This window comes from Salmo salar, chromosome ssa14, assembly GCF_905237065.1.
Source record: "Salmo salar chromosome ssa14, Ssal_v3.1, whole genome shotgun sequence".
In the NCBI taxonomy this organism is placed as follows: domain Eukaryota; kingdom Metazoa; phylum Chordata; class Actinopteri; order Salmoniformes; family Salmonidae; genus Salmo; species Salmo salar.
Window position 1 is genome coordinate 48,266,756 of NC_059455.1, and position 72,089 is coordinate 48,338,844.

A 72,089-nucleotide genomic window follows, 5' to 3' on the forward strand; every position below is an offset into this window, starting at 1 on the left:
ATGAGGTCGGGAGGTTGGCCACCTAACTGGACTAGCTAAAGCCAACTTCATAAAATTGCTAGGTGGCTAGTAGTATTACAGATAACCAATAACAACATCAACATTCAAACGTATACAGTACCAGTAAAAAAAGTTTGGACACAACTACTCATTCAAAGCTTTATTTTCTACTATTTTCTACATTGACCAAGGAGAGTGATGGAGTGCTGTATCAGATGACCTGGCCTCCACAATCAATCGACCTTAACCCAATTGAGATGGTTTGGGATGAGTTGGACAGCAGAGTGAAGGAAAAGCAGCCAACAAGTGCTCAGCATATGTGGGAACTCCTTCAAGACTGTTGGAAAAGCATTCCTCGTGAAGCTGGTTGAGAGAATGCTAAGCGTGTGCAAAGCTGTCATCAAGGCAAAGGGTGGCTACTTTGAAGAATGTCAAATATAAAATATATTTTGATTTGTTCAACACTTTTTTGGTTACTACATGAGTCCATATGTGTTATTTCATAGTTTTCATGTCTTCACTATTATTCTACAATGTAGAAAATAGTACAAATAAAGAAAAAGCCCCTGTGCCCCATATCGGCATGACTACTATGTCACATGCCTGATCAGGGTAAATTTTAAAAATTGACTTATGTTGATAACTTTTTGCAAATTCAATCAGTTTTCTACGCTGATACAATGTCATCACATTGATTTTTTGGGGGTTGAAATGACATGGAAACAACGTTTTCTTCAACCAGTTTTTGCCCAGTGGGCTGAAATCCAGACATGTTTTGTGCTATGACTCCACTCGTTGTTCTCTGTGCCACTGCCAAACAATACCATGACAAGGACTGGCCAGGGGTGGAATGTTAGCACAAACAGACTGGTACCCAGGCTAGACCTACAGATATGGGGGAGACATAAATATGTACTGTAGATGCAATCCTATGGGATTTAACCCATATGAATGTTAAGGTGTTGGGAAAAGAATTTCTATCCTTTGGACATTGTGTCTCCATTGGTAGATTGGGTGGGAGGAAAGAGAGCATACATTGGTAGATTGGGTGGGTGGAGAGAGAGCATACATTGGTAGATTGGGTGGGTGGAGAGAGTGCATACGTTGGTAGACTGGGTGGGTGGAGCAATAGCACACCCGATTATACAGCCTTTACACGAAGATCAGTGCAAATGCAAAGTTTGGTAACAATGACAGTTTGCATCTGCAGTGTTCTTCAGAGTAAATGTGATTTTGTAAAATCAAATCCTAGGGGAGTTGGCATGAACTGAGAGCATACATGTACCTGATTCTACAGAGTAAAACATACCCCTCTAGTCATAGGGTTGCATTCCAAATGGCAGGGCCTGGTTAAAAAGTAGTGCACTATTCTTGGGGAGATAGGGTGTCATTGGGGACATGGCTATGGAGTGGGTTGGTGAACTGATAGTGTGATTATACAGCGGTTACTCCAGTACACTGCTGTGTCCGTAGGGGAGTTGACAGGACTGTGTAAAGAGACCAAAGGGTGGACTATTAGAGGAGGACGTTGATGTTTACGGCTAATCTATCAGCACAGCGTTGAGTGAGGTAAGTTATACCTGAATCTACATTTACCTGTATGGAGCGGTAACACATTCGGACGTAAACCATTGCTGCATGTGCCGCATTAGATATTTGGTTATTTCAAAAAAAATTGTTAGGATTCTATGGCTCCTTATCTCAAAGCTTGTTTAAAAAAAAAATGGGATATATGTTTTTTAATCAGCCGTTGCGTTGGTGCAGTTAATTCATCTCTGTTTTGAGTTTCATTTTACTGCTCTCTCTCATCAGTGGAGAATTAGTCAGTTCTCTCATCAGTGGAGAATTAGTCATTTCTACATCAGTGGAAAATTTGTCAGTTCTCTCATCAGTGGAGAATTAGTCAGTTCTCTCATCAGTGGAGAATTAGTCAGTTCTCTCATCAGTGGAGAATTAGTCAGTTCTACATCAGTGGAGAATTAGTCAGTTCTACATCAGTGCAGAATTAGTCAGTTCTCTCATCAGTGGAGAATCAGTCTGTTCTCTCATCAGTGGATAATTAGTCAGTTCTACATCAGTGGAGAATTAGTCAGTTCTTTCATCAGTGGAGAATTAATCAGTTCTCTCAGCAGTGGAGAATTAGTCAGTTCTACATCAGTGGAGAATTAGTCAGTTCTCTCATCAGTGGAGAATTAGTCTGTTCTCTCATCAGTGGAGAATTAGTCAGTTCTACATCAGTGGAGAATTAATCAGTTCTCTCATCAGTGGAGAATTAGTCAGTTCTACATCAGTGGAGAATTAGTCAGTTCTCTCATCAGTGGAGAATTAGTCAGTTTTACATCAGTGGAGAATTAGTCAGTTCTCTCATTAGTGGAAAATTAGTCAGTTCTCTCATCAGTGGATAATTAGTCAGTTCTACATCAGTGGAGAATTAGTCAGTTCATGCTTCTCTGATTGATATTCTTCAGTTTTCATGTTGTTTTACAATGTTTCCTCAACGGCTGGATGCTTAGTCTTTTACCATACTCTATTTCTTGGGTTTGGTTCTCAATATGAGCCATGAAAGCTATTTTGTTCAAGATCAAAGTGTATGGAAACGTGATAGAAATTATTTTCATTAGTCAATAAAATGTGCCTGAGTCTGGTTAGCCATTCAGATCCAATATACCCCTGGGGATGTGGGTTCGAAACCCATCTCAGCCATTCCTCTCTGTCTCCTTCTGTATATGCCTCTCCTCTACATTCTGACTATCACTGTTCATCAAACGATGAAATACAAAAAGAATATACAGTATGTTAATTCAAACAAAATGCAGTGAGCTGTATGTATGTCTCGCTGCACAGGATAATCCACAAAAAGGGTTCACACAACAATGGGTTTATCAAAGTATATTAGAGAATATTTTTTTTCTCTCGCAATGTTTACAAATCACTACCTGTTCCCTCTTCTCAGGTTCACACATACAAACCAGCAAGATGAAGATGGTGATGTTGGCAGTGGCTCTGGCCCTGCTGTTGGCTAGTGGTGGGTCTGTCACTAATTAACTACTGTGAAAACACTGTCTTCTAACCCCTTCTGTACTGTGGTGCTGGGTAAGGCTCTGGAACGGTCTCATATGTAGCATTCGTGACATGTCAGAACTAGAGAACTCCGATTTTTCCAACTTGGAAACTCAATGTAGAAAGATGATACCCCAGTTTCCCAGTTTGGAAAAGTATCAGAATCAACCAATAGGAAGCTCTACGCAATAACTTATGTTTAATTTTTAACTCAGAGGATCAGAGTTTTCCGACTTGTCCATGAATGCAGCATTATAGTGTTGCAAAATTCTGGAAACTTTTCAAAACTCTCAGTGCGACTTCCCTCCCTGCTTTTTACCTACCGAATACTTCAACTGGGATTTCTGAAAAACCTGGGATCTTTGCCAAAGCCGCGGGTAGTAGGGGTGCTGAGGGCACTGCAGTATATAAATATATATATTTTCTCGCAAAAGTAGTGCACTGGGCATTTATTAGTATTAACGGACCGATATAGACGTCTGTAGCACGGGCAAAACATTGTTTTTCAGCATCTCAGAACAGTATCTTGCAGGATTCAATGTAAGAGTTGTTCTCCTCTCACTTTCTCTGTGATTGGCCGTCATTGTAAATAAGAATTTGTTCTTAACCGACTTGCTTAGTTAAATAAAGGTTAAATAAAATGAAACTCCAGAGAGACAAAACCCTGTCCTCAAACACTAATATAAAAAGGTGCCAATTTATGGGTAAAGACACAAAACATCCATATAAAATTCAATATTTTTATTGATCAAATAACATGGAAAATGTACCATCCTTACAAACCCCTTAATGTGCATCACTGTATTGTACATAGGCTGGTCATCTAGGTTTATACCTGTAGACTTTCTATCACCATGAAGAAAAACAATCCACAATACAGTCATTAAGTACATTGAGGCATCATGTGATGTGGTGATGTGATGTGGTGATGTGATGATGTGATGATGTGATGATGTGTTGATGTGATGACGTGGTGATGTGATGTGGTGATGTGTTGTGTTGATGTGGTGATGTGTTGATGTGATGATGTGATGTGGTGATGTGATGATGTGGTGATGACGGGGATATGATGTGTTGATGTGATGATGCGATTTGGTGATGTGGTGACGTGATGATGTGATGATGTGGTGGTGATGATGTGTTGATGTGTTGATGTGATGATGTGATATGGTGATGTGATGTGATGATGTGGTGATGTGATGATGTGGTGATGATGTGATGTGGTGATGTGGTGATGTGATGATGTGATGTGATGATGTGGTGATGATGTGGTGATGTGATGATGTGATGTGTTGATGTGATGATGTGGTGTGTTGATGTGATGATATGGTGATGTGATGTGGTGATGTGTTGATGTGGTGATGATGTGGTGATGTGGTGTGATGATGTGGTGATGTGGTGGTGATGTGTTGATGTGGTGATGTGATGTGATGATGTGATATGGTGATGTGGTGTGGTGATGTGATGATGTGGTAATGTGATGTGGTGATGATGTGGTGATGTGATGTGGTGATGTGTTGATGTGGTGATGATGATGTGGTGATGATGTGATGTGGTGATGATGTGATGTGGTGATGATGTGATGTGGTGATGATGTGATGTGGTGATGTGATGTGGTGATGTGGTGATGTGATGTGGTGATGTGATAATGTGATGATGTGGTGATGTGATGATGTGGTGATGATGTGGTGAAATGATGTGGTGATGTGATGATGTGATGTGGTGATGTGTTGATGTGATGTGGTGATGATGTGATGTGGTGATGTGATGTGGTTATGTGTTGATGTGATGATGTGGTGATGTGTTGATGTGATGTGGTGATGTGATGTGTTGATGTGTTGATGTGATGATGTGATGTGGTGATGTGATGATGTGATTTGATGATGTGATGTGGTGATGTGATGTGTTGACGTGGTGATGTGATGAGATGATGTGATGTGTTGATGTGATGTGGTGATGTGTTAATGTGATGTGGTGATGTGATGATGTGATGTGGTCATGTGATGATGTGGTGATGATGTGATGTGGTGATGATGTGATGTGGTGATGTGGTGTGGTGATGTGATGATGTGGTGTGGTGATGTGATGATGTGGTAATGAGATGTGGTGATGATTTGGTGATGTGATGATGATGTGATGTGGTGATGATGTGATGTGGTGATGTGATGTGGTGATGTGATGATGATGTGATGTGGTGATGATGTGATGTGGTGATGTGGCGATGTGGTGATGTGATGTGGTGATGTGGTGATGTGATGATGATGTGATGTGGTGATGATGTGATGTGGTGATGATGTGGTAATGTGATGTGGTGATGATGTGGTGATGTGATGTGTTGATGTGGTGATGTGGTGATGTGATGATGATGTGGTGATGATGTGATGTGGTGATGATGTGATGTGGTGATGATGTGATGTGGTGATGATGTGATGTGGTGATGATGTGATGTGATGTGGTGATGTGATGTGGTGATGTGATAATGTGATGATGTGGTGATGTGATGATGTGGTGATGATGTGGTGATATGATGTGGTGATGTGATGATGTGATGTGGTGATGTGTTGATGTGATGTGGTGATGATGTGATGTGGTGATGATGTGAGGATGTGATGTGATGTGGTTATGTGTTGATGTGATGATGTGGTGATGTGTTGATGTGATGTGGTGATGTGATGTGTTGATGTGATGTGGTGATGTGTTGATGTGATGATGTGATTTGATGATGTGATGTGGTGATGTGATGTGTTGACGTGGTGATGTGATGAGATGATGTGATGTGTTGATGTGATGTGGTGATGTGTTAATGTGATGTGTTGATATGGTGATGTGATGATGTGATGTGGTCATGTGATGATGTGGTGATGATGTGATGTGGTGATGATGTGATGTGGTGTGGTGATGTGATGATGTGATGTGGTGATGTGATGATGTGGTAATGAGATGTGGTGATGATGTGGTGATGTGATGATGATGTGATGTGGTGATGATGTGATGTGGTGATGTGATGTGGCGATGTGATGATGTGATGTGGTGATGTGATAATGTGATGATGTGGTGATGTGATGTGGTGATGTGGTGATGTGTTGATGTGGTGATGTGATGATGATGTGAGGATGTGATGTGGTGATGTGATGTGGTGATGTGATGTGGTGATGTGATGATGTGGTGATGTGATAATGTGGTGATGATGTGGTGATATGATGTGGTGATGTGATGATGTGATGTGGTGATGTGTTGATGTGATGTGGTGATGATGTGATGTGGTGATGAAGTGAGGATGTGATGTGGTGATGTGATGTGGTGATGTGTTGATGTGATGATGTGGTGATGTGTTGATGTGATGTGGTGATGTGTTGATGTGATGATGTGATGTGGTGATGATGTGATGATGTGATTTGATGATGTGATGTGGTAATGTGATGATGAGATGATGTGATGTGTTGATGTGGTGATGTGTTAATGTGATGTGTTGACGTGGTGATGTGATGATGTGATGTGGTCATGTGATGATGTGATGTGGTGATGATGTGATGTGGTGTGGTGATGTGGTGTGGTGATGATGTGGTAATGTGATGTGGTGATGATGTGGTGATGTGATGATGTGATGATGATGTCATGTGGTGATGATGTGATGTGATGATGTGATGTGGTGATGATGTGATGTGGTGATGTGATGTGGTGATGTGATGATGTGGTGATGTGATAATGTGATGATTTGGTGACGTGATGATGTGGTGATGTGATGTGGTGATGTGGTGATGTGTTGATGTGATGTGGTGATGATGTGATGATGATGTGAGGATGTGATGTGGTGATGTGGTGATGATGTGGTGATGATGTGGTGATGTGTTGATGTGATGATGTGGTGATGTGGTGTGTTGATGAGATGATGTGATTTGATGATGTGGTGATGTGTTGATGTGATGATGTGATTTGATGATGTGATGTGGTGATGTGTTGACGATGTGATGATGTGTTGATGTGATGTGGTGATGTGGTGATGTGATGATGTGGTGATGTGATGATGTGGTGATGATGTGGTGATATGATGTGGTGATGTGATGATGTGATGTGGTGATGTGTTGATGATGTGATGTGGTGATGATGTGAGGATGTGATGTGGTGATGTGTTGATGTGGTGATGTGTTGATGTGGTGATGTGTTGATGTGTTGATGATGTGATGTGTTGATGTGGTGATGTGATGATGTGATTTGATGATGTGGTGTGGTGATGTGATGACGTGGTGATGTGATGATGTGGTGATGTGATAATGTGATGATGTGGTGATGTGATGATGTGGTGATGTGATGTGGTGATGTGTTGATGTGGTGATGTGTTGATGTGATGTGGTGATGTGGTGATGTGATGATGATGTGAGGATGTGATGTGATGTGGTGATGTGGTGATGTGTTGATTTGATGATGTGGTGATGTGTTTATGTGGTGTGTTGATGTGATGATGTGATGTGGTGATGTGATGATGTGATTTGGTGATGTGATGAGATGATGTGGTGATGTGTTGATGTGATGTGGCGATGTGATGTGGTGATGTGTTGATGTGATGTGTTGATGTGATGATGTGATGTGTTGATGTGATGATGTGGTGATGTGATGTGGTGATGATGTGATGTGGTGATGTGATGATATGGTGATGTGGTGTGGTGATGTGATGATGTGGGGATGTGGTGTGTTGATGTGGTGATGTGATGATGTGGTGTGTTGATGTGATGATGTGGTGATGTGATGTGGTGATGTGATGATGTGGTGTGATGATGTGTTGATGTGATGATGTGGTGGTGATGTGATGATGTGTTGATGTGATGATGTGATATGGTGATGTGATGATGTGGTGTGGTGATGTGGTGATGTGTTGATGTGATGAGGTGATGTGATGATGTGATGTGGTGATGTGATGATGTGATGTGTTGATGTGGTGATGTGATGATGTGGTGATGTGATGATGTGGTGTGTTGATGTGATGATGTGGTGATGTGATGTGTTGATGTGATGATGTGTTGATGTGATGATGTGTTGATGTGATGATGTGATGTGTTGATGTGGTGATGTGATGATGTGGTGATGATGTGATGTGGTGATGTGATGTGGTGGTGATGATGTGATGTGGTGATGATGTGATGTGGTGATGTGATGATGTGGTGATGGGATGTGTTGATGTGATGATGTGTGGTGGTGATGATGTGGTGATGTGATGTGGTGATGTGTTGATGTGGAGATGTGATGATGTGGTGTGTTGATGTGATGATGTGGTGATATGATGTGATGATGTGATGATGTGATGTGGTGATGTGTTGATGTGATGTGGTGATGTGTTGATGTGATGTGGTGATGTGATGTGGTGATGTGTTCACATGGTGATGTGGTGATGTGTTGACGTGGTGATGTGATGTGGTGATGTGGTGATGTGATGTCATGTGGTGATGTGATGTGTTGACGTGGTGATGTGATGTGTTGATGTGATGATGTGATGTGTAGATGTGGTGATGTGTTGATGTGATGTGGTGATGTGATGATGTGCCGTAGCTCAGTTGGTAGACCATGGTGCTTGCAATGCCAGAAAAGTGGGTTGGAATCCCGGGACCAAACCATATTTAAAAACTGTCTGCTAAAATGATATATATATGACGAGGCTCAGTGGGTAGAACATGGCTCTTGCCATGTTACATGCTGACCAGACCGGACACGTCGCGTGTGTGAGCGTTGCAAAATAAATGTAGAAATCCATGTTATTCAATTATTGCACCCACACTGCTTGCGCGCGCCAAAGAGCGTCTGCGTTGCCAAGGGCTAAAATAGAAGTCCTTTCTATTTGTGACGCTGTTCGCGGTGCAAGTCCTGCCTCTCCCACCTCCTCATTGGTTTATAGAAGCAGGTAGCCACGTGCCATCTCCTCATTGGTTATACCCACATGGGTAATTGAAAGACAAACTGTTTTGCCGATCGTCGTGGTAATACTATGAAAGTTTAGATACCAATCACCATATAAGTTAAATGATGAAAAAGCCTGGAAGGAGGAGAGATGACTAGAAACGATTCGATTGACCGTTTTATGTGTGGATTAATTGTTGGAGTAGAAGACCTTGTGCATTTCAGGTAAAATAACAACTCAATGTTTATATCCCAGGACAAATAAGCTAGCAACAGCAAGCTAGCTAAATAGGACAAATTAGCTAGCATGTGCAAGCTAGCTAGCTAAATTGCCATACATGTTTAATGCTTTTCGACCTGTCCCGAAATGAATGTAATTGGTTCAGAGTTTGTTTTGATATTTTAACCTGTGTGTCGTGATCGCGTTTGGTGTGGGGGGACAAAATACAATTATGCACGATCGCGCACGCGCGCAGCCAGTTTGGGTTCCGTGTTAGGTTTGTGAGTTTGCTTCCCCACAGGGGACCAATGTGAAAACGTATACACTCACAACTCGAAATTGCTCTGAATAAGAGCGTCTGCTAAAATGGAAAAGGAATGAATACACCAACTCAGTTTTTCCACATAGAAATAAGTTGAATTTGCTAAGTATTTCAAGAAACTGGAAAGCACATCAAGCAAGTATTTTTATATTCCACAAGTATTATCAGATGAACTGTTTTGTACAGATAATTATCAGACTCCAGTTACAGATGCTGATAAAACCTTCAAATACATTTAGATTACATTTTGTCACAAAAGTAGTGAACTAGGACTTGACTAGTCCTGGGCCTTGACTAGTCCTGGGCCTTGACTAGTCCTGGGGCTTAACTAGTCCTGCATTAGCTGACCAATATATAGATGTCTTCAGCGCTGGAATTTTTTTTTATTTCCTGCATAGTCAAAAAAAATCAGACCCCCAAACTACTTCCGGCGGCTATGAACTTTGCAACCCTAGTATTTTACCAATGAGTCCCTGAACGATACGGCTACCATCTGGCCAATACACTGTAGTGTTGCTATTGCATGATTCTAATTCTGTGGTCCTAACACAATGCTGTGGTGTAGGTGTGTTGTAGTGTTCCTATGACATTGCTATAATTCTGACGTCCTAACACAGCGCTGCTTTGTCTCCTAGGTGAAGCCCTGGACTGTCTACGCTGTGTGCCAACTAAGGCAGGAAGAGACTGTGAGGTGACAGTAGAAACCTGCCCCCCAGAGAAGGATGGCTGTGCAGCCGCCAGGTTCCTCAGATCACCATGTAAGTAATGTTACTGACCAGGTTCAAGACCTGGGTCTTCAGACTATGTTAGCCCACTGAGCTAAACACAAATTATTAAAAATAGACTTGAAAAAGAGTAATGTTGTGCTGATGCTAGATTACTTGAAAAACAGCATTGGATGTCACGTCACACAAAGTTCTGTGCCAGTATTCACAAATTCTCAGTGGTGCAGTTTTATATCATAACGAATAAGACTATATGGACTCATAATCAGCACTCCTGCTCTAAGACGCTTTGTGGAACCTGCAACAAAAAAAAAGAGAAAAAAAAGCATAGACCAGCATAAACACAATGCTGCTCTGTGCTGTTTTATTCTCAGAGGAGATACAGGCCCTGGTTTGAATTATCAAGAATAAAAGGTTTTTAATACAGATTATAGTCAACCGTTAACACCTATCACATAGTAACTTAACATTGTTCTATATCACATCGTAACTTAACATTGTTCTATATTTTCTCTCTCAGTTGGCCATTTCCAGAGATGCATGGACATGTCGGGCTGTAAGCTGTTCCAAACCAATGCTTACATCAACATGAAGTGCTGTGGCACTGACAAGTGCAACACATTCTAGAATCTATATACTGGTTAACGTTCTAGAATCTATTTACTGGTTCACATTCTAGAATCTATATACTGGTTAACGTTCTAGAATCTATATACTGGTTAACGTTCTAGAATCTATATACTGGTTCACATTCTAGACCAGGGGTATTCAAATGATTCCCTGGAGGTCTGGAGTACTGCTGGTTTCCTATTCTACCTGATAATTCATTGTTCCCACCTGGTGTCTAAATCAGTGCCTGATTAGAAATGAAATAAAATAATAAACAGTGGAACTGGCTTTGAGGTCGAGATTTGATTTGAGGGTTCTATCTAGACCAATATTGCTCTACTTTATAACATCCTGATTCAGTTCATTGAAGAGAGGAGGTAGAGCATCCACCAGGCAAACTATCACATCAACCATCACAACATAAACCATCACATCAATCATCACAACATAAAACATCACATCAACCATCACAACATAAAACATCACATCAACCATCACAACATAAAACATCACGTCAACCATCGCAACATCAACCATCACAACATCAACCATCACAACATCAACCATCACAACATCAACCGTCACATCAACCATCACAACATCAACCGTCACATCAACCATCGCAACATCAACCATCACAACATCAAACATCAACCATCACAACATCAACCACCACATCAACCACTCAAATATGCTTGATATTTATCAACAAATATGAATAATTATTCGACTTGAAATAAACCAAAACCTTGAAACCCTTTGTAGTTAAAATCTTTTTCAAAATGATTGAATCTGAGCAAAGTGTATCAATCATCACTGCAGGAATTATACAACAAACACTTCTGAAATAAAGAATCACTTTTTGCTTTAATGATTACAATCAAAAAACACTTTTGTACAACATTAGAAAATACGATGCAGATATTTTGTCTTGACGACAAAAACAGCTATGGGGGGGAACATCTGACTGACAACATTATGGGGGAAAATGAAGTAGATAAAGAAAGAGCTGTGTATTAGAGGGACAAGAGGAACAGCTACTAACGCATCAGAAATGACTAAAGAACAAATCTTAACTTCCACATTAACTGAATGTTCACGAGACTAGGTGAAAATTTTACTTAAGGAAGTTAGGATTCTCCCTGAAGTTTATTGGAAGATTTACTATAAGTTTTAGTGATGTACGGATTGACAATGACAACAATGACAGAGCCCAGCTACCCCCACAACGTTCTGAGAACGTTTCTTAGTGCTTGGTGAGAGTGTGGTTGTCCTATGGTTATTTTGTATACAACCTTCCCACAACGTTCTGGGAATTGTGCAGGGTAGTTGATTGGCTTTGGAACATTCTCACCACAATTATGGAACTTCAAAAATTGTATTTTCTTGGTATTTCATTACTTTAACAGAACTCTTCCTAAAATGTCAAACATGGTTACATTTCATTTCAATTTTGGTAATGTTCTAGAAACGTTCTCCAACTGGTTTGACATTTTAAAATAGTTCAGAGAAGGTTAAGAAACAACGTTCTTCTGTGGGAATTTCAGTACTTCAGCATAACGTAAAATACAGGTTTCCTCACGGTTTTATTTAAAGTCATGTTCTCAAATTGTTCCAAAAGTTCCATAAAAACCACAGAAAACTTTAGTAACGTTAAGAGAATGTTCTAAGAATGTTATTTAAAAACATACATTCCGTTCTCTGCATCAACACAACTCTCTCTATCCTGTATCTTGTTAAGTGTGGTCAGGTGTGTAGTCTACGCCCACTAATTAACTACACCTGATCCTAATGAGTGCTTGTTTCCTTTGAAACGGGGTCTGTTTGAATACACTAACAGCTTAGTATGCGTAAAAACAACCATGGCATGCTTTCTCCATCCTGGTGGCACACTGGACTAATTCCATGGATAGAGCTATGTGAAGAGAAAACAATCATTGATTAAATAAAAATATTAAAAACACAATTCAATAGAAAGGGAATGTTTTGTCTTTATATTATCTCTAATATGAGGAGGTTGAACATCTCTGATCTTCCATAATCACCTTTCCACCATAAAGTCAGAATGGACACCTGTGCAGCCCCAAGCCCCAGCCCCAGCCCCAAGCCAGACATAGTTTCTGATACATCTTTATGAGAAACAGGAGTCTGATCTACCATCCTGACCGCTGTACTTTTGCAAGATCAGGATGGTCAAACAAGGCTACAGAAACAGACCTTAAACCCCACCCCCTGGATGCTAGGGGCTAAGGGAGAAGTGACTAGGGTAAGGGTGTAGAGTCTAGGGGTTATTTCTGGACGTGGGTCTCAATTTCGCATCAGGGCTGAGCACAGAACAGACGAGAAGTGGATTGTGGGAAATGTACAGTATGACAGCCACTCACCCTTTCATGACAAACAGACAAACAGAAATACTGCAAAATAAACTGTTGGTGAGTTGACAGTTGAAGACAGTTGAAGACAGTTGAAGAGAGTTGAAGACAGTTGAAGACAGCTGAAGACAGCTGAAGACAGCTGAAGAGAGTTGAAGACAGCTGAAGACAGCTGAAGAGAGTTGAAGAGAGTTTGAGACAGCTGAAGAGAGTTGAAGACAGCTGAAGAGAGTTGAAAACAGCATAAGACAGCTGAAGACAGCTGAAGAGAGTTGAAGACAGCTGAAGAGAGTTGAAAACAGCTGAAGACAGCTGAATACAGCTGAAGAGAGCTGAAGACAGTTGAAGACAGTTGAAGACAGATGAAGAGAGTTGAAGACAGCTGAAGAGAGTTGAAAACAGCTGAAGAGAGCTGAAGAGAGCTGAAGACAGATGAAGAGTAGTAGTTGTACTGGCAGGAAGCCTTCAAGTAACGGGATATCCCAGTGCAGTGTTCGGTTCTCTGTTCTGATTGATCAGCAGCTCTACATCAAGGAGCAGGAAGTCTTCCCTGGTTGGACGCCGCCTTCCAGCTTCTCTGCCTCCAGGATCATCCTCTTGAACACCTCCACCGCCGTCTGAGACACACACACACAGACACAGACACAGACACACACACACACACACACACACACACACACACACACACACCGGTTAGAATATAACACCTCCACTGCCGTCTGAGAAAGCAGAAATAGAATAAGAGTAGAATACAGTAGAACCCAGTAGAATAGAACAGACTACAGTAGAATAGAACAGACTACAATAGAATAGAACAGACTACAGTAGAATAGAACAGACTGCAGTAGAATAGAACAGACTACAGTAGAATAGAAGACTACAGTAGAATAGAAGACTACAGTAGAATAGACTACAGTAGAATAGAACAGACTGCAGTAGAATAGAACAGACTGCAATAGAATAGAACAGACTGCAGTAGAATAGAACAGACTACAGTAGAATAGAACAGACTACAGTAGAATAGAACAGACTACAATAGAACAGAACAGACTACGGTAGAATAGACTACAGTGGAATAAAACATACTACGGTAGAATAGAACAGACTGCAGTAGAATAGAACAGACTGCAATAGAATAGAACAGACTGCAGTAGAATAGAACAGACTACAGTAGAATAGAACAGACTACAGTAGAATAGAACAGACTACAATAGAATAGAACAGACTACAATAGAACAGAACAGACTACGGTAGAATAGACTACAGTGGAATAAAACATACTACGGTAGAATAGAACAGACTGCAGTAGAATAGAACAGACTGCAATAGAATAGAACAGACTACAGTAGAATAGAACAGACTACAGTAGAATAGAACAGACTACGGTAGAATAGAACAGACTACGGTAGAATAGAACAGACTACAGTAGAATAGAACAGACTACGGTAGAATAGAACAGACTACGGTAGAATAGAACAGACTACAGTAGAATAGAACAGACTACGGTAGAATAGAACAGACTACAGTAGAATAGAACAGACTACGGTAGAATAGAACAGACTACAGTAGAATAGAATACAATAGAACAGACTACAGTAGAATAGAATAGACTACAGCAGAATAGAATACAATAGAACAGACTACAGTAGAATAGAACAGACTACAGTAGAATAGAATACAATAGAACAGACTACAGTAGAATAGAATACAATAGAACAGACTACAGTAGTAGACTACAGTAGAATAGAATACAATAGAACAGACTACAGTAGAATAGAATACAATAGAACAGACTACAGTAGAATAGAACAGACTAAAGCAGACTAGAACAGACTAGACTAGAATAGAACAGACTAAAGCAGACTAGAACAGACTAGACTAGAATAGAACAGACTAAAGCAGACTAGAACAGACTAGACTAGAATAGAACAGACTAAAGCAGACTAGAACAGACTAGACTAGAATAGAGGCTACTTTACCTATCTACTATGACACAGCCGTCTGACAGAAAGAGAGAGAGAGAGAGAGAGAGAGAGAGAGAGAGAGACTGAACAGTGCTGTAACATCTCTGGGCTGGAATGTTCCTTTCAATAGTGGGGAGAGCAATACAGGCCTGTAGACTCCCAAGCTCAGTGCCTATAGCACTGTTTGTTCAATCCTGGTGCTAGGGACCCAAATAGGTGCATATTTTAGATTTTTTTCTCTAGTACTACCCACCTGATTCCACTAATCAAAGGTTTGATGATGAGTTGATTAGTGCTAGGGCTTTTAGTCCATGGTAGGGCTTTTAGTCCATGGTAGGGCTTTTAGTCCATGGTAGGGCTGTTAGTCCATGGTAGGGCTTTTAGTCCATGGTAGGGCTGTTAGTCCATGGTAGGGCTTTTAGTCCATGGTAGGGCTGTTAGTCCATGGTGGGGCTTTTAGTCCATGGTAGGGCTTTTAGTCCATGGTAGGGCTTTTAGTCCATGGTAGGGCTGTTAGTCCATGGTAGGGCTTTTAGTCCATGGTAGGGCTGTTAGTCCATGGTAGGGCTTTTAGTCCATGGTAGGGCTTTTAGTCCATGGTAGGGCTTTTAGTCCATGGTAGGGCTGTTAGTCCATGGTAGGGCTTTTAGTCCATGGTAGGGCTTGTAGTCCATGGTAGGGCTTGTAGTCCATGGTAGGGCTTTTAGTCCATGGTAGGGCTGTTAGTCCATGGTAGGGCTTGTAGTCCATGGTAGGGCTGTTAGTCCATGGTAGGGCTGTTCAATGTCAGTCATGGAGGTCTCAAACACTTCTTCAGGTTTTCATTCTCTCCTTCCAATCAGGGACTAATTCAGACCTGGGACACCAGGTGATTAACTACCAGGGAGAAACAAGTACCAGAAGTGTTTTGTGCCTCCAGGCCCTGTTCTATTGTATAGACATGTGTTCTAGATGTTTTCACCTGGTTCTCTTTAGCTGAGGATTCCATGAAGGCAGCGTTCCAGGATTCTGCTAGTGACTTCCCTTCCTCACAGCTGATCACCCTGGAATACAAAGAGACATCGCACCAATCAGACACCACACACACACCACAGTTTAGGGGATGGCATCTCTGTATGACTTCACTCCAAACCCGACAGCGACAGGATATAATGCCTTAAGGGAAGGGGAAGTGGGATACCAAGTCAGTTTCACAACTGAATGCATTCAACCGAAATGTGTCTTCCGCATTTAATCCTGTTGTATGTGTGTGTGAGCGTGTGTGAGCGTGAGTGAGTGTGTGTGTGTATGTGTGTGTGTGTGTGTGTGTGTGCGTGCGTGTGTGTTTGACAGTATCTACGTATGTAAGTAAGGAACATACCTTTCCATGTGCAGGTCGTTCTTATTTCCCACCAACATAATAGGTACTCTGTAGAGAAAGACAAAACCACATGTTGTATCCCATGTATCCAAGACAAAACCACATGTTGTATCCCATGTATCCAATACAAAACCACATGTTGTATCCCATGTATCCAATACAAAACCACATGTTGTATCCCATGTATTCAATACAAAACCACATGTTGTATCCCATGTATCCAATACAAAACCACATGTTGTATCCCATGTATCCAATACAAAACCACATGTTGTATCCCATGTATCCAATACAAAACCACATGTTGTATCCCATATATCCAAGACAAAACCACATGTTGTATCCCATGTATCCAATACAAAACCACATGTTGTATCCCATGTATCCAGGAGAAAACCACATGTTGTATCCCATGTATCCAAGACAAAACCACATGCTGTATACCATGTATCCAATACAAAACCACATGTTGTATCCCATGTATCCAATACAAAACCACATGTTGTATCCCATGTATCCAAGACAAAATCACATGTTGTATCCCATGTATCCAATACAAAACCACATGTTGTATCCCATGTATCACTCAGCCTCATCTGCAAAAATCTAAGCCATCCGGTTTTCAGGGGCAAAAGGTGGCACAACCCGTTAGTGAGTGTAAGGGGGCAAAAATAGAGAAAATCGGAAAGGGGGCAAATACTTTTTCAGAGCACTGACTGGAAAATATTGAGCTTTCCAAGCAAGTCGCCACAAAGTCGACAAACACCACATACCAATATTGTTGGTGTCAACTTTGTTAGCGATTCCATTATCGCTAGATAACGCTAGCTTTCTCTATGAAGTTGTTTCCATCTGAATATTAACAGAGCAATACTCTATCTCAACTCCAACTCCACATTTACTGGATAGGTTAAACCGACTTCTCTCATCATGACCAGAATGTGGGGCTTTAGTTTCAGCCATTTATTTTAGGCCTGCTACGTCAGGTTACAGTAGAGGGTTATTATACATCAGGTTACAGTAGAGGGTTAATATACATCAGGTTACAGTAGAGGGTTAATATACATCAGGTTACAGTAGAGGAGGATTAATATACATCAGGTTACAGTAGAGGAGGGTTAATATACATCAGGTTACAGTAGAGGAGGGTTAATATACATCAGGTTACAGTAGAGGAGGATTAATATACATCAGGTTACAGTAGAGGGTTAATATACATCAGGTTACAGTAGAGGGTTAATATACATCAGGTTACAGTAGAGGATTAATATACATCAGGTTACAGTAGAGGAGGGTTAATATACATCAGGTTACAGTAGAGGGTTAATATACATCAGGTTACAGTAGAGGGTTAATATACATCAGGTTACAGTAGAGGGTTAATATACATCAGGTTACAGTAGAGGATTAATATACATCAGGTTACAGTAGAGGATTAATATACATCAGGTTACAGTAGAGGGTTAATATACATCAGGTTACAGTAGAGGATTAATATACATCAGGTTACAGTAGAGGATTAATATACATCAGGTTACAGTAGAGGGTTAATATACATCAGGTTACAGTAGAGGATTAATATACATCAGGTTACAGTAGAGGATTAATATACATCAGGTTACAGTAGAGGGTTAATATACATCAGGTTACAATAGAGGGTTATTATACATCAGGTTACAGTAGAGGGATAATATACATCAGGTTACAGTAGAGGAGGATTAATATACATCAGGTTACAGTAGAGGAGGATTAATATACATCAGGTTACAGTAGAGGAGGGTTAATATACATCAGGTTACAGTAGAGGATTAATATACATCAGGTTACAGTAGAGGGTTAATATACATCAGGTTACAGTAGAGGATTAATATACATCAGGTTACAGTAGAGGGTTAATATACATCAGGTTACAGTAGAGGGTTAATATACATCAGGTTACAGTAGAGGAGGATTAATATACATCAGGTTACAGTAGAGGGTTAATATACATCAGGTTACAGTAGAGGATTAATATACATCAGGTTACAGTAGAGGGTTATTATACATCAGGTTACAGTAGAGGGTTAATATACATCAGGTTACAGTAGAGGGTTAATATACATCAGGTTACAGTAGAGGAGGGTTTATATACATCAGGTTATAGTAGAGGATTAATATACATCAGGTTACAGTAGAGGGTTAATATACATCAGGTTACAGTAGAGGATTAATATACATCAGGTTACAGTAGAGGAGGGTTAATATACATCAGGTTACAGTAGAGGATTAATATACATCAGGTTACAGTAGAGGATTAATATACATCAGGTTACAGTAGAGGGTTAATATACATCAGGTTACAGTAGAGGATTAATATACATCAGGTTACAGTAGAGGGTTAATATACATCAGGTTACAGTAGAGGGTTAATATACATCAGGTTACAGTAGAGGATTAATATACATCAGGTTACAGTAGAGGGTTAATATACATCAGGTTACAGTAGAGGAGGGTTAATATACATCAGGTTACAGTAGAGGGTTAATATACATCAGGTTACAGTAGAGGAGGGTTAATATACATCAGGTTACAGTAGAGGATTAATATACATCAGGTTACAGTAGAGGATTAATATACATCAGGTTACAGTAGAGGATTAATATACATCAGGTTACAGTAGAGGATTCATATACATCAGGTTACAGTAGAGGGTTAATATACATCAGGTTACAGTAGAGGAGGGTTAATATACATCAGGTTACAGTAGAGGGTTAATATACATCAGGTTACAGTAGAGGGTTAATATACATCAGGTTACAGTAGAGGGTTAATATACATCAGGATACAGTAGAGGATTAATATACATCAGGTTACAGTAGAGGAGGATTAATATACATCAGGTTACAGAGAGGGTTAATATACATCAGGTTACAGTAGAGGGTTAATATACATCAGGTTACAGTAGAGGGTTAATATACATCAGGTTACAGTAGAGGGTTAATATACATCAGGTTACAGTAGAGGGTTAATATACATCAGGTTACAGTAGAGGGTTAATATACATCAGGTTACAGTAGAGGGTTAATATACATCAGGTTACAGTAGAGGATTAATATACATCAGGTTACATTAGAGGGTTATTATACATCAGGTTACAGTAGAGGGTTATTATACATCAGGTTACAGTAGAGGGTTAATATACATCAGGTTACAGTAGAGGGTTAATATACATCAGGTTACAGTAGAGGGTTAATATACATCAGGTTACAGTAGAGGAGGATTAATATACATCAGGTTACAGTAGAGGGTTAATATACATCAGGTTACAGTAGAGGAGGATTAATATACATCAGGTTACAGTAGAGGGTTAATATACATCAGGTTACAGTAGAGGATTAATATACATCAGGTTACAGTAGAGGGTTAATATACATCAGGTTACAGTAGAGGAGGATTAATATACATCGGGTTACAGTAGAGGATTAATATACATCAGGTTACAGTAGAGGATTAATATACATCAGGTTACAGTAGAGGGTTAATATACATCAGGTTACAGTAGAGGGTTAATATACATCAGGTTACAGTAGAGGAGGATTAATATACATCAGGTTACAGTAGAGGATTAATATACATCAGGTTACAGTAGAGGATTAATATACATCAGGTTACAGTAGAGGATTAATATACATCAGGTTACAGTAGAGGGTTAATATACATCAGGTTACAGTAGAGGAGGATTAATATACATCAGGTTACAGCAGAGGATTAATATACATCAGGTTACAGTAGAGGATTAATATACATCAGGTTACAGTAGAGGGTTAATATACATCAGGTTACAGTAGAGGAGGATTCATATACATCAGGTTACAGTAGAGGATTCATATACATCAGGTTACAGTAGAGGATTAATATACATCAGGTTACAGTAGAGGAGGATTAATATACATCAGGTTACAGTAGAGGGTTAATATACATCAGGTTACAGTAGAGGATTAATATACATCAGGTTACAGTAGAGGGTTAATATACATCAGGTTACAGTAGAGGAGGATTCATATACATCAGGTTACAGTAGAGGATTAATATACATCAGGTTACAGTAGAGGATTAATATACATCAGGTTACAGTAGAGGAGGATTAATATACATCAGGTTACAGTAGAGGATTAATATACATCAGGTTACAGTAGAGGGTTAATATACATCAGGTTACAGTAGAGGAGGATTCATATACATCAGGTTACAGTAGAGGATTAATACACATCAGGTTACAGTAGAGGGTTAATATACATCAGGTTACAGTAGAGGATTAATACACATCAGGTTACAGTAGAGGATTCATATACATCAGGTTACAGTAGAGGATTAATATACATCAGGTTACAGTAGAGGAGGATTAATATACATCAGGTTACAGTAGAGGAGGATTAATACACATCAGGTTACAGTAGAGGATTAATACACATCAGGTTACAGTAGAGGGTTAATATACATCAGGTTACAGTAGAGGGTTAATATACATCAGGTTACAGTAGAGGAGGGTTAATATACATCAGGTTACAGTAGAGGAGGGTTAATATACATCAGGTTACAGTAGAGGAGGGTTAATATACATCAGGTTACAGTAGAGGGTTAATATACATCAGGTTACAGTAGAGGAGGGTTAATATACATCAGGTTACAGTAGAGGATTAATATACATCAGGTTACAGTAGAGGATTAATATACATCAGGTTATAGTAGAGGATTAATATACATCAGGTTACAGTAGAGGGTTAATATACATCAGGTTACAGTAGAGGGTTAATATACATCAGGTTACAGTAGAGGATTAATATACATCAGGTTACAGTAGAGGGTTAATATGCATCAGGTTACAGTAGAGGATTAATATACATCAGGTTACAGTAGAGGGTTAATATACAACAGGTTACAGTAGAGGGTTAATATACATCAGGGTACAGTAGAGGAGGGTTAATATACATCAGGTTACAGTAGAGGGTTTAATATACATCAGGTTACAGTAGAGGAGGATTAATATACATCAGGTTACAGTAGAGGAGGGTTAATATACATCAGGTTACAGTAAAGGAGGGTTAATATACATCAGGTTAGGATTAATATACATCAGGTTACAGTAGAGGATTAACATACATCAGGTTACAGTAGAGGATTAATATACATCAGGTTACAGTAGAGGAGGGTTAATATACATCAGGTTACAGTAGAGGAGGGTTAATATACATCAGGTTACAGTAGAGGAGGGTTAATATACATCAGGTTACAGTAGAGGGTTAATATACATCAGGTTACAGTAGAGGAGGGTTAATATACATCAGGTTACAGTAGAGGGTTAATATACATCAGGTTACAGTAGAGGAGGATTAATATACATCAGGTTACAGTAGAGGAGGATTAATATACATCAGGATACAGTAGAGGATTGATATACATCAGGTTACAGTAGAGGATTGATATACATCAGGTTACAGTAGAGGACTAATATACATCAGGTTACAGTAGAGGAGGATTAATATACATCAGGTTACAGTAGAGGGTTAATATACATCAGGTTACAGTAGAGGATTAATATACATCAGGTTACAGTAGAGGGTTAATATACATCAGGTTACAGAGAGGGTTAATATACATCAGGTTACAGTAGAGGATTAATATACATCAGGTTACAGTAGAGGAGGGTTAATATACATCAGGTTACAGTAGAGGGTTAATATACATCAGGTTACAGTAGAGGGTTAATATACATCAGGTTACAGTAGAGGATTAATATACATCAGGTTACAGTAGAGGATTAATATACATCAGGTTACAGTAGAGGGTTAATATACATCAGGTTACAGTAGAGGGATAATATACATCAGGTTACAGTAGAGGATGATTAATATACATCAGGTTACAGTAGAGGATTAATATACATCAGGTTACAGTAGAGGATTAATATACATCAGGTTACAATAGAGGAGGATTAATATACATCAGGTTACAGTAGAGGAGGATTAATATACATCAGGTTACAGTAGAGGATTGATATACATCAGGTTACAGAAGAGGAGGATTAATATACATCAGGTTACAGTAGAGGAGGATTAATATACATCAGGTTACAGTAGAGGGTTAATATACATCAGGTTACAGTAGAGGAGGATTAATATACATCAGGTTACAGTAGAGGATTAATATACATCAGGTTACAGTAGAGGATTAATATACATCAGGTTACAGTAGAGGATTAATACACATCAGGTTACAGTAGAGAAGGATTAATATACATCAGGTTACAGTAGAGGAGGATTAATATAGATCAGGTTACAGTAGAGGGTTAATATACATAAGATTACAGTAGAGGATTAATATACATCAGGTTACAGTAGAGAAGGATTAATATACATCAGGTTATAGTAGAGGAGGATTAATATACATCAGGTTACAGTAGAGGGTTAATATACATAAGATTACAGTAGAGGAGGATTAATATACATCAGGTTACAGTAGAGGGTTAATATACATCAGGTTACAGTAGAGGAGGGTTAATATACATCAGGTTACAGTAGAGGATTAATATACATCAGGTTACAGTAGAGGATTAATATACATCAGGTTACAGTAGAGGATTCATATACATCAGGTTACAGTAGAGGATTAATATACATCAGGTTACAGTAGAGGATTAATATACATCAGGTTACAGTAGAGGGTTAATATACATCAGGTTACAGTAGAGGAGGATTAATATACATCAGGTTACAGTAGAGGGTTAATATACATCAGGTTACAGTAGAGGAGGATTAATATACATCAGGTTACAGTAGAGGAGGATTAATATACATCAGGTTACAGTAGAGGATTAATATACATCAGGTTAGAGTAGAGGAGGATTAATATACATCAGGTTAGAGTAGAGGAGGATTAATATACATCAGGTTACAGTAGAGGGTTAATATACATCAGGTTACAGTAGAGGAGGATTAATATACATCAGGTTACAGTAGAGGATTAATATACATCAGGTTACAGTAGAGGGTTAATATACATCAGGTTACAGTAGAGGAGGATTAATATACATCAGGTTACAGTAGAGGGTTAATATACATCAGGTTACAGTAGAGGATTAATATACATAAGGTTACAGTAGAGGGTTAATATACATCAGGTTACAGTAGAGGATTAATATACATCAGGTTACAGTAGAGGAGGATTAATATACATCAGGTTACAGTAGAGGAGGATTAATATACATCAGGTTACAGTAGAGGGTTAAAATACACCAGGTTACAGTAGAGGGTTAATATACATCAGGTTACAGTAGAGGATTAATATACATCAGGTTACAGTAGAGGAGGGTTAATATACATCAGGTTACAGTAGAGGAGGGTTAATATACATCAGGTTACAGTAGAGGGTTAATATACATCAGGTTACAGTAGAGGAGGGTTAATATACATCAGGTTACAGTAGAGGGTTAATATACATCAGGTTACAGTAGAGGAGGATTAATATACATCAGGTTACAGTAGAGGAGGATTAATATATATCAGGATACAGTAGAGGATTGATATACATCAGGTTACAGTAGAGGACTAATATACATCAGGTTACAGTAGAGGGTTAATATACATCAGGTTACAGTAGAGGATTAATATACATCAGGTTACAGTAGAGGGTTAATATACATCAGGTTACAGTAGAGGGTTAATATACATCAGGTTTCAGTAGAGGAGGGTTAATATACATCAGGTTACAGTAGAGGAGGGTTAATATACATCGGGTTACAGTAGAGGAGGGTTAATATACATCAGGTTACAGTAGAGGGTTAATATACATCAGGTTACAGTAGAGGAGGGTTAATATACATCAGGTTACAGTAGAGGGTTAATATACATCAGGTTACAGTAGAGGATTAATATACATCAGGTTACAGTAGAGGATTAATATACATCAGGTTACAGTAGAGGAGGGTTAATATACATCAGGTTACAGTAGAGGAGGATTAATATACATCAGGTTACAGTAGAGGGTTAATATACATCAGGTTACAGTAGAGGGTTAATATACATCAGGTTACAGTAGAGGAGGATTAATATACATCAGGTTACAGTAGAGGATTAATATACATCAGGTTACAGTAGAGGGTTAATATACATCAGGTTACAGTAGAGGATTAATATACATCAGGTTACAGTAGAGGATTCATATACATCAGGTTACAGTAGAGGGTTAATATACATCAGGTTACAGTAGAGGAGGGTTAATATACATCAGGTTACAGTAGAGGGTTAATATACATCAGGTTACAGTAGAGGGTTAATATACATCAGGTTACAGTAGAGGGTTAATATACATCAGGTTACAGTAGAGGATTAATATACATCAGGTTACAGTAGAGGATTAATATACATCAGGTTACAGTAGAGGATTCATATACATCAGGTTACAGTAGAGGGTTAATATACATCAGGTTACAGTAGAGGAGGGTTAATATACATCAGGTTACAGTAGAGGGTTAATATACATCAGGTTACAGTAGAGGGTTAATATACATCAGGTTACAGTAGAGGGTTAATATACATCAGGATACAGTAGAGGATTAATATACATCAGGTTACAGTAGAGGAGGATTAATATACATCAGGTTACAGAGAGGGTTAATATACATCAGGTTACAGTAGAGGGTTAATATACATCAGGTTACAGTAGAGGGTTATTATACATCAGGTTACAGTAGAGGGTTATTATACATCAGGTTACAGTAGAGGGTTAATATACATCAGGTTACAGTAGAGGGTTAATATACATCAGGTTACAGTAGAGGGTTAATATACATCAGGTTACAGTAGAGGAGGATTAATATACATCAGGTTACAGTAGAGGGTTAATATACATCAGGTTACAGTAGAGGAGGATTAATATACATCAGGTTACAGTAGAGGGTTAATATACATCAGGTTACAGTAGAGGATTAATATACATCAGGTTACAGTAGAGGGTTAATATACATCAGGTTACAGTAGAGGAGGATTAATATACATCAGGTTACAGTAGAGGATTAATATACATCAGGTTACAGTAGAGGATTAATATACATCAGGTTACAGTAGAGGGTTAATATACATCAGGTTACAGTAGAGGGTTAATATACATCAGGTTACAGTAGAGGAGGATTAATATACATCAGGTTACAGTAGAGGATTAATATACATCAGGTTACAGTAGAGGATTAATATACATCAGGTTACAGTAGAGGATTAATATACATCAGGTTACAGTAGAGGGTTAATATACATCAGGTTACAGTAGAGGAGGATTAATATACATCAGGTTACAGCAGAGGATTAATATACATCAGGTTACAGTAGAGGATTAATATACATCAGGTTACAGTAGAGGGTTAATATACATCAGGTTACAGTAGAGGAGGATTCATATACATCAGGTTACAGTAGAGGATTAATATACATCAGGTTACAGTAGAGGAGGATTAATATACATCAGGTTACAGTAGAGGGTTAATATACATCAGGTTACAGTAGAGGATTAATATACATCAGGTTACAGTAGAGGGTTAATATACATCAGGTTACAGTAGAGGAGGATTCATATACATCAGGTTACAGTAGAGGATTAATATACATCAGGTTACAGTAGAGGATTAATATACATCAGGTTACAGTAGAGGAGGATTAATATACATCAGGTTACAGTAGAGGATTAATATACATCAGGTTACAGTAGAGGGTTAATATACATCAGGTTACAGTAGAGGAGGATTCATATACATCAGGTTACAGTAGAGGATTAATACACATCAGGTTACAGTAGAGGGTTAATATACATCAGGTTACAGTAGAGGAGGATTAATATACATCAGGTTACAGTAGAGGATTAATATACATCAGGTTACAGTAGAGGATTAATATACATCAGGTTACAGTAGAGGAGGATTAATATACATCAGGTTACAGTAGAGGAGGATTAATACACATCAGGTTACAGTAGAGGATTAATACACATCAGGTTACAGTAGAGGGTTAATATACATCAGGTTACAGTAGAGGGTTAATATACATCAGGTTACAGTAGAGGAGGGTTAATATACATCAGGTTTCAGTAGAGGAGGGTTAATATACATCAGGTTACAGTAGAGGAGGGTTAATATACATCAGGTTACAGTAGAGGAGGGTTAATATACATCAGGTTACAGTAGAGGAGGGTTAATATACATCAGGTTACAGTAGAGGGTTAATATACATCAGGTTACAGTAGAGGAGGGTTAATATACATCAGGTTACAGTAGAGGATTAATATACATCAGGTTACAGTAGAGGATTAATATACATCAGGTTATAGTAGAGGATTAATATACATCAGGTTACAGTAGAGGGTTAATATACATCAGGTTACAGTAGAGGGTTAATATACATCAGGTTACAGTAGAGGATTAATATACATCAGGTTACAGTAGAGGGTTAATATGCATCAGGTTACAGTAGAGGATTAATATACATCAGGTTACAGTAGAGGGTTAATATACAACAGGTTACAGTAGAGGGTTAATATACATCAGGGTACAGTAGAGGAGGGATAATATACATCAGGTTACAGTAGAGGGTTAATATACATCAGGTTACAGTAGAGGAGGATTAATATACATCAGGTTACAGTAGAGGAGGGTTAATATACATCAGGTTACAGTAAAGGAGGGTTAATATACATCAGGTTAGGATTAATATACATCAGGTTACAGTAGAGGATTAACATACATCAGGTTACAGTAGAGGATTAATATACATCAGGTTACAGTAGAGGAGGGTTAATATACATCAGGTTACAGTAGAGGAGGGTTAATATACATCAGGTTACAGTAGAGGGTTAATATACATCAGGTTACAGTAGAGGAGGGTTAATATACATCAGGTTACAGTAGAGGGTTAATATACATCAGGTTACAGTAGAGGAGGATTAATATACATCAGGTTACAGTAGAGGAGGATTAATATACATCAGGATACAGTAGAGGATTGATATACATCAGGTTACAGTAGAGGATTGATATACATCAGGTTACAGTAGAGGACTAATATACATCAGGTTACAGTAGAGGAGGATTAATATACATCAGGTTACAGTAGAGGGTTAATATACATCAGGTTACAGTAGAGGATTAATATACATCAGGTTACAGTAGAGGGTTAATATACATCAGGTTACAGAGAGGGTTAATATACATCAGGTTACAGTAGAGGATTAATATACATCAGGTTACAGTAGAGGAGGGTTAATATACATCAGGTTACAGTAGAGGGTTAATATACATCAGGTTACAGTAGAGGGTTAATATACATCAGGTTACAGTAGAGGATTAATATACATCAGGTTACAGTAGAGGATTAATATACATCAGGTTACAGTAGAGGGTTAATATACATCAGGTTACAGTAGAGGGATAATATACATCAGGTTACAGTAGAGGAGGATTCATATACATCAGGTTACAGTAGAGGATTAATATACATCAGGTTACAGTAGAGGATTAATATACATCAGGTTACAGTAGAGGAGGATTAATATACATCAGGTTACAGTAGAGGATTAATATACATCAGGTTACAGTAGAGGGTTAATATACATCAGGTTACAGTAGAGGAGGATTCATATACATCAGGTTACAGTAGAGGATTAATACACATCAGGTTACAGTAGAGGGTTAATATACATCAGGTTACAGTAGAGGAGGATTAATATACATCAGGTTACAGTAGAGGATTAATATACATCAGGTTACAGTAGAGGATTAATATACATCAGGTTACAGTAGAGGAGGATTAATATACATCAGGTTACAGTAGAGGAGGATTAATACACATCAGGTTACAGTAGAGGATTAATACACATCAGGTTACAGTAGAGGGTTAATATACATCAGGTTACAGTAGAGGGTTAATATACATCAGGTTACAGTAGAGGAGGGTTAATATACATCAGGTTTCAGTAGAGGAGGGTTAATATACATCAGGTTACAGTAGAGGAGGGTTAATATACATCAGGTTACAGTAGAGGAGGGTTAATATACATCAGGTTACAGTAGAGGAGGGTTAATATACATCAGGTTACAGTAGAGGGTTAATATACATCAGGTTACAGTAGAGGAGGGTTAATATACATCAGGTTACAGTAGAGGATTAATATACATCAGGTTACAGTAGAGGATTAATATACATCAGGTTATAGTAGAGGATTAATATACATCAGGTTACAGTAGAGGGTTAATATACATCAGGTTACAGTAGAGGGTTAATATACATCAGGTTACAGTAGAGGATTAATATACATCAGGTTACAGTAGAGGGTTAATATGCATCAGGTTACAGTAGAGGATTAATATACATCAGGTTACAGTAGAGGGTTAATATACAACAGGTTACAGTAGAGGGTTAATATACATCAGGGGTACAGTAGAGGAGGGTTAATATACATCAGGTTACAGTAGAGGGTTAATATACATCAGGTTACAGTAGAGGAGGATTAATATACATCAGGTTACAGTAGAGGAGGGTTAATATACATCAGGTTACAGTAAAGGAGGGTTAATATACATCAGGTTAGGATTAATATACATCAGGTTACAGTAGAGGATTAACATACATCAGGTTACAGTAGAGGATTAATATACATCAGGTTACAGTAGAGGAGGGTTAATATACATCAGGTTACAGTAGAGGAGGGTTAATATACATCAGGTTACAGTAGAGGGTTAATATACATCAGGTTACAGTAGAGGAGGGTTAATATACATCAGGTTACAGTAGAGGGTTAATATACATCAGGTTACAGTAGAGGAGGATTAATATACATCAGGTTACAGTAGAGGAGGATTAATATACATCAGGATACAGTAGAGGATTGATATACATCAGGTTACAGTAGAGGATTGATATACATCAGGTTACAGTAGAGGACTAATATACATCAGGTTACAGTAGAGGAGGATTAATATACATCAGGTTACAGTAGAGGGTTAATATACATCAGGTTACAGTAGAGGATTAATATACATCAGGTTACAGTAGAGGGTTAATATACATCAGGTTACAGAGAGGGTTAATATACATCAGGTTACAGTAGAGGATTAATATACATCAGGTTACAGTAGAGGAGGGTTAATATACATCAGGTTACAGTAGAGGGTTAATATACATCAGGTTACAGTAGAGGGTTAATATACATCAGGTTACAGTAGAGGATTAATATACATCAGGTTACAGTAGAGGATTAATATACATCAGGTTACAGTAGAGGGTTAATATACATCAGGTTACAGTAGAGGGATAATATACATCAGGTTACAGTAGAGGATGATTAATATACATCAGGTTACAGTAGAGGATTAATATACATCAGGTTACAGTAGAGGATTAATATACATCAGGTTACAATAGAGGAGGATTAATATACATCAGGTTACAGTAGAGGAGGATTAATATACATCAGGTTACAGTAGAGGATTGATATACATCAGGTTACAGAAGAGGAGGATTAATATACATCAGGTTACAGTAGAGGAGGATTAATATACATCAGGTTACAGTAGAGGGTTAATATACATCAGGTTACAGTAGAGGAGGATTAATATACATCAGGTTACAGTAGAGGATTAATATACATCAGGTTACAGTAGAGGATTAATATACATCAGGTTACAGTAGAGGATTAATACACATCAGGTTACAGTAGAGAAGGATTAATATACATCAGGTTACAGTAGAGGAGGATTAATATAGATCAGGTTACAGTAGAGGGTTAATATACATAAGATTACAGTAGAGGATTAATATACATCAGGTTACAGTAGAGAAGGATTAATATACATCAGGTTATAGTAGAGGAGGATTAATATACATCAGGTTACAGTAGAGGGTTAATATACATAAGATTACAGTAGAGGAGGATTAATATACATCAGGTTACAGTAGAGGGTTAATATACATCAGGTTACAGTAGAGGAGGGTTAATATACATCAGGTTACAGTAGAGGATTAATATACATCAGGTTACAGTAGAGGATTAATATACATCAGGTTACAGTAGAGGATTCATATACATCAGGTTACAGTAGAGGATTAATATACATCAGGTTACAGTAGAGGATTAATATACATCAGGTTACAGTAGAGGGTTAATATACATCAGGTTACAGTAGAGGAGGATTAATATACATCAGGTTACAGTAGAGGGTTAATATACATCAGGTTACAGTAGAGGAGGATTAATATACATCAGGTTACAGTAGAGGAGGATTAATATACATCAGGTTACAGTAGAGGATTAATATACATCAGGTTACAGTAGAGGAGGATTAATATACATCAGGTTAGAGTAGAGGAGGATTAATATACATCAGGTTACAGTAGAGGGTTAATATACATCAGGTTACAGTAGAGGAGGATTAATATACATCAGGTTACAGTAGAGGATTAATATACATCAGGTTACAGTAGAGGGTTAATATACATCAGGTTACAGTAGAGGAGGATTAATATACATCAGGTTACAGTAGAGGGTTAATATACATCAGGTTACAGTAGAGGATTAATATACATAAGGTTACAGTAGAGGGTTAATATACATCAGGTTACAGTAGAGGATCAATATACATCAGGTTACAGTAGAGGAGGATTAATATACATCAGGTTACAGTAGAGGAGGATTAATATACATCAGGTTACAGTAGAGGGTTAAAATACACCAGGTTACAGTAGAGGGTTAATATACATCAGGTTACAGTAGAGGATTAATATACATCAGGTTACAGTAGAGGAGGGTTAATATACATCAGGTTACAGTAGAGGAGGGTTAATATACATCAGGTTACAGTAGAGGGTTAATATACATCAGGTTACAGTAGAGGAGGGTTAATATACATCAGGTTACAGTAGAGGGTTAATATACATCAGGTTACAGTAGAGGAGGATTAATATACATCAGGTTACAGTAGAGGAGGATTAATATATATCAGGATACAGTAGAGGATTGATATACATCAGGTTACAGTAGAGGACTAATATACATCAGGTTACAGTAGAGGGTTAATATACATCAGGTTACAGTAGAGGATTAATATACATCAGGTTACAGTAGAGGGTTAATATACATCAGGTTACAGTAGAGGGTTAATATACATCAGGTTTCAGTAGAGGAGGGTTAATATACATCAGGTTACAGTAGAGGAGGGTTAATATACATCAGGTTACAGTAGAGGAGGGTTAATATACATCAGGTTACAGTAGAGGGTTAATATACATCGGGTTACAGTAGAGGAGGGTTAATATACATCAGGTTACAGTAGAGGGTTAATATACATCAGGTTACAGTAGAGGATTAATATACATCAGGTTACAGTAGAGGATTAATATACATCAGGTTACAGTAGAGGAGGGTTAATATACATCAGGTTACAGTAGAGGAGGATTAATATACATCAGGTTACAGTAGAGGGTTAATATACATCAGGTTACAGTAGAGGGTTAATATACATCAGGTTACAGTAGAGGAGGATTAATATACATCAGGTTACAGTAGAGGATTAATATACATCAGGTTACAGTAGAGGGTTAATATACATCAGGTTACAGTAGAGGATTAATATACATCAGGTTACAGTAGAGGGTTAATATACATCAGGTTACAGTAGAGGGATAATATACATCAGGTTACAGTAGAGGATGATTAATATACATCAGGTTACAGTAGAGGATTGATATACATCAGGTTACAGTAGAGGGATAATATACATCAGGTTACAGTAGAGGGTTAATATACATCAGGTTACAGTAGAGGATTAATATACATCAGGTTACAGTAGAGGGTTAATATACATCAGGTTACAGTAGAGGAGGATTAATATACATCAGGTTACAGTAGAGGAGGGTTAATATACATCGGGTTACAGTAGAGGGTTAATATACATCAGGTTACAGTAGAGGATTAATATACATCAGGTTACAGTAGAGGATTAATATACATCAGGTTACAGTAGAGGGTTAATATACATCAGGTTACAGTAGAGGGATAATATACATCAGGTTACAGTAGAGGATGATTAATATACATCAGGTTACAGTAGAGGATTAATATACATCAGGTTACAGTAGAGGATTAATATACATCAGGTTACAATAGAGGAGGATTAATATACATCAGGTTACAGTAGAGGAGGATTAATATACATCAGGTTACAGTAGAGGATTGATATACATCAGGTTACAGAAGAGGAGGATTAATATACATCAGGTTACAGTAGAGGAGGATTAATATACATCAGGTTACAGTAGAGGGTTAATATACATCAGGTTACAGTAGAGGAGGATTAATATACATCAGGTTACAGTAGAGGATTAATATACATCAGGTTACAGTAGAGGATTAATATACATCAGGTTACAGTAGAGGATTAATACACATCAGGTTACAGTAGAGAAGGATTAATATACATCAGGTTACAGTAGAGGAGGATTAATATAGATCAGGTTACAGTAGAGGGTTAATATACATAAGATTACAGTAGAGGATTAATATACATCAGGTTACAGTAGAGAAGGATTAATATACATCAGGTTATAGTAGAGGAGGATTAATATACATCAGGTTACAGTAGAGGGTTAATATACATAAGATTACAGTAGAGGAGGATTAATATACATCAGGTTACAGTAGAGGGTTAATATACATCAGGTTACAGTAGAGGAGGGTTAATATACATCAGGTTACAGTAGAGGATTAATATACATCAGGTTACAGTAGAGGATTAATATACATCAGGTTACAGTAGAGGGTTAATATACATCAGGTTACAGTAGAGGGTTAATATACATCAGGTTACAGTAGAGGGTTAATATACATCAGGTTACAGTAGAGGATTCATATACATCAGGTTACAGTAGAGGATTAATATACATCAGGTTACAGTAGAGGATTAATATACATCAGGTTACAGTAGAGGGTTAATATACATCAGGTTACAGTAGAGGAGGATTAATATACATCAGGTTACAGTAGAGGGTTAATATACATCAGGTTACAGTAGAGGAGGATTAATATACATCAGGTTACAGTAGAGGAGGATTAATATACATCAGGTTACAGTAGAGGATTAATATACATCAGGTTACAGTAGAGGAGGATTAATATACATCAGGTTAGAGTAGAGGAGGATTAATATACATCAGGTTACAGTAGAGGGTTAATATACATCAGGTTACAGTAGAGGAGGATTAATATACATCAGGTTACAGTAGAGGATTAATATACATCAGGTTACAGTAGAGGGTTAATATACATTAGGTTACAGTAGAGGAGGATTAATATACATCAGGTTACAGTAGAGGGTTAATATACATCAGGTTACAGTAGAGGATTAATATACATAAGGTTACAGTAGAGGGTTAATATACATCAGGTTACAGTAGAGGGATAATATACATCAGGTTACAGTAGAGGGTTAATATACATCAGGTTACAGTAGAGGGTTAATATACATCAGGTTACAGTAGAGGAGGGTTAATATACATCAGGTTACAGTAGAGGATTAATATACATCAGGTTACAGTAGAGGAGGATTAATATACATCAGGTTACAGTAGAGGGTTATTATACATCAGGTTACAGTAGAGGATTAATATACATCAGGTTACAGTAGAGGATTAATATACATCAGGTTACAGTAGAGGATTAATATACATCAGGTTACAGTAGAGGAGGATTAATATACATCAGGTTACAGTAGAGGGTTAATATACATCAGGTTACAGTAGAGGGTTAAAATACACCAGGTTACAGTAGAGGGTTAATATACATCAGGTTACAGTAGAGGATTAATATACATCAGGTTACAGTAGAGGAGGGTTAATATACATCAGGTTACAGTAGAGGAGGGTTAATATACATCAGGTTACAGTAGAGGGTTAATATACATCAGGTTACAGTAGAGGAGGGTTAATATACATCAGGTTACAGTAGAGGGTTAATATACATCAGGTTACAGTAGAGGAGGATTAATATACATCAGGTTACAGTAGAGGAGGATTAATATATATCAGGATACAGTAGAGGATTGATATACATCAGGTTACAGTAGAGGACTAATATACATCAGGTTACAGTAGAGGAGGATTAATATACATCAGGTTACAGTAGAGGATTAATATACATCAGGTTACAGTAGAGGGTTAATATACATCAGGTTACAGTAGAGGAGGATTCATATACATCAGGTTACAGTAGAGGATTAATACACATCAGGTTACAGTAGAGGGTTAATATACATCAGGTTACAGTAGAGGATTAATACACATCAGGTTACAGTAGAGGATTCATATACATCAGGTTACAGTAGAGGATTAATATACATCAGGTTACAGTAGAGGAGGATTAATATACATCAGGTTACAGTAGAGGAGGATTAATACACATCAGGTTACAGTAGAGGATTAATACACATCAGGTTACAGTAGAGGGTTAATATACATGAGGTTACAGTAGAGGGTTAATATACATCAGGTTACAGTAGAGGAGGGTTAATATACATCAGGTTTCAGTAGAGGAGGGTTAATATACATCAGGTTACAGTAGAGGAGGGTTAATATACATCAGGTTACAGTAGAGGAGGGTTAATATACATCAGGTTACAGTAGAGGAGGGTTAATATACATCAGGTTACAGTAGAGGGTTAATATACATCAGGTTACAGTAGAGGAGGGTTAATATACATCAGGTTACAGTAGAGGATTAATATACATCAGGTTACAGTAGAGGATTCATATACATCAGGTTACAGTAGAGGATTAATATACATCAGGTTATAGTAGAGGATTAATATACATCAGGTTACAGTAGAGGGTTAATATACATCAGGTTACAGTAGAGGGTTAATATACATCAGGTTACAGTAGAGGATTAATATACATCAGGTTACAGTAGAGGGTTAATATGCATCAGGTTACAGTAGAGGATTAATATACATCAGGTTACAGTAGAGGGTTAATATACAACAGGTTACAGTAGAGGGTTAATATACATCAGGGTACAGTAGAGGAGGGTTAATATACATCAGGTTACAGTAGAGGGTTAATATACATCAGGTTACAGTAGAGGAGGATTAATATACATCAGGTTACAGTAGAGGAGGGTTAATATACATCAGGTTACAGTAAAGGAGGGTTAATATACATCAGGTTAGGATTAATATACATCAGGTTACAGTAGAGGATTAACATACATCAGGTTACAGTAGAGGATTAATATACATCAGGTTACAGTAGAGGAGGGTTAATATACATCAGGTTACAGTAGAGGAGGGTTAATATACATCAGGTTACAGTAGAGGAGGGTTAATATACATCAGGTTACAGTAGAGGGTTAATATACATCAGGTTACAGTAGAGGAGGGTTAATATACATCAGGTTACAGTAGAGGGTTAATATACATCAGGTTACAGTAGAGGAGGATTAATATACATCAGGTTACAGTAGAGGAGGATTAATATACATCAGGATACAGTAGAGGATTGATATACATCAGGTTACAGTAGAGGATTGATATACATCAGGTTACAGTAGAGGACTAATATACATCAGGTTACAGTAGAGGAGGATTAATATACATCAGGTTACAGTAGAGGGTTAATATACATCAGGTTACAGTAGAGGATTAATATACATCAGGTTACAGTAGAGGGTTAATATACATCAGGTTACAGAGAGGGTTAATATACATCAGGTTACAGTAGAGGATTAATATACATCAGGTTACAGTAGAGGAGGGTTAATATACATCAGGTTACAGTAGAGGGTTAATATACATCAGGTTACAGTAGAGGGTTAATATACATCAGGTTACAGTAGAGGATTAATATACATCAGGTTACAGTAGAGGATTAATATACATCAGGTTACAGTAGAGGGTTAATATACATCAGGTTACAGTAGAGGGATAATATACATCAGGTTACAGTAGAGGATGATTAATATACATCAGGTTACAGTAGAGGATTAATATACATCAGGTTACAGTAGAGGATTAATATACATCAGGTTACAATAGAGGAGGATTAATATACATCAGGTTACAGTAGAGGAGGATTAATATACATCAGGTTACAGTAGAGGATTGATATACATCAGGTTACAGAAGAGGAGGATTAATATACATCAGGTTACAGTAGAGGAGGATTAATATACATCAGGTTACAGTAGAGGGTTAATATACATCAGGTTACAGTAGAGGAGGATTAATATACATCAGGTTACAGTAGAGGATTAATATACATCAGGTTACAGTAGAGGATTAATATACATCAGGTTACAGTAGAGGATTAATACACATCAGGTTACAGTAGAGAAGGATTAATATACATCAGGTTACAGTAGAGGAGGATTAATATAGATCAGGTTACAGTAGAGGGTTAATATACATAAGATTACAGTAGAGGATTAATATACATCAGGTTACAGTAGAGAAGGATTAATATACATCAGGTTATAGTAGAGGAGGATTAATATACATCAGGTTACAGTAGAGGGTTAATATACATAAGATTACAGTAGAGGAGGATTAATATACATCAGGTTACAGTAGAGGGTTAATATACATCAGGTTACAGTAGAGGAGGGTTAATATACATCAGGTTACAGTAGAGGATTAATATACATCAGGTTACAGTAGAGGATTAATATACATCAGGTTACAGTAGAGGATTCATATACATCAGGTTACAGTAGAGGATTAATATACATCAGGTTACAGTAGAGGATTAATATACATCAGGTTACAGTAGAGGGTTAATATACATCAGGTTACAGTAGAGGAGGATTAATATACATCAGGTTACAGTAGAGGGTTAATATACATCAGGTTACAGTAGAGGAGGATTAATATACATCAGGTTACAGTAGAGGAGGATTAATATACATCAGGTTACAGTAGAGGATTAATATACATCAGGTTACAGTAGAGGAGGATTAATATACATCAGGTTAGAGTAGAGGAGGATTAATATACATCAGGTTACAGTAGAGGGTTAATATACATCAGGTTACAGTAGAGGAGGATTAATATACATCAGGTTACAGTAGAGGATTAATATACATCAGGTTACAGTAGAGGGTTAATATACATCAGGTTACAGTAGAGGAGGATTAATATACATCAGGTTACAGTAGAGGGTTAATATACATCAGGTTACAGTAGAGGATTAATATACATAAGGTTACAGTAGAGGGTTAATATACATCAGGTTACAGTAGAGGATTAATATACATCAGGTTACAGTAGAGGAGGATTAATATACATCAGGTTACAGTAGAGGAGGATTAATATACATCAGGTTACAGTAGAGGGTTAAAATACACCAGGTTACAGTAGAGGGTTAATATACATCAGGTTACAGTAGAGGATTAATATACATCAGGTTACAGTAGAGGAGGGTTAATATACATCAGGTTACAGTAGAGGAGGGTTAATATACATCAGGTTACAGTAGAGGGTTAATATACATCAGGTTACAGTAGAGGAGGGTTAATATACATCAGGTTACAGTAGAGGGTTAATATACATCAGGTTACAGTAGAGGAGGATTAATATACATCAGGTTACAGTAGAGGAGGATTAATATATATCAGGATACAGTAGAGGATTGATATACATCAGGTTACAGTAGAGGACTAATATACATCAGGTTACAGTAGAGGGTTAATATACATCAGGTTACAGTAGAGGATTAATATACATCAGGTTACAGTAGAGGGTTAATATACATCAGGTTACAGTAGAGGGTTAATATACATCAGGTTTCAGTAGAGGAGGGTTAATATACATCAGGTTACAGTAGAGGAGGGTTAATATACATCAGGTTACAGTAGAGGAGGGTTAATATACATCAGGTTACAGTAGAGGGTTAATATACATCAGGTTACAGTAGAGGAGGGTTAATATACATCAGGTTACAGTAGAGGGTTAATATACATCAGGTTACAGTAGAGGATTAATATACATCAGGTTACAGTAGAGGATTAATATACATCAGGTTACAGTAGAGGAGGGTTAATATACATCAGGTTACAGTAGAGGAGGATTAATATACATCAGGTTACAGTAGAGGGTTAATATACATCAGGTTACAGTAGAGGGTTAATATACATCAGGTTACAGTAGAGGAGGATTAATATACATCAGGTTACAGTAGAGGATTAATATACATCAGGTTACAGTAGAGGGTTAATATACATCAGGTTACAGTAGAGGATTAATATACATCAGGTTACAGTAGAGGGTTAATATACATCAGGTTACAGTAGAGGGATAATATACATCAGGTTACAGTAGAGGATGATTAATATACATCAGGTTACAGTAGAGGATTGATATACATCAGGTTACAGTAGAGGGATAATATACATCAGGTTACAGTAGAGGGTTAATATACATCAGGTTACAGTAGAGGATTAATATACATCAGGTTACAGTAGAGGGTTAATATACATCAGGTTACAGTAGAGGAGGATTAATATACATCAGGTTACAGTAGAGGAGGGTTAATATACATCAGGTTACAGTAGAGGGTTAATATACATCAGGTTACAGTAGAGGATTAATATACATCAGGTTACAGTAGAGGATTAATATACATCAGGTTACAGTAGAGGGTTAATATACATCAGGTTACAGTAGAGGGATAATATACATCAGGTTACAGTAGAGGATGATTAATATACATCAGGTTACAGTAGAGGATTAATATACATCAGGTTACAGTAGAGGATTAATATACATCAGGTTACAATAGAGGAGGATTAATATACATCAGGTTACAGTAGAGGAGGATTAATATACATCAGGTTACAGTAGAGGATTGATATACATCAGGTTACAGAAGAGGAGGATTAATATACATCAGGTTACAGTAGAGGAGGATTAATATACATCAGGTTACAGTAGAGGGTTAATATACATCAGGTTACAGTAGAGGAGGATTAATATACATCAGGTTACAGTAGAGGATTAATATACATCAGGTTACAGTAGAGGATTAATATACATCAGGTTACAGTAGAGGATTAATACACATCAGGTTACAGTAGAGAAGGATTAATATACATCAGGTTACAGTAGAGGAGGATTAATATAGATCAGGTTACAGTAGAGGGTTAATATACATAAGATTACAGTAGAGGATTAATATACATCAGGTTACAGTAGAGAAGGATTAATATACATCAGGTTATAGTAGAGGAGGATTAATATACATCAGGTTACAGTAGAGGGTTAATATACATAAGATTACAGTAGAGGAGGATTAATATACATCAGGTTACAGTAGAGGGTTAATATACATCAGGTTACAGTAGAGGAGGGTTAATATACATCAGGTTACAGTAGAGGATTAATATACATCAGGTTACAGTAGAGGATTAATATACATCAGGTTACAGTAGAGGATTAATATACATCAGGTTACAGTAGAGGGTTAATATACATCAGGTTACAGTAGAGGGTTAATATACATCAGGTTACAGTAGAGGATTAATATACATCAGGTTACAGTAGAGGATTAATATACATCAGGTTACAGTAGAGGGTTAATATACATCAGGTTACAGTAGAGGGTTAATATACATCAGGTTACAGTAGAGGGTTAATATACATCAGGTTACAGTAGAGGAGGATTAATATACATCAGGTTACAGTAGAGGAGGATTAATATACATCAGGTTACAGTAGAGGATTAATATACATCAGGTTACAGTAGAGGAGGATTAATATACATCAGGTTAGAGTAGAGGACGATTAATATACATCAGGTTACAGTAGAGGGTTAATATACATCAGGTTACAGTAGAGGAGGATTAATATACATCAGGTTACAGTAGAGGATTAATATACATCAGGTTACAGTAGAGGGTTAATATACATTAGGTTACAGTAGAGGAGGATTAATATACATCAGGTTACAGTAGAGGGTTAATATACATCAGGTTACAGTAGAGGATTAATATACATAAGGTTACAGTAGAGGTTTAATATACATCAGGTTACAGTAGAGGGATAATATACATCAGGTTACAGTAGAGGGTTAATATACATCAGGTTACAGTAGAGGGTTAATATACATCAGGTTACAGTAGAGGAGGGTTAATATACATCAGGTTACAGTAGAGGATTAATATACATCAGGTTACAGTAGAGGAGGATTAATATACATCAGGTTACAGTAGAGGGTTATTATACATCAGGTTACAGTAGAGGATTAATATACATCAGGTTACAGTAGAGGATTAATATACATCAGGTTACAGTAGAGGATTAATATACATCAGGTTACAGTAGAGGAGGATTAATATACATCAGGTTACAGTAGAGGGTTAATATACATCAGGTTACAGTAGAGGGTTAAAATACACCAGGTTACAGTAGAGGGTTAATATACATCAGGTTACAGTAGAGGATTAATATACATCAGGTTACAGTAGAGGAGGGTTAATATACATCAGGTTACAGTAGAGGAGGGTTAATATACATCAGGTTACAGTAGAGGGTTAATATACATCAGGTTACAGTAGAGGAGGGTTAATATACATCAGGTTACAGTAGAGGGTTAATATACATCAGGTTACAGTAGAGGAGGATTAATATACATCAGGTTACAGTAGAGGAGGATTAATATATATCAGGATACAGTAGAGGATTGATATACATCAGGTTACAGTAGAGGACTAATATACATCAGGTTACAGTAGAGGGTTAATATACATCAGGTTACAGTAGAGGATTAATATACATCAGGTTACAGTAGAGGAGGGTTAATATACATCAGGTTACAGTAGAGGGTTAATATACATCAGGTTACAGTAGAGGATTAATATACATCAGGTTACAGTAGAGGATTAATATACATCAGGTTACAGTAGAGGGTTAATATACATCAGGTTACAGTAGAGGGATAATATACATCAGGTTACAGTAGAGGATGATTAATATACATCAGGTTACAGTAGAGGATTTATATACATCAGGTTACAGTAGAGGATTAATATACATCAGGTTACAGTAGAGGAGGATTAATATACATCAGGTTACAGTAGAGGAGGATTAATATACATCAGGTTACAGTAGAGGATTGATATACATCAGGTTACAGAAGAGGAGGATTAATATACATCAGGTTACAGTAGAGGAGGATTAATATACATCAGGTTACAGTAGAGGGTTAATATACATCAGGTTACAGTAGAGGAGGATTAATATACATCAGGTTACAGTAGAGGATTAATATACATCAGGTTACAGTAGAGGATTAATATACATCAGGTTACAGTAGAGGATGAATACACATCAGGTTACAGTAGAGAAGGATTAATATACATCAGGTTACAGTAGAGGAGGATTAATATACATCAGGTTACAGTAGAGGATTAATATACATCAGGTTACAGTAGAGAAGGATTAATATACATCAGGTTATAGTAGAGGAGGATTAATATACATCAGGTTACAGTAGAGGGTTAATATACATAAGATTACAGTAGAGGAGGATTAATATACATCAGGTTACAGTAGAGGGTTAATATACATCAGGTTACAGTAGAGGAGGGTTAATATACATCAGGTTACAGTAGAGGATTAATATACATCAGGTTACAGTAGAGGATTAATATACATCAGGTTACAGTAGAGGATTCATATACATCAGGTTACAGTAGAGGATTAATATACATCAGGTTACAGTAGAGGATTAATATACATCAGGTTACAGTAGAGGGTTAATATACATCAGGTTACAGTAGAGGAGGATTAATATACATCAGGTTACAGTAGAGGGTTAATATACATCAGGTTACAGTAGAGGAGGATTAATATACATCAGGTTACAGTAGAGGAGGATTAATATACATCAGGTTACAGTAGAGGATTAATATACATCAGGTTACAGTAGAGGATTAATATACATCAGGTTACAGTAGAGGAGGATTAATATACATCAGGTTAGAGTAAGAGGAGGATTAATATACATCAGGTTACAGTAGAGGGTTAATATACATCAGGTTACAGTAGAGGAGGATTAATATACATCAGGTTACAGTAGAGGATTAATATACATCAGGTTACAGTAGAGGGTTAATATACATCAGGTTACAGTAGAGGAGGATTAATATACATCAGGTTACAGTAGAGGGTTAATATACATCAGGTTACAGTAGAGGATTAATATACATAAGGTTACAGTAGAGGAATAATATACATCAGGTTACAGTAGATACTCACTGAGCTTTCCCCACCATATCCAGAAGTTTTTCATGAATAACCTGAACTACTTCAAAACTGAAAGAGAAGAAAAACAGTAATATGTCATACATACAGTCATACATACAGTCATACATACTGTTATACATACTGTTATACATACTGTTATACATACTGTCATACATACTGTGATACATAAATACTGTCATTCATACAATCGTACAAACTGTCAAACATACTGCCATACATACTATTATAGATACTGTAATACATAAATACAGTCATACATACTGTCATAGATACTGTAATACATAAATACAGTCATACATACTGTCATAGATACTGTAATACATAGATACTGTCAAACATACTGTCATAGATACTGTAATACATACCGTCACAGATACTGTAATACATAAATACACTCATGCATACTGTTATAGATACTGTCAAACATACTGTCATAGATACTGTTATACATACTGTCATACATAAATACTGTAATACATACTGTCATAGATACTGTAATACATAAATACTGTCAAACATACCGTCATACATGCTGTCATACATACTGTCATACATAAATACTGTCATACATGCTGTCATACATACTGTCAAGCATAAATACTATCATTCATAAATACTGTCATACATAAATACTGTCAAACATACTGTCATACATAAATACTGTAATACATGCTGTCATACATACATACTGTCATACATGCTGTCGTACATGCTGTCGTACATACTGTCGTACATGCTGTCATACATGCTGTCATACATGCTGTCATACATAAATACTGTAATACATACTGTCATACATACTGTAATACATACTGTCATACATAAATACTGTAATATATACTGTCATACATACTGTAATACATACTGTCATACATGCTGTCAAACATAGTGTCATACATACTGTCATACATGCTGTTATACATAAATACTGTAATACAGGCTGTCATACATACTGTCATAGATACTGTCATACATAAATACTGTCATACCAGCTTTCATACATACTGTCAAACATACTGTCATACATACTGTCATAGATACTGTCATACATGCAGTCATACATACTGTCAAACATACTGTCAAACATAAACACTGTCATACATAAATACTGTCATAGATACTTTCATACGTAAACACTGTCATACATACTGTCATAGATACTGTAATACATACTGTCATAGATACTGTAATACATAAATACTGTCAAACATACTGTCATAGGTACTGTAATACATACTGTCATATATACTGTAATACATAAATACTGTCATACATACTGTCATAAATACTGTAATACATAAATACTGTCATACATACTGTCATAGATATTGTAATACATAAATACTGTCATACATACTGTAATACATAAAAACTGTAATACATACTGTCAAACAAACTGTCATACATGCTGTCATACATACTGTCATACATGCTGTCATACATACTGTCATACATAAATACTGTCATACATACTGTCATACATACTGTCATAGATACTGTAATACATACGGTCATATATACTGTAATACATAAATACTGTAATACAGGCTGTCATACATACTGTCATAGATACTGTCATACATAAATACTGTCATACCAGCTTTCATACATACTGTCAAACATACTGTCATACATAAATACTGTCATACATAAATACATATTGTCATACATACTGTCAAACATTCTGTCATACATACTGTCATAGATACTGTCATACATGCAGTCATACATACTGTCAAACATACTGTCAAACATAAACACTGTCATACATAAATACTGTCATAGATACTTTCATACGTAAACACTGTCATACATACTGTCATAGATACTGTAATACATACTGTCATAGATACTGTAATACATAAATACTGTCAAACATACTGTCATAGGTACTGTAATACATACTGTCATATATACTGTAATACATAAATACTGTTATAGATACTGTCATAAATACTGTAATACATAAATACTGTCATACATACTGTCATAGATATTGTAATACATAAATACTGTCATACATACTGTAATACATAAAAACTGTAATACATACTGTCAAACAAACTGTCATACATGCTGTCATACATACTGTCATAATACTGTCATACATAAATACTGTCATACATGCTGTCATACATACTGTCAAACATAAATACTATCATTCATAAATACTGTCATACATAAATACTGTCAAACATACTGTCATACATAAATACTGTAATACATGCTGTCATACATACATACTGTCATACATGCTGTCGTACATGCTGTCGTACATACTGTCGTACATGCTGTCATACATGCTGTCATACATGCTGTCATACATAAATACTGTAATACATACTGTCATACATACTGTAATACATACTGTCATACATAAATACTGTAATATATACTGTCATACATACTGTAATACATACTGTCATACATGCTGTCAAACATAGTGTCATACATACTGTCATACATGCTGTTATACATAAATACTGTAATACAGGCTGTCATACATACTGTCATAGATACTGTCATACATAAATACTGTCATACCAGCTTTCATACATACTGTCAAACATACTGTCATACATAAATACTGTCATACATAAATACATATTGTCATACATACTGTCAAACATTCTGTCATACATACTGTCATAGATACTGTCATACATGCAGTCATACATACTGTCAAACATACTGTCAAACATAAACACTGTCATACATAAATACTGTCATAGATACTTTCATACGTAAACACTGTCATACATACTGTCATAGATACTGTAATACATACTGTCATAGATACTGTAATACATAAATACTGTCAAACATACTGTCATAGGTACTGTAATACATACTGTCATATATACTGTAATACATAAATACTGTCATACATACTGTCATAAATACTGTAATACATAAATACTGTCATACATACTGTCATAGATATTGTAATACATAAATACTGTCATACATACTGTAATACATAAAAACTGTAATACATACTGTTAAACAAACTGTCATACATGCTGTCATACATACTGTCATACATGCTGTCATACATACTGTCATACATAAATACTGTCATACATACTGTCATACATACTGTCATAGACACTGTAATACATACGGTCATATATACTGTAATACATAAATACTGTCATAAATGCTGTCATAGATACTGTCATAAATACTGTAATACATAAATACTGTCATACATACTGTCATAGATATTGTAATACATAAATACTGTCATACATACTGTCATACATAGTCATAGATACTGTAATACATAAATACTGTCATAGATACTGTCATAGATAGTGTAATACATAAATACTGTCATACATACTGTCATAGATACTGTAATACATAAATACTGTCATAGATACTGTCATACATAAATACTGCCATACATACTGTCATACATAAATACTGACATACATACATCATACATACTGTCATACATACTGTAATACATAAAAACTGTAATACATACTGTCAAACAAACTGTCATACATGCTGTCATACATACTGTCATATATACTGTCATACATACATACTGTCATACATACTGTCATACATACTGTAATACATAAATACTGTCATAGATACTGTCATACATACTGTCATAGATAGTGTAATACATAAATACTGTCATACATACTGTAATACATACATACTGTCATAGATACTGTAATAAATACATACTGTCATACATACTGTCAAACATACTGTCATACATAGTCATACATACTGTAATACATAAATACTGTCATACATACTGTCATAGATATTGTAATACATAAATACTGTCATACATACTGTCATACATACTGTCAAACATACTGTGATACATACTGTCATAGATACTGTAATATATAAATACTGTCATAGATACTGTCATACATAAATACTGTCATACATACTGTCAAACATACTGTCATAGATACTGTAATACATAAATACTATCATAGATACTGTCATACATACTGTCATACATACTGTCATACATAAATACTGTCAAACATACTGTCATACATACTGTCATACATAGTCATAGATAGTGTAATACATAAATACTGTCATACATACGGTCATAGATAATGTAATACATAAATACTGTCATACATACTGTCATACATAGTCATAGATAGTGTAATACATAAATACTGTCATACATACTGTCATAGATACTGTCATAGATACTGTAATAAATAAATACTGTCATAGATACTGTCATACATACTGTCATACATAAATTCTGTCATACATACTGTCATAGATACTGTAATACATAAATACTGTCATACATAGTGTCATAGATACAAAACAAAATTAACAATACAACTTTCATAACAGTTACATACCAATAAAAAAAAAAATGTAAAGACTAGCCGGCTGGCCTTACTGAGTCGATAGGAACATTAGCCTGCTGGCCTTACTGAGTCGATAGGAACATTAGCCCGAGCTATTTAGGAGGGATATCACACCTGGCACAAATGATTGTCTAGTTGTGTTTTTCCTGCTGAGGGGTGCCCCTGCGGAGGGCCCTGACCTTAAAGATCTTATCCAGGTATGTCTGTTTGACTCCAAGTACCTTGCTTGCTGTGGTGATAATCCTTCTCAGCATATTTCTCTGTCTGACAGTGGCATTGCCAAAACAACAAACAATACAAAAAGTTCAAATACTCTCAATGAAAGAGTTGTAAAACAGAGTCAGTATAGTACAGTCGTGGCCAAAAGTTTTGAGAATGACACAAATATTCATTTCCATAAAGTTTGCTGTATTTATGTATGACAGTATGTTTGACAGTATGTATGGAAGCATGTATGACAGTATTTATGTATGACAGTATCCATGACAGCATGTATTACAGTATTTATGTATAACAGCATGTATGACAGTATGTGTGACACTATGAGAGCCTGTGTTGTTGTTGGAGTGGGGACAAAACACATCCCTGAGGAGAGCCTGTGTTGGTATTGCGTATGTCCGACACGTGGGGACCTATTTTGACTCGCTTTGAGCGTTGGCTCAGGATGTCCAACAGCCACAAAACCAGCCCCCCCATCTAAGGAGAAGTCCCGAATGAGTCTCTGTGCCAGAATGTAGGGCTGGATTGTGTTGAAGGCAGAAGAAAAGTCAACAAACAGAACCTTAACATGCGATTTGGTACTCTCTAGATGTCTATAGACCATGTTGAGGAGAGTACACCCTCTAGATGTCTATAGACCATGTTAAGGAGAGTACACCCTCTAGATGTCTATAGACCATGTTGAGGAGAATACACCCTCTAGATGTCTATAGACCATGTTAAGGAGAGTACACCCTCTAGATGTCTGTAGACCATGTTGAGGAGAGTACACCCTCTAGATGTCTATAGACCATGTTAAGGAGAGTACACCCTCTAGATGTCTGTAGACCATGTTGAGGAGAGTACACCCTCTAGATGTCTGTAGACCATGTTAAGGAGAGTACACCCTCTAGATGTCTATAGACCATGTTGAGGAGAGTACACCCTCTAGATGTCTATAGACCATGTTAAGGAGAGTACACCCTCTAGATGTCTATAGACCATGTTAAGGAGAGTACACCCTCTAGATGTCTATAGACCATGTTAAGGAGAGTACACCCTCTAGATGTCTATAGACCATGTTAAGGAGAGTACACCCTCTAGATGTCTATAGACCATGTTAAGGAGAGTACACCCTCTAGATGTCTATAGACCATGTTAAGGAGAGTACACCCTCTAGATGTCTATAGACCATGTTAAGGAGAACACCCTCTAGATGTCTATAGACCATGTTGAGGAGAGTACACCCTCTAGATGTCTATAGACCATGTTAAGGAGAGTACACCCTCTAGATGTCTATAGACCATGTTAAGGAGAGTACACCCTCTAGATGTCTATAGACCATGTTGAGGAGAGTACACCCTCTAGATGTCTATAGACCATGTTAAGGAGAGTACACCCTCTAGATGTCTATAGACCATGTTAAGGAGAACACCCTCTAGATGTCTATAGACCATGTTGAGGAGAGTACACCCTCTAGATGTCTATAGACCATGTTGAGGAGAGTACACCCTCTAGATGTCTATAGACCATGTTAAGCAGAGTACACCCTCTAGATGTCTATAGACCATGTTGAGGAGAGTACACCCTCTAGATGTCTATAGACCATGTTGAGGAGAGTACACCCTCTAGATGTCTGTAGACCATGTTAAGCAGAGTACACCCTCTAGATGTCTATAGACCATGTTAAGGAGAGTACACCCTCTAGATGTCTATAGACCATGTTAAGGAGAGTACACCCTCTAGATGTCTATAGACCATGTTAAGGATGGTAAGAATGGCATCATCAACTCCTCTGCTAGGCTGATAGGCAAACTGAAATAGGTTGAGAAGCTTCTGGGTGATGCTGAGAATATGACTTTTCACAAGTTTCTCAAGGCATTTCATTACTAAGGATGTCAAGGCAACAGGGCGGTAGTCATTCAGCACAGAGGGATTAGATGCTTTAGGAATTGGTATAATTATTGAGTTTTTACACAATACTGGCACGTGTTGCTGGTCGAGTGAGGATTGGAAATGTCTTTAAAAACACCAGCCAATTGTTCAGCACTGTCACGTCCTGACCAGCAGAGGGCGTAATTGTGTTAGTCTTGGTCAGGATGTGGCAGGGGGTTTGTGTTTGTTAAATGTTGTGTGGGTGATTGGACTCCCAATTGAAGGCAGGTGTGTTGAGTTGCCTTTGATTGGGAGTCCTATATAGGAGTGTGTGTTTTTCTTTGGGGTTGTGGGTAGTTGTTTTTGCAGTGCGTTTGATAGCATGCAAAACTGTTGCTGTCTTGTTTATTGTTTTTTCCTGTGGATGCCTTACTCTTTTGAATTAAAATATGAGTATCCACATTCCCGCTGCGCCTTGGTCCATTCTTGAAGACAGCTGTTACAAGCACAATGCTTTAACACATGTCCACTTATTTTGTCTGGGCCTGTGTGCGTTACACCCCCTGAACAACTTTAAAACATCAGCCTGTTTAACAACAACTCTCTCAAACATTTGTAATGATGCTTCCATTTGTTTTACCTCCGACACAAAGTTGTCTGATTCAAATCTTAAGATTTTTTTGGTTTTTTTTAAGTTCAAACCTGCCCAGTGGCTGATCACCCCCTACTACAGACAAACCCGCCCAGTGGCTGATCACCCCCTACTACAGACAAACCTGCCCAGTGGCTGATCACCCCCTACTACAGACAAACCCGCCCAGTGGCTGATCACCCCCTACTACAGACAAACCTGCCCAGTGGCTGATCACCCCCTACTACAGACAAACCTGCCCAGTGGCTGATCACCCCCTACTACAGACAAACCCGCCCAGTGGCTGATCACCCCCTACTACAGACAAACCTGCCCAGTGGCTGATCACCCCCTACTACAGACAAACCTGCCCAGTGGCTGATCACCCCCTACACAGACAAACCTGCCCAGTGGCTGATCACCCCCTACTACAGACAAACCTGCCCAGTGGCTGATCACCCCCTACTATAGACAAACCTGCCCAGTGGCTGATCACCCCCTACTACAGACAAACCTGCCCAGTGGCTGATCACCCCCTACTACAGACAAACCTGCCCAGTGGCTGATCATTAAAAGACAGTAGAGTAAATAGCTGACTAACCTTTTATTAGACGTGACAGAGTAGACCAAGATGTAACCATTGATGTCTATGGAATAGGTCTGAGGAAATATAGAGTATTCATCCTGGAAAAGACGGAGAGGGAGAGAGGAAGAGGAGAGAGAGAGGAAAAGGGGAAGGAGAGAGAGAGAGAGAGGAAAGGGAGAGAGAAAGAGAGACAGAGACTGGGTGAAATAAGTGCTTAGCCTATACTGTAACATAGTGTCCAATGTCCATACTAGTATACCTCTTAGAATCTAGGCCTTAGTGTAAAAGAGTAAAGCAATGTAGCGAGAAAGCATTACAATTAGAGGTAGGGCGCATTCTAGTGTGGGTATTGGAACGTAGCCTGTGTTCTACAATTCTAATGGTGATACTACAATCACGAGACAATGTAGAAATGTAAGGTCTTGTATACTGGTTTTGAAGTTGATTCAAGATAAATCGCTGTGGTGTAAGACTCCTACCTGTCCCGCTGTGTCTACTAACTGCAGGTGGTATTCTTGTCCGTTTATCGTGATCATCTTGGTAAACGCTGTGGCAAAGAGAGAAGAGAAAGTAAAGTCCCCTGTATGTTGTGAAGGAGTTGTCTATGGCTGCATAGAGATGTGCTCCAATAGCTGGGAAGGGACCTCTGCTGTTTTGGGGCAAAGAGTAGCTGAGTATTATTTTTCATTCAATAACTTTTTTGTTGGTATAGTCTTGCTCGGTCAATTGAAGTGTAGTGATGTCTCCATAGTAATTAACATCGGTCTTGTCATACAGGGTTCTGGCTGCTGATAGCTACTGTATTGAGGAAACATGGACTTAATATGCCTGTGATACTGTATGTGGTTGTCTCACCTAGCTATATTCAGATGAATGCACTACTGTAAGTGGATCTGGATCAGAGAGTCTGCTAAATGACTCACTACTGTAAGTCCCTCTGGATAAGAGAGTCTGCTAAATGACTCACTACTGTAAGTGGATCTGGATAAGAGCGTCTGCTAAATGACTCACACTGTAAGTGGCTCTGGATAAGAGAGTCTGCTAAATGACTCACTACTGTAAGTGGCTCTGGATAAGAGCGTCTGCTAAATGACTCACTACTGTAAGTGGCTCTGGATAAGAGCGTCTGCTAAATGACTCACTACTGTAAGTGGATCTGGATCATAGAGTCTGCTAAATGACTAACATGGAATGTGAATTTACGACTTCTGGCAGACGGGGGGGGAGAGAATGTGGAGGAGGAGGAGGAGGAGGAGAAGGATGAGGGGGATGTGGAGAACAATAATGTGGAGAAGGAGGAGGAGGATGTGGAGAAGGAGGTGTAGGAGGATGAGGATGTGGAGAAGGAGGTGTAGGAGGATGAGGATGTGGAGAAGGAGGTGTAGGAGGAGGATGTGAAGGAGGATGTGGAGAAGGAGGAGGAGGAGGATGTGGAGAACGAGGAGGAGGAGGATGTGGAGAACGAGGAGGAGGAGGAATGTGGAGAACGAGGTGTAGGAGGAGAAGGAGAGGGAGGATGTGGAGAATGACGTGTAGGTTGAGAAGGAGAGGGAGGATGTGGAGAACGAGGTGTAGGAGGAGGGAGGATGTGGAGAACGAGGTGTAGGAGGAGGAGGAGGATGTGGAGAATGACGTGTAGGAGGAGGAGGATGTGGAGAAGGAGGTGTAGGAGGAGGGAGGATGTGGAGAAGGAGGAGTAGGAGGAGGAGGAGGATGTGGAGAAGGAGGTGTAGGAGGAGGATGTGGAGAAGGAGGTGTAGGAGGAGGAGGAGGATGTGGAGAAGGAGGTGTAGGAGGAGGAGGAGGTTGTGGAGAAGGAGGTGTAGGAGGAGGAGGATGTGGAGAAGGAGGTGTAGGAGGAGGAGGATGTGGAGAAGGAGGTGCAGGAGGAGGAGGGCTGTACCAGCAGAATCTGACTCTACTTCACACTACTAACCAGACACTGTATATCAACCAGTCAGTCACAGAGCCTGACAGGAGCACTGGTAAAGAAGGCTATTATAGAGAGAGGGGAACCGTGTGTGTGTGTGTGTGTGTGTGTGTGTGTGTGTGTGTGTGTGTGTGTGTGTGTGTGTGTGTGTGTGTGTGTGTGTGTGTGTGTGTGTGTGTGTGTGTGTGTGTGTGTGTGTGTGTGGTTTTACTATCCTTTTGGGGTGCTGGGGCCGGATTCACAAAACCTTACTTACGAAACACATTGACGTTCTTAGGAATTCATAGCTTTCTTAGGAACTTCGGAAATATTTTCTTATGTGGCATTGACATTAGTGACATGCTTGAAACCAATAAATAAACCTATGTGACAGGGATGATAAGATTTGGGTTATTTCGATATTTTTCACACATTGTAGCCATCAGATTAGCTACATCAAAACCAAAAATGCATAACCAAGGAAAACGCAATAAAAAAACTTCAGCAAACAAGAGCTTGAAGTGTTGGTGGAGGAAATATCAGCCAGGAAAAGGTTGCTGTTGGGGAGACTGAATAACTGCGGGGTCACTGCAGAGACCAGAAAGAGAGGACGGGCGAAGAGCGGGTCAAGGTCTGTCTCTGTCGTCGGGGGTATGTCGAGGGACATTGACGCCGTAAAAAAGAAGTGGTCCGACATCAAGGCCGCTAAGAAGAAGGGAGCTGAGAGACCAGTCATGGTCGACAGGTAGCCTAGTGGTTAGAGTGTAGGGTCGACAGGTAGCCTAGTGGTTAGAGTGTAGGGTCGGCAGGTAGCCTAGTGGTTAGAGTGTAGGGTCGGCAGGTAGCCTAGTGGTTAGAGTGTAGGGTGGACAGGTAGCCTAGTGGTTAGAGTGTAGGGTCGGCAGGTAGCCTAGTGGTTAGAGTGTAGGGTGGACAGGTAGCCTAGTGGTTCGAGTGTAGGGTGGACAGGTAGCCTAGTGGTTAGAATGTAGGGTCGGCAGGTAGCCTAGTGGTTAGAGTGTAGGGTGGACAGGTAGCCTAGTGGTTAGAGTGTAGGGTCGGCAGGTAGCCTAGTGGTTAGAGTGTAGGGTGGACAGGTAGCCTAGTGGTTCGAGTGTAGGGTGGACAGGTAGCCTAGTGGTTAGAGTGTAGGGGCGACAGGTAGCCTAGTGGTTAGAGTGTAGGATGGACAGGTAGCCTAGTGGTTAGAGTGTAGGGTCGGCAGGTAGCCTAGTGGTTAGAGTGGTCTTCCTGTCTGGGTTGGCGCCCCCCGCTGGGTTGTGCCGTGGCGGAGATCTTTGTGGGCTATATTCGGCCTTGTCTCAGGATGGTAAGAAGTTGGTGGTTGGAGATATCCCTCTAGTGGTGTGGGGGCTGTGCTTTAGAAAAGTGGGTGGGGTTATATCCTGCCTGTTTGGCCCTGTCCGGGGGTTTCATCGGATGGGGCCACAGTGTCTCCTGACCCCTCCTGTCTCAGCCTCCAGTATTTGTGCTGCAGTAGTTTATGTGTCGGGGGGCTAGGGTCAGTCTGTTACATCTGGAGTATTTCTCTTGTCTTATCCGGTGTCCTGTGTGAATTTAAATATGCTCTCTCTAATTCTCTCTTTCTCTCTTTCTTTCTTTCTCTCTCTCGGAGGACCTGAGCCAACATGGACCATGCCTCAGGACTACCTGGCATGATGACTCCTTGCTGTCCCCAGTCCACCTGGCCGTGCTGCTGCTCCAGTTTCAACTGTTCTGCTTGCGGCTATGGAACCCTGACCTGTTCACCGGACGTGCTACCTGTCCCAGACCTGCTGTTTTCAACTCTCTAGAGACAGCAGGAGCGGTAGAGATACTCTCAAAGATCGGCTATGAAAAAGCCAACTGACACTTACTCTTGAGTTGCTGACTTGTTGCACCCTCGACAACTACTATGATTATTATTATTTGACCATGTTGGTCATTTATGAACATTTGAACATCTTGGCCATGTGCTGTTATAATCTCCACCCGGCACAGCCAGAGAGGACTGGCCACCCCTCATAGCCTGGTTCCTCTCTAGGTTTCTTCCTAGGTTTTGGCCTTTCTAGGGAGTTTTTTCTAACCACCGTGCTTCTACACCTGCATTGCTTGCTGTTTGGGGTTTTAGGCTGGGTTTCTGTACAACACTTTGAGATATCAGCTGATGTAAGAAGGGCTATATAAATAAATTCGATTTGATTTGATTTGAGTGTAGGGTCGGCAGGTAGCCTAGTGGTTAGAGTGTAGGGTCGGCAGGTAGCCTAGTGGTTAGAGTATAGGGTCGGCAGGTAGTCTAGTGGTTAGAGTGTTGGACTTGTAACTAAAATGTTGCAAGATCGAATCCCTGAATTGACATGGTAAAAATCTGTCGTTCTGCCCCTGAACAAGGCAGTTAACCCACTGTTCCTAGGGCGTCATTGAAAATAAGAATGTGTTCTTAACTGACTTGCCTAGTTAAATACAATTTAAAAAAATGTGAACCAGCTGGAGGTGGAGCTAGCTAACGCGTAGCGACATTATAGTCAACATAGCTAACGACGTTAACATTAGCCAAGTTCTTATTTGCAAATTGACGAGCTAGAGCTAGCTATTTAACACTTCTAGAATATTGTAATATACTGTAAATTACTAGCTAGCTATTTAACACTTCTAGAATATTGTAATATACTGTAAATTACTAGCTAGCTAGATAATGCGTGTTAATAAAATTTGTTTTCTTGCTGTATTTAAATATCCGATAGCCAACTGTGTCCGTGGCGCAAGAAAATGTTCATGGTTACAAAAGTACCCATTCGTCTCGAGACGAGGGATTAGCTGTCCTAAAGTTAAGTACATTTCCAAGAAGAAATCCTAAAACATTATTTTCAAGAATCCCATTTGTTCTTACCTTTTTTTTTTTTTTTTTTAGGAAGAAACTTAGGGAAAAAGCTAAAGAACATTTCCAGTAACTTTATTGAGGAATAGCAACTTTGCTTAGAGCTGCGAGTATTCATGTGTATCTGAATGGCTTTCTAAAGACACTTACTGTTTTCTATCGTTGGGTCATAGGAGTCGACAAACTGGCCTTCCACGAACTGAATCGTTAGCGAGGACTTTCCTACAGGAAAAAAAACGTAGGAAGTCATTTATCAGTTTTTGGAGAAAAGAAAAATTGAATTATCTCTCTCTCTCATACAGTATATATGGTGAGTAGGCTTCTATTCTCTATACAGTAGTATAGAGTAATATACAGTAGTATACAGTCATATACAGTAGTATACAGTAGCAGGCCTGCCAGCTACAGTAGTCTATACAGTAGCAGGCCTGTCAGCTACATTAGTCTATACAGTAGCAGGCCTGTCAGCTACAGTAGTCTATACAGTAGTTGGCCTGTCAGCTACAGTAGTCTAAACAGTAGTTGGCCTGTCAGCTACAGTAGTCTATACAGTAGTAGGCCTGTCAGCTACAGTAGTCTAAACAGTAGTTGGCCTGTCAGCTACAGTAGTCTAAACAGTAGCAGGCCTGTCAGCTACAGTAGTCTATACAGTAGTAGGCCTGTCAGCTACAGTAGTCTATACAGTAACAGGCCTGTCAGCTACAGTAGTCTATACAGTAGTTGGCCTGTCAGCTACAGTAGTCTTTACAGTAGTTGGCCTGTCAGCTACAGTTGTCTTTACAGTAGTTGGCCTGTCAGCTACAGTAGTCTAATCAGTAGCAGGCCTGTCAGCTACAGTAGTCTAATCAGTAGTTGGCCTGTCAGCTACAGTAGTCTATACAGTAGCAGGCCTGTCAGCTACAGTAGTCTATACAGTAGTAGGCCTGTCAGCTACAGTAGTCTTTACAGTAACAGGCCTGTCAGCTACAGTAGTCTATACAGTAGCAGGCCTGTCAGCTACAGTAGCCTATACAGTAGTTGGCCTGTCAGCTACAGTAGTCTATACAGTAGTAGGCCTGTCAGCTACAGTAGTCTATACAGTAGTTGGCCTGTCAGCTGCAGTAGTCTTTACAGTAGTTGGCCTGTCAGCTACAGTAGTCTCGACAGTAGTTGGCCTGTCAGCTACAGTAGTCTTTACAGTAGTTGGCCTGTCAGCTACAGTAGTCTATACAGTAGCAGGCCTGTCAGCTACAGTAGCCTATACAGTAGTTGGCCTGTCAGCTACAGTAGTCTATACAGTAGCAGGCCTGTCAGCTACAGTAGTCTATACAGTAGCAGGCCTGTCAGCTACAGTAGTCTATACAGTAGTAGGCCTGTCAGCTACAGTAGTCTATACAGTAGTTGGCCTGTCAGCTACAGTAGTCTTTACAGTAGTTGGCCTGTCAGCTACAGTAGTCATTACAGTAGTTGGCCTGTCAGCTACAGTAGTCTAATCAGTAGCAGGCCTGTCAGCTACAGTAGTCTATACAGTAGCAGACCTGTCAGCTACAGTAGTCTATACAGTAGTAGGCCTGTCAGCTACAGTAATCTAATCAGTAGTAGGCCTGTCAGCTACAGTAGTCTATACAGTAGCAGGCCTGTCAGCTACAGTAGTCTATACAGTAGCAGGCCTGTCAGCTATAGTAGTCTATACAGTAGCAGGCCTGTCAGCTACAGTAGTCTAATCAGTAGTAGGCCTGTCAGCTACAGTAGTCTATACAGTAGCAGGCCTGTCAGCTACAGTAGTTGGTTTGTCAGCTACAGTAGCCAGCCTATATACCAGGCCAACTGAACAAGCACATTGGAAGATATCACTCTTTCATGAATTGGGCAACATTCATACTAAAACACTTCCAAGACGAACCACAAGGAGTAATAACTAGTGAATATGGAGCTGGGCAGTGACTACTAGGCCACTGTGTCAACTGGTCTTGGCACTCTGTCATTTCTTCAAGAGAGTTGTTTCGTGACAGATTATTATACTCCCTATAATTTAACTCTATTATAAAGAGAGAGTAATCCGTTACACACGCGCAGTCTCTACCTACAGCTGAAGAACGGCTAAAACACACATTTTTTTGTGTCTTTTTTTTTAACGGTCGACAGCAAAATGTAACTCACCTACGGATCTGTACCCGAGAATGGCGATTTTTCGTGATTTGGGCTGCGGCATATCTCGTGTTGGCTATCCCATCTAATCCTCGCGGTGGACAGCAGCAACCTCCAACATGAACGGCGTTAGCATATCCCGAGCAGAGCAGTCCGACAATTCATCTGTTCTTCTTTTAAATCACTATTTATTCTCGTAAAATGAGGGAGATTAGACATTTACAGATTAGACATTTGAATTCCTGTAGATTTAATAGAAATGGTGGGGCATCTATAATATCTGCGTCACTCCCCTTTGTGATCTCATGAATTTAGCCATCAATGCCCGATGCTGATTGGTTGTGTACAGAATAAAGGCGGGCTTTATGTCTCACACGTAACAATGATTGGATGAAACAGCTGTCAGTCTATCTGAGATTCCTGGTCCATTTTATTAATTATCCCGTGTGTTCAGGTCGATAATGGTCGGGGAGGCTGTGCCATTCGCAATGGGGGGGGGGGGGGGGTCTCTGTAATAGATAATAATGAATCATTCCAAGACTTCATTACTGTACTACTGTAAATTGGTCTAGTAATGTCAATATTTTATAAGGCAAGTCAGTTAATAAGAACAAATTCTTATTTACAATGACGGTCTACCGGGGAACAGTGGATTAACTGCCTTGTTCAGGGGCAGAACGACAGATGTTTTACCTTGTCAACTCGGGGATTCGATCTAGAAACCTTTCGGTTACTGGTCCAACAATCTAACCACTAGACTACCTGTCCCCACTGACATTTTTTAAAACATTTTAGTCATTTAGCAGACGCTCTTATCCAGAGCGATTTACAGTATTGAATGCATACATTTCATGCGTTTTTTTTTGGTACTGGCCCCCCGTGGGAATCGAACCAACAACCCTGGCGTTGCACACACCATGTACATACATACAGTACCCTAGTGAAGATGAATGTAATTTTAATATATTGATGTGACTGTGAAATACACTTTACTTAAATTGTAATTTGATTTGATTATTATAGAAGAATAGACTACCAGATATTAATATAAGCCATGGTGTTTAATGTGATGTGTTGTATCTTGCAGGTGAATGGTGCGTGGAGAGGTGACTAGGGCTATGATCTGTCTATCATAATGAAGTCTAACAGGAGAGATGACTAGGGCTATGATCTGTCTATCATAATGAAGTCTAACAGGAGAGATGACTAGGGCTATGATCTGTCTATCATAATGAAGTCTAACAGGAGAGGTGTCACGTCCTGACCAGCAGAGGGAGAAATTGTATTAGTTTTGGTCAGGACGTGGAACAGGGTTCGTGTTTTGTTTGTATTTCTACGTTCTGTCTAGTTTAGTTTTTCTATGTTTAGGTTTGGGTGTTGGACTCTCAATTGGAGGCAGGTGTTTCTAGTTGCCTCTGATTGAGAGTCCTATATATAGGTGTGTGTTTGGTTTGGGTTTTTTGTGGGTAGTTGTATTTGCACTGCTGTTTGTCTAGCCTGCAAATATGTTAGCTGTCGTTTTGTTTCTTGTTTTTCCCGTTACTCACTTTAAATTAATAAATTAAAGTATGAGTATTCTGGTACCCGCTGCGCCTTGGTCTCATCTCTTTGACACTTGTGACAGAACTACCCACCACAACAGGACCAAGCAGCGGAGGAAATCTGGCAAGGACCGGGGAACACGGCTGGTAAGGGAACCCGAGAGGCAGCCCCAATAAAACATTTTGGGGGGGGCACAAGGGCAGTTTGGCGGGGCGAGGATGAAGCCCCAGGCCAGCTCCCCGCACTAGCCCTGAGGTGCGTCAGCCCAGTCTGACTCGGCCTGTTCCCGCTCCCCGCACTAGCTCCTAAGGTGCATGTGCCCAGACTGGCACATCCTGTACCAGACCCAGGCATCAGGCATCTAGTGTGTCAGCCCAGCCTCGCCAGTCAGGAGCCGTCAGAGCCGCCCGCCAGTCAGGAGCCGTCAGAGCCGCCCGCCAGTCAGGAGCCGTCAGAGCCGCCCGCCAGTCAGGAGCCGCCAGAGCCGCCCGCCAGTCAGGAGCCGCCAGAGCCGCCCGCCAGTCAGGAGCCGCCAGAGCCGCCCGTCTGCCCGGAGCCGCCAGAGCGGCCCGTCTGCCCGGAGCCGCCAGAGCGGCCCGTCTGCCCGGAGCCGCCAGAGCGGCCCGCCGTGCCGGATCTGCCAGAGTGGCCCGCCAGCCGGGCGAAGTCAGGGTCGCCCACCAGTCCTCCGACGCGGCCAGGGGCGCCACCTAAGTGGGCGACGCCGAGGGTGGAGCGGGGTCCACGTGCCGCACCTGAGCCGCCTCCAATATAGGTGGGTTCGGGAGGGGGGGGTGTAGCACAGTGCCGTCGTTGAAGGCAGCCACCCACCCTCCCTTCCCTCCCTTTAGTTTAGGGGGATAGTTTTTGTTGTTTGGGGGTTGTTGTCTTTTCTTTTAGGTGCATTCGGGGTCTGCACCTTTAGGGGGGGTACTGTCACGTCCTGACCAGCAGAGGGAGTAATTGTATTAGTTTTGGTCAGGACGTGGCACAGGGTTTGTGTTTTGTTTGTATTTCTACGTTCTGTCTAGTTTAGTTTTTCTATGTTTAGGTTTGGGTGTTGGACTCTCAATTGGAGGCAGGTGTTTCTAGTTGCCTCTGATTGAGAGTCCTATATATAGGTGTGTGTTTTTTTGGGGGGGGGGGGGTAGTTGTATTTGCACTGCTGTTTGTCTAGCCTGCAAATCTGTTAGCTGTCGTTTTGTTTCTTGTTTTTCCCGTTACTCACATTAAATTAATAAATTAAAGTACGAGTATTCTGGTACCCGCTGTGCCTTGGTCTCATCTCTTCGACACTTGTGACAAGAGGTGACTAGGGCTATGATCTGTCTATCATAATGAAGTCTAACAGGAGAGATGACTAGGGCTATGATTTGTCTATCATAATGAAGTCTAACAGGAGAGATGACTAGGAATATGATCTGTCTATCATAATGGAGTCTAACAGGAGAGGTGACTAGGGCTATGATCTGTCTATCATAATGAAGTCTAACAGGAGAGATGACTAGGACTATGATCTGTCTATCATAATGAAGTCTAACAGGAGAGATGACTAGGGCTGTGATCTGTCTGTCATAATGAAGTCTAACAGGAGAGATGACTAGGGCTATGATCTGGTGAAACAGGTGAAACCTCTCTGGGACTAGAATGTCTATTTGGAAAATATTTAATGCTTCTTCTTCATTGATGTTAATTTATTTCGTGTTTATTTGTGATAAATCAGGTATTTTGTTGTTGTAAAATAATGACAGATATTCTTAACAGCTGTCAGGTTGATTTGATGTGTGTTTTTTTTCTATAGTATAGCCAACATTCACCACTAAAGGTTCACCATCATCAGGTTATTGGCACAAATAACCAGTACTCCTTTCTGACCAGTAGAGGGAGCCATAACACCACTCAGTAAACGTACTATCATTTCCAGTGCACCACGGTTTCTAAAATGTAGAAACCCCCATGATGCTCTAGAAATTATGGTATGTTTGTTAAGTGGTGTTATGGCGACATTTAATGCTCTATATCCATGTTGACTTCAATGCTTTCCCACAGTTGCGTCAAGTTGGCTGGATGTTCTCTGAGTGGTGGACCATTCTTGATAACACACGGGAAACTGTTGAGCGTGAAAAACCAGAAAAGCATTGTAGTTCTTGACACTCTCAAACCAGTGCGCCTGCTACCTACTACCATACCCCGTTCAAAGGCAATTAAATCTTTTGTCTTGCCCATTCACCCTCTGAATGGCACACATACACAATCCATGTCTCAATTGCCTCAAGGCTTAAAAATCCTTATTTAACCTGTCTCCTCCCCTTCATCTACACTGATTTTGAAGTGGATTAAACAAGTGACATCAATAAAGGACCATATCTTTCACCTGGATTCACCTGGTCAGTCTGTGTCATGGAAAGAGGAGGTGTTCCTAATGTTTTGTCCAGTATCTCTCTTTTCCAGTACATCTGATCACATCTGATTCAGACCTCTGCCCCTGAAGCCGCAAGTTGCTTAAGAGGATGGGATTATCCGTGGAAGATAACATGTCTCCATTATCTGCCACTCATAAGCCTCAAGTCATAGTATACCTGTAGTCTATAGACCAGACACTAAGCATGCAGTAACACTACATACACTTCAGAATATCTGACTCAGACCACAAGGGGTTATAAGCCCATAAACAGACACGAATTGCAGCCAGGCATAGGCACACATACACCTGGTGGGGAGCGGATGGGAGGAGAACGGTGGCCTACAAAAACTAGACTGCCACTACAATCCTAAACTAGCATCTAAAGTAAGGATCTGCACAAATGTGTTTATTTACATTTACATTTAAGTAATTTAGCAGACGCTCTTATCCAGAGCGACTTACAAAATGGTGCATTCACCTTATGATATCCAGTGGAACAACCACTTTACAATAGTGCATCTAAATATTTTAAGGGGGGGGGTTAGAAGGATTACTTTATCCTATCCTAGGTATTCCTTAAAGAGGTGGGGTTTCAGGTGTCTCCGGAAGGTGGTGATTGACTACGCTGTCCTGGCGTCGTGAGGGAGCTTGTTCCACCATTGGGGTGCCTGAGCAGCGAACAGTTTTGACTGGGCTGAGCGGGAACTGTGCTTCCTCAGAGGTAGGGGGGCCAGCAGGCCAGTGGTGGATGAACGCAGTGCCCTTGTTTGGGTGTAGGGCCTGATCAGAGCCTGAAGGTATGGAGGTGCCGTTCCCTTCACAGCTCCGTAGGCAATCACCATGGTCTTGTAGCGGATGCGAGCTTCAACTGGAAGCCAGTGGAGAGAGCGGAGGAGCGGGGTGACGTGAGAGAACTTGGGAAGGTTGAACACCAGACGGGCTGCGGCGTTCTGGATGAGTTGTAGGGGTTTAATGGCACAGGCAGGGAGCCCAGCCAACAGCGAGTTGCAGTAATCCAGCCGGGAGATGACAAGTGCCTGGATTAGGACCTGCGCCGCTTCCTGTGTGAGGCAGGGTCGTACTCTGCGAATGTTGTAGAGCATGAACCTACAGGATCGGGTCACCGCCTTGATGTTAGTGGAGAACGACAGGGTGTTGTCCAGGATCACGCCAAGGTACTTAGCACTCTGGGAGGAGGACACAAGGGAGTTGTCAACCGTGATGGCGAGATCATGGAACGGGCAGTCCTTCCCCGGGAGGAAGAGCAGCTCCGTCTTGCCGAGGTTCAGCTTGAGCTGGTGATCCGTCATCCACACTGATATGTCTGACAGACATGCAGAGATGCGATTCGCCGCCTGGTTATCAGAAGGGGGAAAGGAGAAGATTAATTGTGTGTCGTCTGCATAGCAATGATAGGAGAGACCATGTGAGGATATGACAGAGCCAAGTGACTTGGTGTATAGCGAGAATAGGAGAGGGCCTAGAACAGAGCCCTGGGGGACACCAGTGGTGAGAGCGCATGGTGCGGAGACAGATTCTCGCCACGCCACCTGGTAGGAGCGACCTGTCAGGTAGGACGCAATCCAAGCGTGGGCCGCGCCGGAGATGCCCAACTCGGAGAGGGTGGAGAGGAGGATCTGATGGTTCACAGTATCAAAGGCAGCAGATAGGTCTAGAAGTATGAGAGCAGAGGAGAGAGAGTTAGCTTTAGCAGTGCGGAGAGCCTCCGTGACACAGAGAAGAGCAGTCTCAGTTGAATGCCCAGTCTTGAAACCTGACTGATTAGGATCAAGAAGGTCATTCTGAGAGAGATAGCAGGAGAGCTGGCCAAGGACGGCACGTTCAAGAGTTTTGGAGAGAAAAGAAAGAAGGGATACTGGTCTGTAGTTGTTGACATCGGAGGGATCGAGTGTAGGTTTTTTTCAGAAGGGGTGCAACTCTCGCTCTCTTGAAGACGGAAGGGACGTAGCCAGCGGTCAAGGATGAGTTGATGAGCGAGGTGAGGAAGGGGAGAAGGTCTCCGGAAATGGTCTGGAGAAGAGAGGAGGGGATAGGGTCAAGTGGGCAGGTTGTTGGGCGGCCGGCCGTCACAAGACGCGAGATTTCATCTGGAGAGAGAGGGGAGAAAGAGGTCAAAGCACAGGGTAGGGCAGTGTGAGCAGGACCAGCGGTGTCGTTTGACTTAGCAAACGAGGATCGGATATCGTCAACCTTCTTTTCAAAATGGTTGACGAAGTCATCCGCAGAGAGGGATGAGGGGGGAGGGGAGGAGGATTCAGGAGGGAGGAGAAGGTAGCAAAGAGCTTCCTAGGGTTAGAGGCAGATGCTTGGAATTTAGAGTGGTAGAAAGTGGCTTTAGCAGCAGAGACAGAAGAGGAGAATGTAGAGAGGAGTGAGTGAAAGGATGCCAGGTCCGCAGGGGAGGCGAGTTTTCCTCCATTTCCGCTCGGCTGCCCGGAGCCCTGTTCTGTGAGCTCGTAGTGAGTCGTCGAGCCACGGAGCAGGAGGGGAGGACCGAGCCGGCCTGGAGGATAGGGGACAGAGAAAATCAAAGGATGCAGAAAGGGAGGAGAGGAGGGTTGAGGAGGCAGAATCAGGAGATAGGTTGGAGAAGGTTTGAGCAGAGGGAAGAGATGATAGGATGGAAGAGGAGAGAGTAGCGGGAGAGAGAGAGCGAAGGTTGGGACGGCGCAATACCATCCGAGTAGGGGCAGAGTGAGAAGTGTTGGATGAGAGCAAGAGGGAAAAGGATACAAGGTAGTGGTCGGAGATTTGGAGGGGAGTTGCAATGAGATTAGTGGAAGAACAGCATCTAGTAAATATGAGGTCAAGCGTATTGCCTGCCTTGTGAGTAGGGGGGGAAGGTGAGAGGGTGAGGTCCTAAGAGGAGAGGAGTGGAAAGAAGGAGGCAGAGAGGAATGAGTCAAAGGTAGACGTGGGGAGGTTAAAGTCACCCAGAACTGTGAGAGGTGAGCCATCCTCAGGAAAGGAACTTATCAAGGCGTCAAGCTCATTGATGAACTCTCCAAGGGAACCTGGAGGGCGATAAATGATAAGGATGTTAAGCTTGAAAGGGCTGGTAACTGTGACAGCATGGAATTCAAATGAGGAGATAGACAGATGGGTCAGGAGAGAAAAAGAGAATGTCCACTTGGGAGAGATGAGGATTCCAGTGCCACCACCCCGCTGGCTCGATGCTGTAGGGGTATGCGAGAACACGTGGGCAGACGAAGAGAGAGCAGTAGGAGTAGCAGTGTTATCTGTGGTAATCCATGTTTCCGTCAGCGCCAGGAAGTCTAGGGACTGGAGGGTAGCATAGGCTGAGATGAACTCAGCCTTGTTGGCTGAAGACCGGCAGTTCCAGAGGCTGCCGGAGACCTGGAACTCCACGTGGGTCGTGCGCGCTGGGACCACCAGGTTGGAGTGGCAGCGGCCACGCGGTGTGAAGCGTTTGTATGGCCTGTGCAGAGAGGAGAGAACAGGGATAGACAGACACATAGTTGACAAGCTACAGAAGTGTTGTTTCTTGTATTATTGTCTCCTGTGTCTTTAGAGAACTGTTTCACTTTGATATCCTTTTTCTTCTGTCCTGATTTTCTCTTTCTTTTCTTCTGTTAACTAGATATTCTTTGTTGTTCTTCGTTAGCTAGCTAGCTTCTTCCGAAAGAGTCCCTAGCAACTGCTTAGCAACTGGTAAACAATTCAGCTAGCTAAGATAACTACAATTTTATGAAAAATAGTTATTTTTCAAAAGCCTATCTTCTTTGTTTGTTGCTTGTTTTTTCTCCTATTCAGTCTTGCAGTTTTCTTTTGCTTTTTTCCGATGTACTTCACTCTAAAAACCATGTAAATTTCAATATTTGTAGGAGCTCATTTTTTCAGCTGCTGCTGCTCAAATTGGAGTTCCGGAACACCGGAACACCGTTTATCTAATGTACATTATATTATACAATAACATACTCCTAAAATCACAGTTATAGTTAGTTATAGACATAGTTATAGTTAGTTAGATAGTTATAGATTATAGTCATAGATAGTTATAGACATAGTTATAGTTAGTTAGATAGTTATAGATTATAGTTAGTTATAGACATAGTTATAGTTAGATAGATAGTGATAGATTATAGTCATAGATAGTTATAGACATAGTTATAGTTAGTTAGATAGTTATAGATTATAGTTATAGTTAGTTATAGACATAGTTATAGTTAGATAGATAGTGATAGATTATAGTCATAGATAGTTATAGACATAGTTATAGTTAGTTAGATAGTTATAGATTATAGTCATAGACATAGTTATAGTTAGATAGATAGTTATAGATTATAGCCATAGACATAGTTATAGTTAGATAGATAGTGATAGATTATAGTCATAGATAGTTATAGACATAGTTATAGTTAGTTAGATAGTTATAGATTATAGTCATAGATAGTAATAGACATAGTTATAGTTAGATAGATAGTTATAGATTATAGTCATAGACATAGTTATAGTTAGATAGTTATAGATTATAGTTATAGATAGTAATAGACATAGGTATAGTTAGTTAGATAGTTATAGATTATAGTCATAGATAGTTAGACATAGTTATAGTTAGATAGATAGTTATAGATTATAGTCATAGACATAGTTATAGACATAGTTATAGTTGGATAGATAGTTATAGATTATAGTCATAGACATAGTTATAGACAGTTATAGTTAGTTGTAGATAGTTATAGACATAGTTATAGATAGTTATAGATTATAGTTATAGATAGTTATAGTTAGTTACAGATTATAGTTATAGACAGTTATAGATAGTTATAGATTATAGTTATAGACATATTTAGAGTTAGTTATAGATTATAGTTATAGACATATTTATAGTTAGTTATAGATTATAGTTATAGATAGTTATAGTTAGTTATAGATTATAGTTATAGATAGTTATAGTTAGTTATATATTATAGTTATGGATAGTTATATTTAGTTATAGATTATAGTTATAGACATAGTTATAGTTAGTTATAGATTATAGTTATAGATAGTTATAGTTAGTTATAGATTATAGTTATAGATAGTTATAGTTAGTTATAGATTATAGTTATAGATAGTTATAGATTATAGTTATAGACATATTTATAGTTAGTTATAGATTATAGTTATAGATAGTTATAGTTAGTTATAGATTATAGTTATAGATAGTTATAATTAGTTATATATTATAGTTATGGATAGTTATAGTTAGTTATATATTATAGTTATAGAAATAGTTATAGTTAGTTATAGATTATAGTTACAGACATAGTTATAGATAGTTATAGATTATAGTTATAGATAGTTATAGTTAGTTATAGATTATAGTTATAGACTGTTATAGTTAGTTATAGATTATAGTTATAGATAGTTATAGTTAGTTATAGATTATAGTTGTAGATAGTTATAGTTAGTTATAGATTATAGTTATAGATAGTTATAGTTAGTTATATGTTATAGTTATGGATAGTTATAGTTAGTTATAGATTATAGTTATATACATATTTATAGTTAGTTATAGATTATAGTTATAGATAGTTATAGTTAGTTATAGATTATAGTTATAGATAGTTATAGTTAGTTATATATCATAGTTATGGATAGTTATAGTTAGTTATAGATTATAGTTATAGACATAGTTATAGTTAGTTATAGATTATAGTTATAGACAGTTATAGTTAGTTATAGATTATAGTTATAGACATAGTTATAGTTAGTTATAGATTATAGTTATAGACATAGTTATAGTTAGTTATAGATTATAGTTATAGACATATTTATAGTTAGTTATAGATTATAGTTATAGATAGTTATAGTTAGTTATATATTATAGTTACAGACAGTTATAGTTAGTTATAGATTATAGTTATAGATTATAGTTATAGACATAGTTATAGTTAGTTATAGATTATAGTTATAGGTAGTTATGGTTAGTTATAGTTAGTTATATATTATAGTTATAGATAGTTATAGTTAGTTATAGATGATAGTTAGAGATAGTTAGACATAGTTATAGTTAGTTATATATTATAGTTATAGACTGTTATAGACATAGATATAGTTAGTTATAGATTATAGTTATAGATAGTTATAGACATAGTTATAAAGGGAATAGATAAAGGGTGTAGAGAAAGGGAATAGATAAAGGGAATAGATAAAGGGAGTAGATAAAGGGAGTAGATAAGGGGAATAGATAAAAGGAGTAGATAAAGGGTGTAGAGAAAGGGAGTAGATAAAGTGAATAGATAAAGGGAATAGATAAAGGGTGTAGAGAAAGGGAATAGATAAAGGGTGTAGAGAAAGGGAATAGATAAAGTGCACTATAAAGGGAGTAGATAAAGGGAGTAGATAAAGGGAATAGATAAAGGGAGTAGATAAAGGGAATAGATAAAGGGAGTAGATAAAGGGTGTAGAGAAAGGGAGTAGATAAAGGGAATAGATAAAGTGTGTAGAGAAAGGGTGTAGAGAAAGGGAATAGATAAAGTGCATTATAAAGGGAATAGATGAAGTGCACTATAAAGGGAATAGATAAAGGGTGTAGAGAAAGGGAATAGATAAAGGGTGTAGAGAAAGGGAATAGATAAATGGAATAGATAAAGGGAATAGATAAATGGAATAGATAAAGGGAATAGATAAAGGGAATAGATAAAGTGCATTATAAAGGGAATAGATGAAGTGCACTATAAAGGGAATAGATAAAGGGAATAGATAAAGGGTGTAGAGAAAGGGAATAGATAAAGTGCACTATAAAGGGAATAGATAAAGGGAATAGATAAAGGGAATAGATAAAGGGAGTAGATAAAGGGAATAGATAAAGGGAGTAGATAAAGTGTGTAGAGAAAGGGAGTAGATAAAGGGAATAGATAAAGGGAATAGATAAAGTGTGTAGAGAAAGGGTGTAGAGAAAGGGAATAGATAAAGTGCATTATAAAGGGAATAGATGAAGTGCACTATAAAGGGAATAGATAAAGGGTGTAGAGAAAGGGAATAGATAAATGGAATAGATAAAGGGAATAGATAAAGGGAATAGATGAAGTGCACTATAAAGGGAATAGATAAAGGGTATAGATAAAGGGAATAGATAAAGGGAATAGATAAAGGGAATAGATAAAGGGTGTAGAGAAAGGGAATAGATAAAGGGAATAGATAAAGGGTGTAGAGAAAGTGAATAGAGAAAGGGAATACATAAAGTGCATTATAAAGGGAATAGATGAAGTGCACTATAAAGGGAATAGATAAAGGGTGTAGAGAAAGGGAATAGATAAAGGGAATAGATAAAGGGTGTAGAGAAAGGGAATAGATAAAGGGAATCGAGAAAGGGAATAGATAAAGTGCATTATAAAGGGAATAGATGAAGTGCACTATAAAAGGAATAGATAAAGGGTATAGATAAAGGGAAAAAATAAAGGGAAGGCAGTCGTAGAGTAGCTAGCAGACCTGCAGCTGGAGAGGAGCAGAGCGAGTGTTACTGTTGAACCCTGGGAGGTGGTTGGCATCGATGCCAGTCTCTTTCAGCTCACTGGCTCTGTTAGCACATCAGCCTGTGTGGATGTGTGCCCTTGTGTGTGTCTGTGACAGCACTGCGAGTCACTCCCTCACGTCCTCCAGCTGGGCTTGTGCCACCAATAGGCACCTGGACCCACTCACAAACATAGATTTAGAATGAATAGAACGGTCACAAACATAGATTTAGAATGAATAGAACGGTCACAAACAGAATTAGAATGAAAGCCAGTTCTATTCATTCTATTTCTATGCTCACCAACCTTTATGAAAAGGAATGCATACTTAATTTATCTAACTCAGTCACTCCCTGGAAGGAATGCATTTTATTTAGCTCTTAGCCGGGTCTCCAGTCTCTCTCAATACTAAATGGTGTCGTATCTCCAGAGTGGAGTTCTGGAGAAAGTAGCCTGAGCCCAGATCTGTTTGTGCTGTCTTGCCAACTCATACGGTCATTCTCACACCAATGAAGTGACAATGATCCTAGGAGTTGTCAAGACAGCACTTTACACCTACCTACATGTACATATTACCTCAATTACCTCGACTAACCTGTGCCCCCGCACATTGATTCGGTACTGGTACCCGCTGTATATAGCCTCATTATTGTCATTTTATTGTGTTACTTTTTTTTACTTTAGTTTATTTAGTAAATATTTTCTTAACTTAACTTAACTTTCTTAAAACTGCATTGTTGGTTAAGGGCTTGTAAGTAAGCATTTCACGGTAAGGTCTACACCTGTTGTATTTGGCGCATGTGACAAATACAATTAGATTTGATTTGATTTGACAAATAGATCTGAAACCAGGCTAGGAGGAAACTGGAGAGACCTCATAGTAATCGTTTCCATTCAGGTGTGGACGGGGATTGAACCACCTGTGGGGCGCATCTCTATTTTGAATTGATGTGCATCCAGGACACTTCAATTGTAAATTACCTCAATAAGAAACAAGATTGTTGCTTTGATCACATCAGAAGATATCCGTCTCGCAATCTCCAAAATACAACAGCCACAGGACAACTTTGTTTGGACGTTGTAAAGGACCATTCGCCAAAAATGAAGCGGGTGTGACACCTACTCCCATTGCCTGCTGCGGCTGCTTGGATTCCACTGTTTGTCATGGCCTGTCTCCCCCTGCCACACTCCCACCTCTCTCCTGAGCTTTCACTCGCCTCCAGCACACACGCACTTACAAACTGTCACAACGTCCACAGAAGGTGGCGCCACTCCCCGGTCGGGCGGCGGTCGTCGTCGCCGGCCTACTAGCTGCCACCGATCCATGATTCATGTGTTTGTTAGTTATGTCTGTTTTGTGCGCACCTGTTTCTTGTGTGTAGTTAGTGGGAGGGTATTTAGGTTGTCAGTTTCTTGTTTGGGGTTGTGCGGGATTGTTTCGTGTCTTCTGTTGTAAGTTGGGGAATTTATTTTTTCTGTCCATTTTATGTCTTAGCGTTTAGGCGTTAGGGTTGCTGGGCTGTGTCCCGAATTAATTTTGAAGACTGTGTTAGTCTTCCTTCCGCTTGCGTCCCACCCTAATCAACAGCCAGTGGAATCGCGTCGCGCTAAATGCAAAACCTCATAAATGCTATAACTTCAATTTCTCAAACATGTGACTATTTTACACCGTTTTATAGATACACCTCTCCTGAATCGAACCACGTTGTCCGATTTCAAAAAGGCTTTACAGCAAAAAGCAAACATTAGATTATGTCAGCAGAGTACCCAGCCAGAAATAATCACACAGCCATTTTCTAAGCAACTAGCATGCATCACAAATACCCAAAACACAGCTAAATGCAGCACTAACCTTTGACAACCTTCATCAGATGACACTCCTAGGACATCATGTTACACAACACATGCATTTTTTGTTCGATAAAGTTCATATTTATACATAAAAACAGCATTTTACATTGGCGCATGACGTTCAGAAAATCTTTTCCCTCAAATGCTTCCGATGATCAGCGCTACAATTTACAAAATTACTATTCGAAAACATTGTTAAAATGTAACACATCCCTGGGTCACTCCTCTTTTCAGTTCGCTGCAGCTAATATCAAAACGATTAAAATGTACAATACAATACAGTCCTTGACTAAGATAAAAAGATTGTAGTTTCCCTGTACTAAGTAACATTTGACATGTTTTGTCTTCTAGGTAACTATGTGGCAACTATGTGGCAACTATGTGGCAACTATGTGGCAACTATGTGGTAACTATGTTAAATATGTGGTAACTATGTAGTAACTATGTTAACTATTTGGTAACTATGTAGTAACTATGTTAACTATTTGGTAACTATGTTAACTATTTGGTAACTATGGTAACTATGTGGTAACTATGGTAACTATGTGGTAACTTTGTGATAACTATGTGGTGACGTTTTATGCCATTTAACAGACGCTTTACCCACAATGACTTACAGTTAATGACTTACATTTTACACATGGGTGGTCCCCGGGATTTGAACCCACAACCCTGACGTTGCAAGCCCCATTGTCACGGGCTGGCTCAAAAAAAGCAGGAGAGGTAGAGTCAGGCGCAGGAGACAGAGAATTCTTGACCACACTTCTTTATTCAAGAAAATGGATGTGGTCGCCAAAAATATAGGGACGCAGCCCTTAAATACTTCTGCGGTGGTGAACACAACGAAACCAACCACAGGCAGAGGAAAACCAGCACACGTTCCTCAAGCACATAAACCGGACAAGAAACACAATCACGCACAAACACAGACATCCTACGCTAAACTAAATAACCCCCCCCTACTAATGACTAACCCAAAACAGGTGCGTGCCTACCTAGACCTAACCAACAGAAAGTGAAACAAAAAAGGATCGATGGCAGCTAGTAGGCCGAAGACGACGACCGCCGAGCTGCGCCCGGCCGAGGAGGGGTGCCACCATCCGTCGGTGTCGTGACAGTACTCCCCCCCTGATGCGCGGCTCCCGCAGCGCGCCGACGCCGGCCTCGAGGACGCCCCGGAGGGCGAGGCGCAGGGCGATCCGGATGGAGGCTGTGGAACTCCCGGATGAGCGCTGGGTCCAATATGTCCTCCACCGGTACCCAGCACCTCTCCTCCGGGCCGTACCCCTCCCAGTCCACGAGGTACTGCAGGCCCTTCACCCGGCGTTTGGAGTCCAAGATGGACCGGACTGTGTACGCCGGGGGCCCCCCGATGTCCAGGGGGGGTGGAGGG

The 72,089-nt window shown here is 39.1% G+C and overlaps 1 protein-coding gene and 1 long non-coding RNA gene across 3 annotated transcripts; one reads left to right on the forward strand and one right to left on the reverse strand.

Moving 5' to 3' along the window:
* Window positions 1-1,269: 1,269 nt before the first annotated feature.
* Window positions 1,270-11,102, forward strand: LOC106569764 (uncharacterized). Its single transcript, XR_001320550.2, has 4 exons — window positions 1,270-1,569; window positions 2,954-3,025; window positions 10,124-10,246; window positions 10,734-11,102. It is a non-coding gene; the product is annotated as an uncharacterized lncRNA (long non-coding RNA).
* A 568-nt stretch (window positions 11,103-11,670) lies between these two features.
* Window positions 11,671-57,738, reverse strand: LOC106592571 (GTP-binding protein Rheb). Of its 2 annotated transcripts, XM_045694505.1 has the most exons (8): window positions 57,431-57,738; window positions 55,442-55,513; window positions 50,984-51,051; window positions 50,520-50,602; window positions 42,833-42,889; window positions 16,519-16,566; window positions 16,120-16,201; window positions 11,671-13,811 (listed from the first exon to the last, which is right to left on the reverse strand). In XM_045694505.1, the coding sequence occupies exons 1-8, from the start codon at window positions 57,480-57,482 to the stop codon at window positions 13,719-13,721; spliced, it is 555 nt and encodes a 184-aa protein (XP_045550461.1). In that variant the 5' UTR covers window positions 57,483-57,738; the 3' UTR covers window positions 11,671-13,718. The 2 variants fall into 2 exon arrangements, with proteins under 2 accessions (XP_045550461.1, XP_045550462.1); XM_045694506.1 differs by lacking the exon at window positions 42,833-42,889.
* Window positions 57,739-72,089: the final 14,351 nt, after the last annotated feature.

Bases quoted from the DNA above. Each gene is read 5' to 3' on its own strand.
- LOC106592571 (XM_045694505.1), bottom strand. From the start codon at position 57,482: ATGCCGCAGCCCAAATCACGAAAAATCGCCATTCTCGGGTACAGATCC. The intron at 42,890-50,519 runs GTTAGTCAGCTA...CTTCTCTTTCAG, and splicing joins TCTGTCACGTCTAATAAAAG to TTTTGAAGTAGTTCAGGTTA. The intron at 16,567-42,832 runs GTGAGTATCTAC...CTTTCTCTACAG, and splicing joins GATATGGTGGGGAAAGCTCA to AGTACCTATTATGTTGGTGG.